Source organism: Lissotriton vulgaris, chromosome 4_1, assembly GCF_964263255.1.
Source record: "Lissotriton vulgaris chromosome 4_1, aLisVul1.2, whole genome shotgun sequence".
NCBI classification, from domain to species: Eukaryota; Metazoa; Chordata; class Amphibia; order Caudata; family Salamandridae; genus Lissotriton; species Lissotriton vulgaris.
In genome coordinates this window covers 29,429,985-29,502,073 of record NC_141691.1, presented here as the reverse complement: position 1 = coordinate 29,502,073, position 72,089 = coordinate 29,429,985, and positions in this window count along the sequence as shown.

Below are 72,089 nucleotides of genomic sequence, written 5' to 3'. Positions count from 1 at the left end.
ATAAAATCTTTGCTCACAATGATTGAACCACATAGTTAAAAAGGGTAAGGTAGATGTTAAACAAGATGGGACTCATGGCCGAACATGGTGGGACCCCAAATGTCATGGCCATATTGCCTGATGCCAAAGGAGTGGTCCAGACCTCTTGTCTTCTTTCCCCTACGAACGAACCTAGCCAGCTGAAAGCCATACATTGCAGCCCGATTTCATGCAGTCTACATCAAAGGATCGTAAGAGCGACCATGCACGACAGATGCAATGCTATCCGGAGTGCCTTTTATATGCCCAGAGATCTCAAGAACAGCTGTTTCAGTGCTTAGATCTGAAACCGGATTGCCTAGGATGAAGGTGGAGATCTTCCTGTAGTTGGCTTGTTTTTTGAGATCTACAGAAGACTTCTACAATGAAGGTAGTAGTTTAGCCTTCTTCCAGACGGAAGGGATTACTGCTGCCTCTTAAGTGTCTTAAGTGTAATTTAGTACTCTATTTGCCACAGGATTAAACACCTCAACACCAATAGCTTACAGCTCTGGGGGGGGCAATGATCTATCAAGACCCAGATTTAAGACTGCACATGGCTGCTTAAGAATCTGTTAATATCAGTTGTACATGAGGACTATGGAAAGGTTCTAGGTCCGCTTCTTTCTTAATCCCTGAAGGCTCTGGTACCCTTTGAAGTTTATCCTAAGCAACACAGCTATCACTGAGAGAGATCAGTAATAGATGGCCAAGGTGTCGGTCCCCTAATGAAAACTGTTATACATCAGCAACAGACTCGCTGTGACTACACACAACAAATAAAGCAGGATTCTAAAGCAATAATGGAGGGGATTAGCAGTAATGTAGCAGATGGGAATTATCATCTACCTACAGAGTTAATGGTCCCTAAAATAAAGCAAACTTGTATAGTCAACAAGGCAACAATTTATTTTTGTATATTTGATATTAAGCCCTGATGACTCATGAGAAAATAGAATATAGTGTTGCCATGCTGACTACCTCAGTTTATCATTATTCATGTAGCTAGTAACCGAATAGGCTTAGAACATTGTTAATTGGAAGTCCTATGTATTGTGGGCGAGCTCTAGGGGACCCCATTAATTCTACTATTTATTGCTGGCCAGGCTTGCATTACAAGGTATTACATGTCCGTGCCTTTTCCTTTCCTAAATGCAACACGTTTTAAGGCTGCCTTAATTTGAGCTAAAATTCATTCTGTTCACTTGCCTATGTGTTTGACGATGATAGATACTAGAAAACATATTGTGAATGTTATTGGGATGTTATCTGGATTTATATTTCTACATGACAATTCCAACTAAAGTGCACTTGTACGAACTGATTGGTTTGATATTTGATATTTCAGTCTGCCCATCAGTTTGTGGGTGCTAAATAGACAAAATGTGATAATAAATCCTGAATAAGGAATATCAACTGAAAACTAACACAAACTGTTATCCTCAATTAGACATAGTGTCTGTAGGGAAACACTAGGGTTTGACAATGAGCTACAGTGTCATTTGAACCAATGGTACATAATCACCAACATGCTGGCAGAGCCCCAACAATGTGGCAATTCATGTATGAAATAAATTGAAAGATTGTTTCAAGGCAGTGAGACAAGGTTCAAAGAAACCAAAATATTTTGTTTGATCATGTTTCTGGTTGAATACCCATGTCAATGTTTGTCAATGTCATAGGTTTATAGATGTTCCTTCATAGGAACTCAAGTGTTGCTTGCAAGAAAATATCAATTGATTCCCACAATTCCACCTTAGTACAATGTTTTCGACTACATCAGCATAAACCATCCTTGATGGTATGAGCTGGTCCTGACACACACCTAAAGACAGGTGTTTGAGAAATAGAGTTTTCTGTTCTGCACTTTTATGTTTATATACAATCTACAAATGTGACAGGACATCTTCAGTAAAAATCCACAATAATAATGCTGAAGGTTAGGAAATGTATTCACATATAAGACTTCAGGTCATGTTATTCCAGACATTCAGTGTGTGCCGCAACACTAAGTATGCCCACATTATGTGCATGCTGCCTTCAGAGCTCATATTCAATCACATTGTCATTTACGTCTACCAGGGAATGTCCAGAAGTAGAAAGGTGCAACTGAATCTTGTTATGCTAAGGTGGAACAACAATCATAGATTGTTCAACCTTGTACCAAGAGAAAAGGTTTGGAGGGCTTCGACCTTACACCCAGAGACAAGCTTTGGACGGTGCAGAGTGACCTTGGGATTCCTCCATACCTCCTAAATGTCAATGAGAGGTTACACCTCAACAATTTCACGCAAGTACGCTGTGGAACGCATGGGTAACTCACTTCACATTTCCCTGTTCAAAAGTGAGTACAGCAGGGATGTGTTTTAGCCCCTACTTTATTTTGCCTTTTTATTAATGGTCTTATCGACCGTCTTAAAACAATTGAGGACAATGAGGCTCCTAAGTTAGCTTCAGGGAAGGTCCCTGCGCTGATGTTCGCAGACGATACTCTGCTACTATCAAAATCGCCTATGGGCATCCAGCGCATTTTAGATGGTTTTGACATTACGAGGGCTGAAGATCAATCTAGCAAAAACAAAATATATGGTCTTCGACCCTCCCCACACGACCCAGCCAAACCCTTCCCTACACTGTATTCCTTTCGAAAGGGTCAAGATATTTGATTACCTGGGAGTTACCTTGGCAGAGAACTTTGAATGGGGTCCACAGCAAGACAAAGCAAGGCTTGGATTAACACAGACAGTGGGTGGTGTAATGAAACTGTATAGCACGTCAGCTTTTTAAACCAGCTGCCCCTGTGGTGGAAATCTATAAAGCCCAAGTGCTTTACGGGGTGGAGATGTTGGGGCATTGTCCTACTAGCAATCTGATGAAGGTGGAGAATAACTTCATGCACCAGCTGTTAGGCTTACCCCTCCAAGATACTCCTTGGTGTGAAAGCCGCGCAGTAGAAATGTCCTTTACATTACATTACATTTGCATGGACCTCGGAGGCTGCTTGAAGAAGAAATTGCCCTGAAACTTTTAACTTTTTGGCGGAGGATGTGGGTGACTTCAGAGTTGTCCGTCCATAGGGCTGAGCTATCTGAGCTCCTATCCATTTGCACCACAAAGAAAATCCCATGGCTGTGCCACATAAGGGAGCTCGCCTTCAAGCTGGGCAAGCCGGATATCTGGAGAATGCCCAATATATCGTGTGCCAAGCTTTCCAGTTTGGACTTAGTTAATTCCTATAGAGTAGCTAACCTAATGTCCATCCGAGAAAGTACCTCAAGTGGTCATTTAACGTCAGAATGTCTATTAGTAAAGTATGTATATAACAGAGAAACCTTTTTAAATTTTGTTCAACGCCCATTGGCTAGGAAGCTGTACCTGCAACTGAGACTGGGGACCCTCCCATGAGCAGCATACACCAGCAAATGGGTGAGAGACCAAACGGGTGAATGTCCTGCATGTAAATACAAGGCGGAGTCTGAATTACATGTTTTGCTCTTCTGCCCTGCCTTTCGGCTGTCGCACAAGCAAGGGTTAATCCAACTATGTAAAAATCTATGTTTTGTGCGCTCCACAGAGGCTTACAGAGTCCTAAAGTACGATACTCACTCACCAATTGTCTTTGCTGTATAGTGTTTCTTAAATTGTATGTGGCACACTTGTCGGGCCTACCGAAAGTAGATCCTATGGGGTTGAAGAATTGTACAAACCTGTGTAGGGCAAGAAAGTCTGTACTCTTGCCTTACCCCTCGAATAGTTTTATTTTAGCACACATTTTCATAACTCTTCTATTTTTTATACAGACGGTTGTTTTTAATTGGTTTATGTCTATTTCCACATCCCTCCTGTACACTCGTATTGTGCGCTTTGTGCCTTTGATTTGCGGATTGACTATTGTACGTGAAGATCTTTGTCAGTATTCACTGTTTTTAAACTAGATGTGTATATTATTTGTTTTATTGTTTTAATGACCCAAGAGGCCGAAATAAAGTATTTATGATGACAATCGAAGATATAAACAATCACTGTGGCATAGGAAACATGCTCTAGGACCAGATGAACTAGAAGTGGAGCACCAGTGAAAAGACTTGGTGAGAAGCCTGTGCAGCAACTGAAGACCACATGAAGGCAAAGTTGTGATGGAAGTTACGATAGATCAAACCCCTACAAAAGAAAGCTCCCGGTTAGCATAGCCCCAAAATATTGCAACTTTCTTAATTGATACTAGGCTAGCAAGGTTGTCGTATTATTTATGAGCTTCTAGACATTCATTAAGCGACAATAACAAAAAAAAATGTCAATGTTTGGTAATAAAAAAAGGAGTTACTTCATGTGAGATTTATGACTGCTTACTTGTGTCTTACTTATTAGTTTTTAGATTGTCAATAAATCAAAATATCATTCATTTACATAATTAGATCTGCACCATTAGCTGGTTTTCGACTTAGTTGGCCTGGTTCCCTGCTAATCAGGGCCCCAAGCTATCTGCTCTCTCTGTAAAATGGGATCCAGCCCCCTAGATTGGTATAAGAATGGGAGCAGTCCCAACGCACTCCGATTATCCTGATGAAACATTTGAAACAAAACTCTGGACCCTTTGACATCCTACTCAACGTAGAAGACTGAAGAATCTCCCTTGTGGTCAAGGAGTGACCACCCTGTGCAAACAGGCACCATCCAGCACCACGATGTCTGCTTTGTTGCAGTTCCCACCGAAACTTGAGTGACAGAGATCGACGAGATCAAGCTTGCCTGCCTTCTTACAGCCCGATCCACAGTCCCTTCAGAGCTGAGACCCGTGGAGGCGACCGGAAATGTGGGGCACGCCATCTTGAAAAGACCACGAGACGCTGACCGTGCAGCCCACGAGTGACCCTCGAAGCTGTACACTGGGGTTTGAGAAGCCCCAACCCTGAGCCACACTTGCACCAAAGCTCACCCCTTTACACTTGACGAGTGCTGCGTGGGGCCCTTCTGCTTGCTTTGGCTCGACGCATTAGCCCGGTCATTTGCCAGCTGGCTTGTGGCCCCTGTGCCAACGAAAACCTAAAACTGACTTGCGATTCTGGTTGCTACAGACTTGCACCAGCTCCTCTGAAAAGGAGCACCCACTCTGACCCTCCTGGTTCGAGTGAGAAGCAATCTTCCGGTCCTGCGTGGATTGCTCTTGCCAAGTGTTGTTTGCTCCAATCTTGAAGCCGACTGCGCCGACGGTGAGAGCCTGCCTGGGACAGATCATGACCTGCTCCTGGACATCGCAGATGCCCCAGAGCCCACGTGACAGCAGATAGAAGCTCCCTAGACAACCACCTGATTGCGCCCGACATTGCCTGGTTCCATCCTGGTTCCACCCTGGTCACTGCTGAGTGACCCAGACTCTGTCCCCTCTGCTTTCAGGTACATTTCTACTCTGATCCACCCTTGGATCACACCAGACACTTCTCCTTCACATCGCCTGCAGCATCTTCAGCTTGAAGCACCAATAACCTGCGTGACAAAACCCGACGCCACTTCGACCCTATGCACTCGCTTCCTGTGGGTGAGGTAACATTGCAACGCCAGTGTTCCCACACAGCGGAAGTATCCTTAAACTCTATTTGTGTAACTTTTAGGGACCATTGACATTGCATTGGTGCAAGCCGCGCTTTAAGCGCTGCACCCGAATCCCGCGGGCTTTTCCCGACTTCAGCATTGCTAGTCCTGACTGCTCCCAGCGATTCCCTAGGCCCTAGGCCTAACCCCTGTTCGATTGGTATCTCTTATACCACTTTTTTAATATATGGTTTGAGTGGCCACCCGCCCTCATCCATAATTGTGCAACTTTGTATGTTATACAGTGCTTTTGATTTAACGCTTGTGCCCCTTTGCTCATAAAGAGTACTGGGGATTAATTTAGAAATACATACATATATTTTTATAATATATACTTGTGTGGTGTCCTTTCATTTGATATTACAGGACTGTTATTGGTAAAACAGCTCGCTTAACACGACCTCTTGAGTTAAGCCTTTAAGGCTGCTTAGTCTATGCTACCCTTAAGATAGCTTGTCTAATAAGGTTGACTTACAACCAGACCCCATAAGGGATTGTTTGGACTGATACAAGGTGGTTCCAGAATTGGAAACATCATATATCAGGCCAACTTCTCACACCTATGTTTTTTTAAGTGAATATATATATATGTTAATAAATGTAATGTTATAATTAAATATAAATCATGCATTAGGATTCAGTGGTGGATAATATTTGATTTGAATGGATTTTTAAGGGCTTACGGGTGTGTCACTTATTAGGGAGTTATACTAGTTTTTTAGGGTTCATGGATAGGTAGTGCTTGGGGTAGTAACAGGTTTTTACTTCAGTGAGAATTAGGCCCAAATTATCAACAGTTTGCCTATTTTTGTGTCATAAGTATTTAGATCTGCATACAGATCCTAATGATGCAGGATAACAGTTCCTGCTTGGCAAGGTGCAATAGAATGTGTTTTGAATGTATTTTCTATCACCTGATGTTTGCCAGCTGTAGGAACATCTCATGATTCTCAGTGCTGAGACAAAATAGTTTTTAGTTCTTGGTCGATTTCTTTCTCATGGGGGAGTACATCATATCTCCCTTCCATGATGTTCAGTACTATTCTTTCAGGTGTTTTTACCAAACAAATAACAATATGATTGATCAATCACCACACCCCCCTAGATTTTGGTTTGGCATTATCCCAACACAATTTTAAAATGGACCTCCTTGGATGAGGTATATCAGGTTGGAATCAGGGTTGCTTTAACCTTGACATCATCTGGGTCCCATTTAGATGTAATTTCTCACAAAGTAGCAAAAACCTCTTTTTTCTCAACCAGGCATTCATGAAATCTGGGTCTATCTCAGACTCTTGGGAGAGGGTGATTGCAATTCCAATTTTTGAAAAAGGAGATACTTGATCTTCTTCACCTATGTAACTGTGAGCGACTCTCTAATGTAACTTACACTCTTGAGTTTCACTTACACTTTTGGAACACATTTATACTCAGATTTCAAGAATAGTCACTTGTTTGAGTAGTCTAGCAAGTCCGTCCAGGGCTTATTTAGAATTTTGATCATTGGGGAATATTGGGGCTGGTCCTTTTGTGTTAGGAGTGTGTCCTTCCCCACCATGATCATGTACCTCCAAAATCTCCACCTAGTACTCCTCATTGATGTAGTGTCTTGAGCTGAAAATCATTTGTGTATGTCAACACCTACCACATAACTGGGCACCAGGTCACTGAGTCTCCTTCCTATTGATATCTGATGATTTGCTGCCCCCAACCCCTTACCTGGAAAGGTCACTCCTTAAAATGTCTTCAGATCCCTAAACTTAGGTGCCTGAAGAGAAACAAAATCCTGTGATGAAATGTACTACACACTGTTGTAGAACTACTCCAGCAGCATTCTCCTCGGTATTTGACTTTACACTCATAAACTCTGATATAGATAAAACCTTGTCTGATTATCACTCAGCTGTCAATGCGACTTTCAACAAGACTGGCACTATACTATCTTGCTCCAAGCCTAACCATGAAACATATGCCCCCTGGTTGTCTTCAGAACAGCACAATGACAAAAAACATTGTGTAAAAAGTTATTGGCACCCCTGCAATACTCTTGATGATAAAGGGGCATATAAACAAGCCTTAACAAAGTATCATTGGAGCATAAAAATGAGTTAGAGTTCTTAATTCCTTTTCGAACCCACAAGTCTGTTCTTATGAAGTTGTGCAATCACAATCCCTCGGAGATTCCTTAACAAATCATTTTGAAGGTAAAATCAATGACATTTATCCGAATTTCTCTAATATAACCCAGCAAGACAATAAGGAGCTCAAGACTTGTTCTTTATTCTTTACCAATAGTCCCAATTTAAACAAATTTAAGCCATTGCTGCAAGAGTCTATTCAGAAAGAATTATCAGTGGCTAAAGCAGGGTCCCCTTTAGATATCTATCCAACTTAAATAACCGCTTCACTCTCCTTTCAGCTTGACCCCGCCATTTGCTCATAGTTATTCCGTTAACCTCTACTGGCAAATTTAACTTTTTGGAAAGCAGCACTAGTTGCCCCAATTCGAAAAAATCCTAATGTACCTCCCATGGATCGTACCAACTACAGGCCCATTTCTCTTCTTCTGTTATTGGGAAACCGGTTAACATCCAACCTATGGAGTACCTTCGAACTAATTTTCTGCTAGAATCCTCCCAATCGTGTTTTAGATACTTGTACAGCACCAAGACCACTTTGATTGCAGTGACCAACCGCATTAAACATTCTCTTGCCAACAACACCCATCAGTGCTTGTGCTCATTCTAGAATGTTGCATAGATTACAAAGGGTAGGAATCCATGTGCAGCATTCCATGGCTCAAGGACTTTTTAACTGATCACATTCAAACTATTTCCTTTAGAGATTATAAATTGTTCACTATGAAAGTGGATAAAGGGGCGCCTTAGTGCACCTGTCTGTGGCTCCTGTTCCAAACTTGACAAAAAGATTACCTTTCTTCCTCTGTCATATGCTGACAGCACGCAGCTGATGTTTATTCTGGATCAAGACCTAAATCATGTGAAAGCTCGTTTCTCATCCAATTTTATTGCAAATTGTCTCCAACTGAATGCCAAAAAAACTGAAATCATGCTGTTTGGCAAGGCCAAGCAGCTTTGGGCACCCAAATGGTGACCTTCTGAACTTGGTCCAGCTCCTACTCCAAATTGGTTATAAGAAATTTGACCATTCACAGCCACTACTAGCACTTGTTTTCACGTTTTTCATCTGCTATGGAGAGTCTTCTCCCTTCCGCCACATTTAGTGAGAAAAACACGTGTCCAAGCACAGTTGCTTGGACTATTGAAATGCACTATTGGCTTCTATAAATTAGACTGCTTAAGCAAACTGCAAACTCAGCAGAATATCTCACTTTTAGTCTTCTCTCTTTTGCGCTCACTTCATTGGCTACTAATTCGCAAGACAATCATCTTCAAAGCATTCTGCCTGACTCACAAGTCCTTGCTGGGCAATGCACCAAGCTACCTTTCTGCAAAGCTCGTTCGCTATTGTCAGGGCAGAATTCTGAGCTCTTCTGGCAGTTCCACATATCACAACATCTCACTCAGGAGGCGGACCCTTCTCTTACCTGGCTCACCATTGATGGAATATTTCAGTTCAGATGCAGATCATTTACATTTTAGAAATGTTGGACATTTTTCAAAACTGCATTGTTTGAGGCCTAATCAATCTACTGCTTCACTCATTGTGCTCTGTTGCACTGAGATACACATCACAGGGTGACTCGTGAGCATTATAAATGGACAACAAAACCATTACTGCAAGACCTATTCTGCTTGACTCTTACGTCTAGCTCTCTGAGACTGAGCTCATGAGTCATCCTCCTTTCCTCTCTGCCCAGTCTCTATTCCTCCAAGCCCCGTTCATCTTCACCTTTCTCCTTCTCTAGCTCCAGTTTGAGTTTCCTCTTCTCTCTCCTTTACATCAACTCCTTTGTGGCCTGGGACTTGGCAGACACAATGCTCCCTACACTAAACTGGGCATTCGGGTCATTCAGGTCATCTGCTGGGGCTGATTTGGGATCTCCTGTCTTCTCAGGGCCCCGAGCTGGGTCCTCCCTTTCCTCCTCCTCCATGCTCCATCCTGCTCTGTGTCATCCATCTCATCCTCCCCTTAGGTTGCATGTCATCTGTGCACCTCTTCAAAGGCCCTGAGGGCTAACTTGAGTTCGAGATTGGTCGCCTTATTGTCGGTGTTCACTCCTTCTATTTGTAGAGTTGAAGCAGCTCAGCCATCCTGAGGGTGTCAAAGTTGCAGTAACTTATCCCAAAAATGCAAAAAGTAAGTTAAGAAACCTGCATTTAGAAAATAGGGAAAATAGCCAATTGAAAACCTAAGGAAAAATTTAAGAAAAGGTGTACTCAAATTACTGACCTGGGACTTTTGTGTGACACAAATCATTTTATTCTCCTGCACAAATACAAGTTCTGATCCACACCAATATTGGTTAACTGTGTTTTGTGCCATGATCAAGCAACAACCACAATCCTTTGCAGGGTGATCCAGAAAATTCACTAAATTAACCTGGGGATAACCCTAGGTAGCTTGGCACAACAAGCAGTCAGGCTAAGCTTAGAGGCACAGTATAAAGCCTTTATACAGCACACAAACAGCAATCAAGTGAAAACACAAGACAAGAAAAATTGTAAGCTCATTTAGAAAAATAAAATACATTTAAATAAATTATTTTTCCCTCAAATGACAAACATATTTTCAGTAAAACCAGAGTAATTAATTTTTTAATTTTTTAGTGAAATTTAGCATCAAAACGATCAAAACGGCAATCCCAGACATCTAGTTGTGACTGTGTCAAAGTTAAAAATGAAGGCTGATGCACTTAGAAGTGTGATTCAGATACAAGAAGTTGATTGGGTCCAGTCAGTGCTTTCCTTTGGACTTGGAGAAAGTCAAAGTTAAATGGGCAATGCTACTGGAGTGCCTAAGAAGGGACCACCATTGTCGGATGGCTGTGAAGAGAAGCCACAGTAAACATCTTTGCCTTTAAGGCTTGGCTTGCGGATTTAAATGATAGTCAACATGATAGTGTGCTACTGCATTCAGGCTGCAATGAAAGGCCTGAGACAAGTTTGAATTTGCATGAAGTTGATTGCTACATGGATGGTTAGGTTACTTAAACTAAGTAGTACATTCTACAACTTACTAACTATGAAGAAACAATGTGACAGTACACAGATGCAGTAATTACACAATTTCACTTACCTATCTGCCCTCAGAGAGAATAAACAACACTTAGTACATGAAATTAGTTTTAAAAATAGCAAATAAAAACGTATACAATGACTGGAGGGATGAATTTGAAGCAGAGAGCAAACAAATGCACAGAGTTACACTCATAGAAGTTCACAACAATAACATTGTTTACAAGATAAGGAGAAGTGTAGAGGATACTGCAACTGTATGTTGTAGTTGTCCTGTTGAATTTAGGAAGTTGCGTGCATCCAGCCATTCCTCTTATTCGCTGTACTCCTCCATTACATCTGACGCTCTGTCGATCAATCTTGGTGACCAGACACACCATGGCGAAACAAATATAAGGTATGCTGTGTAGTGCAAAAATAACACTTTCAGTTTCAGAGTTGACAGTATTACATACAAGCATCATTTTGAAAGTGCGTTCTCAGAGTCTTCTTTTCAAAAATAGTAATTAGTAAGTATGGGCGAATTTGCCGAACTTTCCCCTCAAGCTAGGTGCAAACTGCTATTTTAGAACAAAATTAGACCTTCCCAGCAGTGCTCCCAGATCCCTAAATGCACTTCCAAATATCTAGCACCCCCCCAAACATCCCCCCAAAAACATGCAATACTGCTAGGCCTAACTTAAATCGTGCCAAAACGATCTCTGCAACTAGGCCCAAACCACCCTTTTCCACCATGGATTTTCTTCATACCACTTGCAATCAAAATTAGACCTTCCCAGCAGTGCTCCAAGACCCATAAACCCACCCCCAAACATCTAGAACACCCCCAAACAGCCCCCCAAAAACATGCAATACTGTTATCCCCAAAACATGGCAAATCGCGCCTTGACAAAAAATTGCTGTTTTCAGCACTTCCACTACTTCGATCCTCTTGAAACTTACCAGGACACTTGTTCCAGCGATTTCCAAGAATCTCAGCAAGGCAGAACAAAATTGATCCACTGGAAGGTGTACGACTACTTTTTACCCAAACACACGCGCCCACAAAACACCAAAAAAGGCCAAAATTCGGCCAATTCTGCATCAAAAAAAGCCAAACTCCCCTAAAACATTGCCAACATCATTATGAATGAGCCTGCATCAGGCCATGAGCCCTAAACTCCGTGGAAACCCTACCGAATTAAACCCAAAAACCCATGTAAACCGCACTGAACCCTAAACCCTAGATATGCTTTGTCTGTCTGTGTCAAAGAGCCTAGGTGTGCTACATCAGGTTGCTTCACTAAGTGGTGCCTGCCTTCACCGTCTGCATGGCCCTGCCGCAAGCATGGGCCAAAAATCCGTTACGCTCAAGAATTTGCTAATTTACGGCAATTTCATGCCGAAAAACAGCAAATTTTGCGAGCGGAACGGATTTTTGGCACATGCTTGCGGCAGGGCCATGCAGACGGTCAAGACAGGCACCTCTGAGTGAAGCAACCTGATGTAGCATACCTAGGCTCTTTGTCACAGACAGACAAAGCATATCACATTGTATGCAGCAAGCCACATAGCCCCAATTTTACATGAACTGCTGTCTGGTCTCTGCCTGGCATAACAACACTACACTGCCTAGACCACTCCATACCACGACTAGACAGACATGTAGTTCTGCTGTAGTAGTTGTTGTAGACTGATTTACCTGTTTGCCACTCACGAATTGGCCATAGTTCTTCCGTAAACCGACGCTGATGATCCATCCATCCCAGTGAGTGACTGAAAAGAGAAAAGATATATTATTTAATCAAGACAATCATCATGGTATATTGGCAAACAGTAAGTCCAAGGACATTTTGCATATTGGAAAATGCAACGTAGTGGCCCCTGCAGTTGAAGTACAATTTGAATTAAACAAGGTAAAAAAACAGCAGAGTAGTCTTGAGTTACATTTAGTGTGTAAAAGATTAAATAATAACAGAAGACATGTGATTCATTTCAAGCACAACAAACAAACAGCAATTACTTTCATCAGAGCCAGACAGCCATTGCTGTCCACTGCATGCCATCTTCTTCTCATTATTCATTACCTGTTCCACTTTTTGTCCGCATCTTCTTCTGAAAGTGAGGGCCCACAGGGCAGCCTCTCCTGGCAATTTCAGAAGTAACTGTCAGCAATCAGCAAGCATGTAGTCAGTAATTCCAGTCCCACTTGAGGGGACTCATCTACGAAGACAAAGTTTCTTTATTCTGCGTAATCCATCCATCTGCCTTGAGGGAAATGGACAGGGGGAGTCTGGAGGAGGAGGATAGAGGAGCATGATTGAGTTGTGAACTTGTGAACCTCAGGAATGCAGACTGCGGCACCTTCAAATCAATAAGGAAATAAGATGAAGACAGTGCTGCTGATGGACTTGTTGTGATTAGGTGATTAGAGTTTTTTTGTTCTGGTAAAAGTTGCAAAACAAAGAAAGACACACAGGAATAAAAGTGAATAAGGACGAAAAAAGGAAGTCATTTTCAGGCCTCTGTGTCAGGGAAGTAGAGCTCGTCCTCAAACTCTGTGAATTGAGACAGGAGTAGGTCAGCTAACAGAGAAGAACTTCCGTCACCTAAGTCGGTGTCCTCTTCTTCCTGCGTGCATTCACGTATTTTGTAATCTGGTGGTATGAAGTGCTGATTCATTTTGATCAGTGTTAACCTCTCCACATTTTTGGGTGAGAGGCGGGTCCTTTTTGAAGTTACAATGGCACCAGCAGCACTGAAAACACGTTCAGAAGACACCCTTGTGAGTGGGCAAGACAAATAATTCAGAGCCAGGTTGGTGATCACTCGCCATAGAGGCCTTTTCCTATACTAATACAGCAATCGGTTCTGATTAACAAAGACCTATGTTGGGTCATCCATATAGGCCTGCACCATCGACTCAAGGGCCTCCAGGGTTGCTCCACTTTACGTACCATCTGTAGCCTTTGCATCACTGGAACGAGCAAACCCTTGATGAGTTAGCCAATGCGCTTCTGACAATATCATGGCTGGGCCTGGTGCAGGTGAGGATGATGATACGGTTGCTGGTGTCGTTAACGGCTGTGAGGGAAAGTGACTCCCTTCGGCCACAGATTCAGAAGTGGAACTTGACGCCCGATGGCCTGCTGATTCAGTAGTACTTCTGCTGGCTCCTTCAATTTTCTGCTGCTCTTTTTCGAACCGAGTGGCTGACAGAGCTAGCCAATGTTTGTACTTTGAAACATCTGCTTCATCAAAAGGAATGAATGCTTTGCTGGCCACGGCCATTTTGTACTGTGGAGCCAGAATAGTGGCACAAATGTAATGTTGTTCTGTATGTATGTTTTAAAGCCTTTCAAAAGCCTTTTCAGCATCATCTCGGAACGTTGAAGATACTGCCTTCAGTTGGTGCTCTAGCATGCGCAACAATGGGATAACTTTGCCCAAAGTACAGCCCTCCCTGCTGACTTCACGCGTAAAGACCTCAAAAGGACAAAGCATGTCTGTCAGGATTGCAACTAGCTTCCATTCCTCCAACTCTAGCCTCATGTCTTTCATAGTAGAACCCAGTTCATAGACATACTCATTGATTACCCCTACTGCTCAGACAGACGCTCAAGCATGTAAAAGGTTGAGTTCCAACGTATTGCCACCTCCTGGATGAGTCCTTTGACTGTCAGTCTACGTTCATGTTGCATGCTTCTCAGCTTCTTCCGGGCCTTAAAAGAATGGCTGAAATGAGTGCAGATTCTTCGGCAGGTGGTCAGTAACTTGCTGACTGTGATTTCAATTTCAAGAAATCGTGCACAACAATGTTAATACTGTGCACCAAACATGGCACTCTGAAATAGACACCTTGATGCATGCCCTTAACTATATTACTGCCATTATCCGTGGAAAAATAACCAATCATGTGATTTCTTGGATGCAGCCATTCATAGACCTTCATGTCAAACTCCTCCAAAAGGTTAGGTGCAGTATGAGATTTTTCCATGGCAAACATGGCTACTGTTGTATGTTTCGGAGTAGCTTGAAAAACTGTGTCCATGTCAACACCAGCTTTTAACTTGTCTTTAACCCCTGCAAAAGAGACCCAGTGTGCAGTGATGCACATGTAATCAAGGGCTTGGCAACTGGTCCACATGTCTGTTGTCAGGTGGATAGTGTGAACAGCACTCTTCTGAACAGCTGCGCGAATCACCTCAAGCACATCTTGATGTAGTGCTGAAACAGCAACTCTGGCAAAATTGGACCAGCTATGAAACTTTCATTTAGGGCAGACTGTTGCCACAAATTCATAAAACCCACCCCTTCCACGACAGAAAAAGGGAGAAGGTCCAGTGCTAGCTTTTTAGCCAGCTTTGCATTATAAGATGTGCCATTGGGTGGTTGCGTTCAAATGGCGCACACAACCAAAACATTCTGCTAATGGTGGTCTGCACCGTTTTACGTGATGATGCAGACTTCTTCAAACCAGTTAGGCTCATTGATGTACTTTTTCACATTGGTGTCTCTCACAGACTCTTAGTGTGCCTCATACATGTTGCAGGGTTAGAGGGGGTGGGCGCTACCACTGCAGTGCTGCTGCCAGGGGTACTGGGTGTACCAGAAAAATGTCTGTCGCTTCTTCACGTCCCCCCTGCAAGATAAGCCCCTCGTCATCATCAGATGCAATGTCAATGGATACATTTGGATTTTTTTTCTTTTGGCTTCCTGGATCTTACTTAGGTGCACCTCCCACTCGATAGTGTGGTGTTTTTTGATATGACCTCTCTGGCCTCCGGTACCATATTTGGTACCAAGCTTACCCCGACTAACTTATGTTTTACAAATAGAACAAACAACCATGTTTTCCGTCTTTCGGCTAACAGTAAAAAAGTCCCAAACTGGGGAATGGAGATGTCTGCTGGTGGTGGAGGTGCTGGTTTCAGTTTCAATGCCAGATGAAGTGGAGGATGGGCGTGGCTGAATTTGACTCTGCTGTTCACTTACAGCATCTTTACTTGAGGTAATGGAGGTCGAGCTGGATGGAGGTCCCTGCCGGCCCTTCTGATGAGAAAATATGGAAGCTGTAAGTCGTTTTGGTGTTGTAGTTAACTGCGTTGGTGGTCGTACCAGTGCCACACCGCCCACATCCCACTCAGCAGCCATTCGGGATAGGGTCAAAATGTCTGTCTACTGCATGCCTGCTGGGGCTGGAGTGACGTCTGTGATGACTGGGTCATCGTCAGACTGTTCATCAGCAGCATACACCACTTCTTGCTCGTCGTCATCATCTGCCATAAGTGAAAGCCTTGCGGGAACCTTCCTTTTAGGCTTAGCTACCTTTCTCAGCTCATGGCGTGCCTCACTCTCAGACTGCAGTGGGGGGTTCCAATCAACATCAAGGTCATGAGAAGGAAGCAGGATTGAAGAAGAACTTGTATTAGTAGTAGCCCTCCTTGACCTTTTTCTTGCTGGGGATCTGGAAGACAATGGATCATCATCAGGAGGAGTGGCTTCCTCGGATGATACATCCGCTTCAATCTAGATTTCCTGATGTGCCGCTATTTCTGGAGGAACAAGCATTGTGGGCAGTTGTGCCACTCCATGCACCTCTAGTTGTGAGTCTCCATGCGCCTCTCCTTCCGCCTCTCCTTGCGCCTCTACTTGCACCTCTCCTTGCGCCTCTCCTTGCACATCTACTTGCCCCTCTACTTGCGCCTCTACTTGCGCCTCTCCTTGCGCATGTACTTGCGCTTGTACTAGTTGCAGCTGTGGTTGTCGTTGCGGCTGTGGTTGTTGAACACTCGTCAGCTGAGTTACACCCTGCGTTGATTGGGTGCTACTTTCTGGTCGATGGTGATTGAGCAATTAAAGTGGCTGCCTCTGCAACACTCATGGGTTTGGACCTAACTCGTCGTGGCGGCACTGAGCCCAATGAAGCGGAGGTGCTGCTCCCAGCTTGGTCCCTGGCGGACACCTCTGCTGCTGCAGGCGTAGTTTTTTTTTCCCCAAAAAGTTGTCTGTAGGCACATCAGTCTCCTTGGTAGGTGGTGCCACTTGCTTCTTCTGCTCCTTCTTAATGGCAGTGGCACTGGCAACTTTTTTCGTAGAGGCGCTATGGCCACCTTTCTTTGGGCCCATCTTCTTCAGATGACAGAACAGCAGGCCGCAATTGCACGAGTTGCAGAGTTGTCTGTGGCCACACGTGACGTTGTGTGACATTGTGCTGCACACACCGCTGCTGGACTTCTTCCTGGCACTGGTGGTTCTCTTGTGCACCTAAAAGCAAAGGAAACCAGAGGAACATCAGTTAAACACCCCAAAAAGTCAAAGAAACACACAAAAATCACCACAATCCAATGCCATCCATGCCCTCAATGATGTTTAAATTCAAGACACCCACAGAAAGACTAGGTCCATGCACCACTGAGTACCCCAGGGCATAATGGTTGAAAGCAAGGCAAACTGGGTGCAGGCCTGAGCACACTGACTGGCTTCAAAATGGCCCCTTGACCCCCACCACATGGCCAGGCCCTGCCTGGACCAGGCCTCAAAATGGCCCCCACTCACATGGTCAGGCCCCAACAGCACCCAAAAAGTAAAAAAAACACACCAAAATCACCACAATCCAATGCCATCTATGCCCTCAATGATGGTTAAATTCAAGACACCCCACAGAAAGACTTGGTCCATGCACCACTCACTACCCCTGGGCCTACTGGCTAGTGAGGCTTTACAGGCACCCCAAAATAAAAAAAATAAAATCAACATATAACAGTGAGCTAAAATTCCATGACATAAATGAGATTTAAGTTGAAAAAATCACAGAAACAGTTGTATCATGCACCCATGACTAACCCTTTGGCCTACTGGATACTGTGGCTACCCACAATTTATATTTTTTTTAAGTTGTGAAAAAAGTTTTACAATTGTAGTTGCAGCAACTGCAATGCCCCAAACAAACAACACCAACTTACTTGTAAAATCTCAAATCCAAAAACTCCAAAGTCCAAAAAGTCCTCAAATACAAATATCCAGCAGCAGCCAGAAAAAGTAATCCTTCCAGCTCCAGATCCAAATGAAAAGTGACCAGGAGATGGGCAAAGCACTGAGAGGAGCCTGCTGGACAGGAACAGGAAGTTGGAGACTCTGGGGCACTTCCTTCCTCCCACCCCCCCAAAAAAATGGACTCCTTGCACCAAAAAGTGCAGCCAAATGTCAATCTGAGGAGTTATTCTGATCAAAATCATCATTTTCAGAAGGTTTATGCTGCCTGCGGTGGATTTCATGTGCAGAATTGCATTTTTTGCAAGTTCGGGAAAGCGAGATGTTCAAATCTCTGGCCGGAAGTCAGCTACGTGTTCGGCATTGTTTGTTCCCGCGATGCGTGATCGCGGGCCCTTATGACGTACTCACGTTGTCAAACTCTCTCTGTGCAAGATGGCGGGCCGCGATGATATAATCGCGGTTGAAAAACTATTGCGCAATCACGCAGCAAGATCCAAAATGGCGCAGCACACGCAAATCAGGAGACAACTTGATATAATTGCCCTTGGTTACCCCCCAAACAGCAGACAACTTGATATAATTGGACCCTGGCCCCATGCCGAGAATTTAGGGCAGGGGTGATATCCTTTGTATATCCTTTGTATATTGATACAGGCAGCCCTCGCAATACATGTGCCTTCCCGCCCCCTTGGGTTTAAGCTGCCCATGCACATACAGGCAGTCCAGCAGACGCCTATAGATTGTGCGCATAGCCCACATGTCGAGATCCCTCGCAGACGTAGGCCGTCACCCCTACAATATGCTGAAGCTCTCGCGCCAGTTGATAGCTAGTTTGTACGTATCGCCCTTGACCATTGATCCCCCGTGTTGGGGTGGGTTCCGTTTACCCCACCTCATTTCCCCCCTCCCAAACATACCAACTTCACACTGTGTCCCCACTCATATGCCGCTGAGCAGCTGCGGTGACGACCCACAACTGCGGGCATCGGGGGAATGGGTTACAGCTCAGGACTTCAGGAGGGGTCCACTCGCCTACCCTGTACCATACACCCTACGCATGCACCGATGGCACACACTGGCGGCATCACCATTCTTACACTGATACTCAGTATATGCTTACATCAAACGCCACTATTCACAAATTACGTTCCTACAAGAGACGCTTCTTACGGCAGGGGAGGTTGCAAAACTGTACAGGCGATGGAGGGGTATCATATGTGCCACTACATTCTCGGCCTTCGATCGGGGCACCCTCATATCGGTATGTCCCGGTGTTCCATTTCAGGAACACTCTCAAACATTGATCTGTCCGGCCGATACGTGTTATTGCAGGGACGATTGGATGGCCAAGCACTGTTGCTGGGGAGTATCTATGGGCCCACTGTAGACCAACATACATTCTGGGACACGCTGTCCACCCCCTTAAGCACATACACTCAAGTTCCCTGGATCCTGGGTGGGGAATACAATTGCATGCAAAACAAAACACTGGATAGGTCCAATCCTCCCCATCCTGTGTCCCCCATTGCAGTGCAGGCAAAACGATTTGTGACATGGACACAACACTGCTCCCTCGTAGACGCCTTGCGAACCCGGAATCCCATTACGAGACTCTACTTTTTCCATTCGAGGCCTCACAACCTTAGGGTGTTTCCTCTGCTCTCCCGCTATCCTACCTCTTATTTCTCACACGGACTATCTAGGCAGAACCATTTCAGATCACAACATCCACACACTAACAATCTGTTGGCACCTGCCACACCACCTGTCCCTACTTGATACCTCCCTAGGGACTGTCTTGACAACCCGGTTTTTAAACAGACTCAAGCGGACCACAAACGCCATTATTACCAAGAAAACACAAGCACGGCCACTACACATGAGCAGAGTGGGATGCCTTTAAAGTTTTAATGTGTGGTACCTGCAGTCGTCACATCACGGGAGTCCGACAGGTCTTGGAGCGCAACATCCAAAGGGCAGAACAAGCGCTGGCCGACCGTACCAAAGAGGCCAAACCAGATAACGCCATGTCGGCTTGGATTGCTAGCACCAAAACTGCCTATGAGGAGGCGCTGGCGAGCATGTGCCGATATAATTTTGCCTCACATGATTTCAACGTGTCCATAAAGAGGGAGACAGGGCGGGCACTTCATTGACATGGCTCGTTTAAGCAGGACTCGACCCTTCCGCTTATCACGGTCATCTGTAATGCTCAAGACACTATCTTATACTCACAGGACCTGATCCTGAAAGCCTTTCAAGAGCACCACACACTATTATATGCCAGTCCCACCCAGACACCTGAGGAAACTCTCTCCTATTTTCTAAACCGATTCCATTTAGCTCACATAGACCGCGACACCTGCTGGGACCTCGACGGGCCCATCAAGGTGACGGAGATCAGACACGCAATGAAGGCGTTAGCTACCTGCAATGACCCAAGATTTAACGGCCTTCCGCTAGAGTTTTACCACGCCTTCGTGTCCCAATTGGTCCCCGAGCTATAGTTGCAATTCCAGGCGGCCCTAGATGGGGGTGCTCTTCCCCAATCCATGTGCGAATCAGTCATAGTGTCCCTCTTAAGCCAGATAGGGACCCCATCAGCTGCACTCCTATCAGCCTATAGCCCTACTGCCTGCGGACTATAAAATTTACAGAATGATCCTGGCGGATCGACACGCCACGGTCTTTCCACAGCTGATCAACCCAGATCAGAATGGATTTGTTCAGGGCAGAAATATATCATACAACATCCAGCGCCTGTTCATGTGCAGGACTAGATATGTGACCGATTCCCCTGGGCAGCATGTCTGGTGTTGGACCTCGAGAAAGCTTTCAACACCCTCTCGTGGGCTTTTTTATTTTAGGTCCTGCAGTGCATGGGCATAGGACCCCATCTACTACCCTACACTAAGCTCATTTACTCTGCGCCCAACTCTAGAGCGATACCAGACCCCCTTATATCTGCCTCCTTTTCAGTCCGCCGGGGCACCAGGCAAGGCTGTTCTCTCTCCCCCTACTCTTCGCCATGGCAATGGAGCCTTCCGCAATCCACCTCTGTGCCATGGGCGAGGAGTGGGGCATCCCAATTGCCAACTCCACTCATGCAGTGTCACTATACGCTGATGGTGTGCTCATTTATGTCAAGGATATTACAGCAGACCTAACCCCTATACTACGCATTTTACAAGGCTACGAGGAAGTGGCAGGACTCAAAGTCACTGATCCAAATCCACTGTATATCCCTTGGTGCAGGCCCTGCCCTAATGTCAGTTATGATTGGGTAATGTGGACATCTCATGGAGCCCCCAAGTAGTCAGATACCTAGGAGTCCAGCTCTGTCATATACAACAGGACATATATGAGGGCAACTACCACAAACTGATGACTGGCATTAGGTCCTCCATCCACTTTTGGAAAGATCTCCCGCTGGCGGTCACAGGGAGGATAGCGGTCCCAAAAATGATCCTTGTTCCGTGACTGCTATACATTTTTCCAATCTTCCGGTGGTTCCCCCACAATCCTTTTTTCACGAGCTTGACACCCTACTGGGGATCCTCAACTAGCGACCCCATTCTTTGAGGTGTACTCCTTGGCTGCCCAGCTACAATGGGTGTCCCGTTGTATGGCAGGCTGGGCGCAAAGGGAACTGATCACTTCGACCGGGCACATTCAAACCCCTACTATCCATCGCATGCTGTTACCTTGGGCTGCGCCACCGCCGACTAAGCCGCTCAAGGTGATGATGGCGCACTTGTCTAATGAGCATTCATAAAGTGCATTGGGCTGCTCCTCCATACTCCCCGCTTCTGCCGCTAGTAGGGTTCCCCAAAGGCCTGGCACACAGAGAGTATGCTACGCATATGGACTGACTATGCCTTGACGGATGTAGGAACGCTGTATTTTAATGGACAATTACAGACATTTGAGGCGCTTGTGAATGACTTAGAACTTCCCAGGGGACAGTTTCTAATGCATAGACAGCTCCTAGAAGACTGCTGCAAGCAATGGCACACAATTGACACAGAGCCCCCCACGCATTAGGTAATCCATGCGATCCTGCAGATGGGTCCAGGGTGACACTTAGTCACCTAGATATATAAAGCCATACAAACCCTCAAACAACCCACATTGGCCCCTCTCAGAGAACAATGGGAAACCGACTTTCGCAGGCCACTGCATGACAGGGAATGGATTAGGGCACTTGAACATACCAAAACAGTATCCCGCAACTACCGATTCAAAAACATGCAATTACACATTCTGCATAGGGCTTACCTTACTCCCGAAAAACGTATAAAGTACTTCCCGGACAATTCCTTTGCCTGCCTTAGATGCCTGGAGCCCAATGGCTCCTTTTTACACATGTTATGGGATTGTCCATCGCTTCATAGTTATTGGCACACAATCCACAGAGACCTTTGAGATTTCACGGGGCTACGGGATCCACATGGGAGGCCAGTGCCCTGGGTATCCATAAGCGACACAAACACATGAAAGTAGAGAGGCTATTCGCCTCCCTGGTACTTCTCCTGGCCAAGCGATGCAATCACTGATCCCATCTCCCCCTCTCCCCCGCACCTGCGCATTTCCAGCAGGATACCCCGCAATAGTACACCTCAGGGGAATTACTACACGGAACCATTATATACGACACTGTGCACCCCAGTGTTGTATATCCCCAGTTTGTTCAAGGTTAACACACGGCTGACATCCCATAACCCCTATGACTATGTGCAAGGGGGGAACAGACACACCCCACAACCTCAGCAAGGCGCAGTGACCACCCTGCCAGCTTATTAGCAATAATTAGACACAGACCTCTTGGGTCTGTTGCCAGCTAAAAGACTGAGTGGGTGCCTTTACACTCTAGGTCTATACACCCTAATGTCAACGTTGAGCACGATTACGCGATGTTATGCTATGTTATGTTATATTTATTTTTATATGGCGCACGGCTACTCAAAAAGAGTGTCCCGGCGCTTTTAATAATGAGACCTGCAGCGGGATAACACAACACAGTAATAAAAACAAAGTGGAAAGCAGAGAACAGAAAAAAACAGAAAAAAACCTAGAGGGCAAACAGCCAGGTTTTTAGGCTTTTCCTAAAAGCGAGTAGACTAGTAGCTCCCCGGAGTGCCAACGGCAAGGTGTTCCACAGCTGTGGCGCCAGCAGTCCAAAGGAGCGGCCTCCAATGCGAGCTCTCTTTACACGCGGCACAACCGCCAGAAACAGAGATTCTGATCTGAGGGAGCGAGCCGGTTGGTAGAAGGCGAGTCTCCTTTGGAGATACTGAGCTCCCACAGCATGAAGAGCTTTGTAAGCCAAAGTTAATGCCTTAAAAGCAATCCGTTTACGGATAGGCAGCCAATGTAAGGTCTGCAAAAGGCCAACAGCACTGGCTCGCCTGTTTAGGACAAAAATGGCCCTCGCGGCCGCGTTCTGCACAACTTGAAGCCGCTGCAGCAGATACTCTGGCAGGCCCAGATAGAGGACGTTGGAATAGTCCAATCTGGAGCCTATCATAGCCTGCACAGTCAGCTTCCTGTGTTCCTCAGACAGAAGAAGCAGAAACCTCTGCAGCATCTTAAGGAGGCCAAAACATGTGCCCGTCACACCAAGGATCTGGGATCTCAACGTCAAACCCTTGTCCATCTTGACCCCCAGGTTTTTAGCTACTTGGGATGAACAAGACGGAGGGAAGATGTTACTAGGCCACCAAGCATGCCAGTCTGGCTCCGCAGCACACCCGAAGAAGAGTACCTCGGACTTATCAGAATTGCACTTGAGGCTGTTCAGCTGGAACCATTTAAAAACAGCCCCAAGGCAATCCCGGATACTCTCTCCATCGAAGTCTCCTCCCCTCTTACAAGAGAAGAGGAGCTGGGTGTCGTCGGCGTAGGATACGATCTGGGCCCCGAACGACTCCGCCAGCGCCGCTAAAGGGGTCAAAAAGATGTTAAAAAGGGTCGGGCTCAATATAGAGCTCTGCGGAACCCCGACTCCCAGTGGCGGCATCACGGCGGAGTCTGGGGAGGCCCAGACCGTTTGCCGGCGGCCAGCTAAAAAAGATGAAAACCAGCTGTGCACCGTCCCCCGTAGGCCAATCTCATAGAGTCTTGCGAGAAGGCCATCATGGGGGACGGTGTCGAAGGCCGCCGACAAGTCCAACATAACCAGCATGGCTTTGCCCCCAGCGTCCAGAACCCCTTTAATGGTTTGTGAGACCTCTAGGAGCATGGTCTCTGTACTGAGATTTGGGCGCAAGCCAGATTGAGTGGCGCACAGAATCTTATGTGTTTCCAGAAAATTGGAAAGCACCGTATGTACATGCTTCTCCAAGACTTTCGTGAGAGCAGGCAGTAAGGAAATAGGCCTATAGTTAACCGGAGCCTTGGGATCGAGGCCAGGCTTCTTTAGCAAAGGAATGACCATTGCCTCTTTGCTTGTAAAGACAATATCACCTGCATTGAAAATGTGTTGGATGTATTATTAAATAAATGCCAATAAAAATGTTTAAAAAAAATATAGTACCAAGCATAGTTCTGTTCCTGATCAGAATCCCTGCAGCATTAATAGGTGACTGCTCGTTGGAGGGGGAGTCACTGGATATCAGGAGGGACATTTTATCATTTTCTCTGTAACTAAAGCTGTATAGGAGAGCAAGAGGAAATGGACAACGATTTTATTTGTCAGGGAGAAAAACAATAACATATGTTATTAACCCTTGCTCACAATGGCCGGGGGCCGTCCAAATCCAACCCACTATGTAAATTGCTCGTACAGCACAAATAAATTGGAAGGTCTCCATGGGTCATCTGCATATATTCCAAGTGTTGAAGGCTAGTTGTGCTATGAATATCTTTATGGAGCTCAGAGACAAGTTCTGTTGTGTTTTTTGATGTTATGATTTTTTTTTTCTAGGATTTATCTAATCCGGGGATTCCGGCCGGTGGAGGAGTTTAGCCATGGCTGAAATCTCAACCTCTGGTCCGGAAGCTCTGCCTCCAGGTCAGACGCTCCGCCTCCGGGCCACAAGCTCCGGGCCGAGTGCAGACATAAAGTTAGTAGTCGTAAATCCATTCTGTGAATACCAAAAGTAGTAAGTGCATTCTGTGAATATCAAAAGTAGTTAGTGCATTCTGTGAATACCAAAAGTAGTACGTTTAGGATTAAGTTAGTTCTGTGAATCGGGCCCTCTCTGCCTAACTTCTCTTTATCTCTTTATCATTGAAAAGTGGTATTTTCTTGACTATAGAATTGGCTAATTTCTTCAAAGCAGCGGGTGAGGTGAGGTGAGAAGTTACTTAAAATGGGTTCCTTGCTCCAGTCAAAACAACCATTATGGTGATTTAAGAGGTCAAATATAACCTTAGAAAGCTATCCATGTGGTAGCTGTGAAGAGCAGATTTCAGACTTTGTCTTGAAGGAATGTTAAGCAGCTTGTTATACCAGAATGCAACCTTATAGTATGGGTTAATTGGAAGAAGAATCACACACTAGTTATACAATTATGTATTTATTAATATAACACTATCTAGTACTACACATTATCTCCTACACAGAGATAACGACAAAGCACACAATTCTTAAGCACAGAAATGTCAGAAAATAGCACTAATACACATTGGCCCTAGGGAGGGACCAAACCATATACTAGGAAAGTGACAAAAGAACCACGACTCGAGTCAAGCCAGTGTCGAGAGGAAGTAGAATCGCTGGGACCCAAAGGAACCACCCAAGGTGAGTAAATAGGGACCACGCGGAGGATGGGTGCATTGTGGGAACAAAACCACGTGCTGCATACAATTCTATGGGAAAGTCGCTTTTGAAGTTTCAGAGTTTAAGGACCCTTCCCAGTGAACTTCAAAGAAACCCTGTGGACGATAGGAGGGTAAAGAGCCTCCCCACCTGTGGATACCAATGTACCCAAGTTACCTATCCCAGGGAAGCTGGGTGCACAGGTCTGAAGTGGCATCAGACACCACAGTCTAACCCAATGGAGGACTTTGAAGGAGAGCTGCTGCTGAGAGCAAGAAAAGTGTCAGTTGGAATCCAAAGGTGTATTCTTGTCAAAGAGTACCTGAAAGCAGAGGGGACAGAGTCGGGGTCACTCAGGAGTGACCAGGTGATCGGTAGATGAATGCCATCAATGTTAGGTGATTCAAGTGCATTTATGGAGTTCTTGACTCTGCAGCTATGGGGACCAGGAGCCAGATATGAACTATTCCATGTAGGATGTCAATTACTGAGGGGTTGATGTCCGATGTTAGCACTAACGAGCCTTGGCAAAGGGAATCCCTGCAGAAGGTCAAGGACTTGTACTGTTCAGACCAGCAAGGTCCAAGAGACTCACCACAGCAAGGAGAGACAGGGCAGGCTGGGACCAACCAAGAAAGGCAAGGAAAAGCAAAATAAACTCTCAAGTGGACCCAAAGACTGGAGGTACATGAGTCGCGAGAGGGCTAAAAATTATTTTAGCGAACAGTAGCCCACAGAGCACTCGGTCTGAAGAGGCTGAAGTTCTTGGTCAGAAATGGTGCCAGAGGTTGGGGCTACTCGGAGCCCAATGCACTTATTTGGGAAATGCCAACAAGTATATGGACTTGCAAATGTACGCAGGGCATGGTGGTTCAGATATTGCTACCCCAATGAGGGATTCTGACATTAAACTTCGTGAGAGGGCAGCTAGGACACTGTGGAATGTAGAAACCTACCTCCTGTGTTGCTGAACCCTTCTGAGCCTGTAGGAGCTCAGGGTTAGCAGACCGGACATCAGTGTTGTGATGCCTGAAAATGCAGGGGAATGACTGTTTCACTCCAAGGGAGATATCATCAGTTGTCCCTGATGCTCTACAGGTCCTGCATGCATCCTGTATGGTGCACAGACAATGCTTCAGACTGAAGTTGGGCCTGATCAAAGTCCAGCGAAGCCAAAGTGTCCAGACGGTCTAAATTCAGTGGTTTCATTTTCAGAATCTGGTCCACGCCAAATCTAAGGTCCCACCCATAGGTTAGCCTTATGTCCCCATGGAAGAGGGTTAACAAGATACAGGGTACCCTCCCAGGGGAGGGTCTGGACAGTGGGGAGGTTACTCCCTTGTCATTGGTCCAATTGTGCCCCAGAATGGGAGCCAACAGCTCCCAGGACTTGTTTGAACTGGACTATGAACAAGGACACCAAAGATGATCCTCATGCAGACTTTCACTCACATGCAAATGCACCCATCAAACCCTCATACACTAAATCCTGTCTGGGAGGTGCTCACACCTTCCTGTGATACGATGCCTATTGTTCTCCCTTCCCCAGCTCGAGCTTGGCTCAGCAGCAGGAGGGCAGAAATATGTCTCTGGTAGGTAGCAACCATTTTGTGCTTCCTCAGGACTAGAAGGCTGGTACAAGGAATAGAAGGGACCCTATGAAGTTCACTTTTGAGGGGTGGAATCATTCTTCTAACACCAATTATCAGTGTGGGGGCATGAATCCAACATGATTGACACCAAACACAATAGGATTGGTTTCAGACACTTTAGAGTTGGTCATTATATGGTTGCACAATGCCACTTTATATGTCATAAATGGCTGCCTCACTGACAACCTGGGTTAATGGACTCCTTAGTTGGCAGGGTTTTTCTGCTCATGCAGTGGCACCCTCTCACTTAGAACCAAGCACCCTGCCCATAGGATAGAAAGGCCTGCTAGAGGGCTGACTTATAGGTTTTAAGTGCAGACACGCTTAGATATAGTAAACCTATATCTTAAGGTGGTACATGCACCAACTTTTACAGGCTGCAATGGCAGACCTGTAATTACATTTTTCATGGCTTCTCATGGGTGGCATAATACATGCATCCGCCCATGTGATGCCTCTGGGGTACATATGCCCTGGGTGCAGGGTACCATATACTAGGGACTGACAAGGGTAACCCAGTATCCAATCTGGAATGTGCCTTAGTATATAACATAACAGCTTCGGGATAAAGCAGATAGATTAGGGTCCTGATTATCACAATCCCAGTCAGACCAGTCAAAAACGATATCACATTTAGCAAAAAGAGGTGGTAACCATAAGAAGCAGATTCTACTTTCCTACAAGTGCTGTACAGCTTTTCTGGGGGATGTTATATAGTGCAAACAAGACTCAAAAGTATCAGAGCACTTTACATGAGCACCACTTACTTTATTGAAAGACACATTCATTTTAAGTGATGCCCCCATAATCAGAGACTGTTGAGCATCCTTGCTGAGTCAAACGTGGATTCACAGCTCTGAGGTCAACTGCCCTAGCCGTTAGGCCACATTCTCTCCCTGAATGAATCCCTTTGTCTTTTTGAGCATACTCTTGTGGAGCGGGGGTGAAAGTCTCCAGTCTCAGAGTGGGGTATTCTTAGGTAAACGCTGTCCTAATTTGCATCTGGGAAACAAGACGGTTTTGAATTTCTTTCAGAAGAGCACATATTTGACTATTGGTCGTAGATCATGTGGAAGATCATTCCTCTGGACAGCAGCCAGTTTAGAAAATTGCCTATTCTAAATCTGTTGGTATGTTTGATCTGCTCCAGGGCCTGGAAGTGGGACCTCAGGTTTCATGGGAGAGCGTAGAATTCTATCTTGTCTTGCAAGATGTGTGGGTCTTTCTTATGTAGAGCTTTATGTGCCTGGTAGAGGAATTTGAACTTTGCCCTCTGATGCACTGGCATCCAGTGCAAAACCTTCATGCTGTCTGATGCTGAGCTATACCTGCTGTTGTTGCAGACCAATCTGGTGTCTGCGTTTTGGACCAACTGCAGGCAAGAGAAAAAATACTCAGGCATGCCCACTCATAGAGCATTCCCATAATCCATTCTGCTCGAAAAGAGGGCAGTCTTTCTGCAGTGCAGATGGATCCAGAAAAATAGCATATGAAGTAGTTTCAGTGTGGCAAAAGCTTTTCTGCATAGCGATAACATTTTTGGAGGACAGTGGAGCCTTCTCACTGCCAGCACCTAACCTACTATGGCTCCCAAAGACTTACTTCTTCTATTCTTATGGGGGTCAGTGTGCACACCGAACGGCACCCACTGTCACAATGCCAATTCCCTCAGGAATTTAACAATTTAAAATAAAAAAGCACAGGTGCACCACTTAATCAATAGTTCAAATAGGACTGATTATTGGGTTCAATACCAATAGATAACATAGGCAAAGTTCTTCAATTTGATTTCTTGATTCCATTTTCTCGTTGTGTAGAAAAAACAATACAGCCGACACGTTTCGTCCTACTATAGGACTTATTCAGGGCTGTTTAACAAACACATACATATATATGTACATGAATAAATATATGCAACAAATGTACGACACTGATTACAAACTCACATACAGAATTTTTTTTAAAACATTAAAAGAGCTTTGTACATGACAATACCATCCAGAAAGACAGACAGGCAGCTTTGACTTTTTAAAGGGCCAGTTGTCCAAGATGTCCTAAAGTGGTAAAGTGTGACAATGGTGGTATCCCACTTATCACCATTGTTATACATTAATTCAGTTTTTATTTATATATAAAGTCAACATTGATGTTTCTTATGGTCAGAGGCTCCAAAGCTTTGTGACTACAGAAATAGGAATGAGAGGAGTGAAAGTGAGAAAGGGGGCAGGAAGTGACCATTGGCTAAGAGAGAGACTTCATTTTCAAGGGAGTCGAGTCTTACAGTCAGAATACGGGGTCCCAGAGCGGAAAATAGGGGGGACCAAAGATAGAGGGGAGTACACTACACCATTCACGCCAAATTCTGGCTCATATCTTTAGCCATATTCTAACAGTATTTTTAAACCACTGCTGAACCCTTTTCAACATTGTACCTACCATTCATTCCAATATCTATGGGGTCTCTGTCAGAAAGTATCATCAATAAAAAGTGCTATCTCTCCTCCGACGTGAACTAGGAAACAGATAACATTAGATGTATTCCATTAATCTCCCACTTTTACCAAGAGCAAAGTATGTACAGGATGAAAGATACAAGGCTTCATAGCTCCCACTTACTTATATATGAGTGGTGATTTCAACAGTTTATTCATGTATGGGGCACAACAGTTCAAAAGCGGTTACACGCTAAAAATAGGGGTCTGTCAATACAGTTGTCTACTGTTGATTGAAGTCACAAACTGATCTGCAATCACGTTTCTAAACCATTATCTAAGTCCCAACAGAGTGTATCAGACAGCCCACAGTTTTAGCTACCCGATATAAAGTACCCTGCCATAGCTCAGATCTCAAGCAGTGTGGGCACTCTTATAATTTGGCACGTCAGACTGCATCAGGCTATCTACCATATAGCTAGTCAGTAATTGATGTAATGCCATGGTGATCTACAGTATACTGTGAGCTAGATACAAATGCATGGTATTCAATACATTCAAAACGATAAATGGCAGTCGTCAGTCTTTGACAAGTCATCAGTTTGATAAAGCGATCATCTTTGAGCTCAATATAAGTTCTGTTCCAAAGAGAAAGTCCGATTCAACCCTTTAATCTGTTCTAACATGTTTCCTCAGTATGCATAATCAGCAAATCTAAAAATATGCATGACACCACTGATCTAGCGGTCAGCAGGCACCATATGCTTTTCCATATGTGCTGTGATCTTACTTCTATCTTTATTAGGGGTCGGGTACAGTAGAACAGCAGGAAGATATGCCACAGGTTGCCTAAAAGAGAACAAGGGACACGGTTGCTCAAGATCAGTTTGTGAAAAACTAACTGTGTAGAGTGTTAACCCCATGCGCCACTTATATGGTGCCCCTACCCATGTCCATACTTGGGGAGTGTAAATCATAAAGCCCACTAGCTGTAATATGACAACAAAAGACCTTAGGTTTTGTCTAACATATAGGAAAGTGTGATGAGGATCTTATAATGGTCCTTCCATAATTACTCAAAGTGTGTATAAAGGGGCAAATACGATGAAACCGAGCATAGAGTAAAAAACTACAGACTAAAGTAGGATGGCTACCTATAAAGCACCACATCCTAGTGCCAACATCAAAGAAGTAATCTTTGTGGGCCGCTTACCACAATTTGAGACAGAAGTCCTGGTGGTATCTACTGGAACATTCCCCTGGGGTGATGTGTACTGGCCACAAGAACTTGGTCCTACTCCAATACCAGCAGCAAATGTAAAAAGCCGTGGCATAAAAATTGACTGCGATCTGTCAATGTCTGCCCAGATTTCTACGGTAGTTGGCGTATGTATTGGTCTAATCAGGCAACTACGCAAGCTTGTTCCTTTTCTTTCTCAGTCGATGCTTCGCACGGTAGTATCAGCCACAATTATATCACGATTGGACTACGGCAACGTCCTTTATTTAGGCTTGCCAAATAGTCTGATCAAGAGATTGCAGGTTGTTATGAACGATGCGGCACGCCTGATTTTCAAGCTTCCCAGGTTAATTAGAGCAGCCATCAGGATTTTTCAAGTGACAGAGAAAGAAAGGGAGGGCTTTGAAGAAGTGAAAAAGCTATCTGGGAGGGAGAAGAAAGAAAAGGTAGAAGGAAGGGAGAAATGGTAGAAAGAGAGGGCTTGCACAATAAGACAGAAGGAGTGGGCCTGTGTGAGCATTTTTGCTAGGGTGTATTTAGCTTCCCCAATCTAGTCTTAGATAGTGTCTGTATCCCAAGGGGTAATAAAGCATTATCCCTATTATGCTTTATTGCAGCACAGAGGATCCCCAGTCATAGACTGCACCATCGCTTTACATTTACAGCCAAGACCCCACAACCAGCAAATACTACATCCTCAAAAATTGCTGACCCACTGCTCTCATTGCTGGGAGGGCATCGGAGTGGGTTGCCACCTACTGATTTCTGTTTATGTGAGCACCACACCTAAAGCAACCCTAGGAAAGCCACAGTATAACATTTGCAGTACCACCATAGATCAATGCCCAGAGGTATAAAATGTCCTTCTGACCCTGCAAATTGCTCCATGGTGCTTCTCAGTGTGATGCTTCTCAGTGTGAGCCTGCTCCTTTGAACCTTTCTTCATTCTGATTAGCTTTGAAAAAATAGACTGGATATCAATTGTGTTGTTAGGTGGAGCCTCACACACCCTATTGGTGTCATGCTTCATCGTCTGGTCTCATCATGGTCTCTAAAAAAATGAAATGGGCTTGTCCATATTCCAGAGAGCACTTTGCATGCGGCGGTCTTAAAATAAAATTACATCTGATCACTAATATATCACTTTTATTCAAGGTGTTACTAGAATGATTGAAATTTAAAATAGGGATCGGTTCAACGGAGGTAATGGTCACACAACATAGCAAAGGAGAAAACTAGGGATGGGTAGAATTTGCGAAGTTGTCTTTCGCATAATTCTGCAAAACGGCAAGAAATTTCCGCGAGCACGCAAATGTTTGCGTGCTCGCGGATATTTTGTTCTGCCCATCGAATATCACCTGTAAAGTGGTGCTAGTGTCTTTGCTTGAGAATAAAACCAACCTGGTCACCGTGTCTTGCTTAATTTATTAATTAATTTTCTTTATTCGCTGCTTTGCGGCCATTGTGCCATTCTTTATTTATTCTTGAACTATGTTTTTCTACTTTTTTCTGAGGTTGAAGAGCATATGGGGTAGGGCTTGGTGGGAGTATCTGAGTAGATTGATTTCATGATCTTGGTGCCTCTGTCAGTTTCCTTAGTTCCCCAAGGTTAATTACAGTAGTTATGGGGAGATGTGAAGAGAGTGAGAAAGAAAGGGAGGGCAGGTAAAAAGAGAGACATATTTTTGGGAAGGGAAGAAAGAGAATTGAGAAGAAGAGAGAGAGAATATATGCACAAGAAGTGGGCTTATATGAGAACCTTTGCTAGGGTTGTTTTATCTTCCCCAATCATCTAGTCTTGGTTGCTTAGATAGTGCCTGTATCCCAAGGGTCATAAGGCAGTATCCCTATTATGCTTCTTTGCAGCACAGAGGATCCCCAGTCATAGACTGCACCATCGCCTTCCATTTACAGCCAAGACCCCACACCTAGCAAATAGTGCATCCTCATTAAATGCTGTTCCACTGCTCTCATTGCTGGGAGGGCACCAGAGTGGGTTTCCAACTCCTGATTTCTTTTTATGTGAGCACCACAGCTCTAGCAAACCCTAGGAAAGCCACAGTATAACATCTGTAGTACCACAATAGATCAGTGCCCCCAATAATGGTGTTCCCCATCATGTCGCCACAAATCTTCATTTCAGCTCCCAAGAATCATGATTCCCCACGTTGCTGAATTTGTGTTGACTGTGGCACCAGTAGTAGATGGTAATACACAAACCGAAGATGCCCCGTTTCTGAGAAGGAGTGTTGGAGGGGATTAGAGGCAGAACGTAGAGGATACTCCCTCCCTAATACACAAAACGGTATCCTATACTGTTTAAATGATTCTCCTGTGGATCATGAAGGATTAATAATGTATGTAAATTGAAGCTTTACCTGTAAACTGGACATCAAATTGTGCTGTTAGGTAGACCCCCACACATCGTATTGGTATCATGCTTCATCGTCTAGTCTCATCATGATCACTAAAAAACAGAAATGGGCTTGACCATATTCCAGAGAGCACTTTGGATAGTTTGCATGCTGGAGTCTTAGAATAAAATTACCTCTGAACACTAACGTATCGCTTGTATTCAAGGTGTTACTAGAATGATTAAAATTAACAAAAGGGAGGGGGTCCACAGAGGTAATGGTCACACAGCATATCTGTAAGTATCAACATGTTTCAGCCCTACATCAAGATTGCCAACGGGTGCAGAGCTTTCATCAGGACTTAGAAGCTAAGCCCAAGAATGAAGTAGTTGTGAGTCAAACTTAACTCATTTGGTCAGGGTATTTCATAATATGCAACAAATATGTAGTAGGTACAAAGTACAATAGTGCCTTTAATTCTGATCAGGTGCTACACTCAAGCTTTATGTGTTGTCATTATAATGTACGTAACCTCTTTATTTTCGACCGGCTGGACAACATAGGGGGTCACTCATTACACCTACACTAAAAAGCACAAAACTGGCATCATTACAATATGCCTTCTGAATGATCTTTAAAAGTACAAAGCAGTGCTGTTTTGAGACATTGCTTAAAATAGTCACTACCAAACTCAACCCAATGCTTGCATAAGGGGAAGTGACATTCACAAGGTATTTGGACAGCTTCCTTAACTGCTCACAGAGTGCAGTATGTATATCACTGTTTGAACTGCTGTACAACATGTCTCCATCCCAGATCGGGATGGAATTTGCATTGAGTGATCAATACCTTATTTAGAAGGCTTGCATATTAAAGTTCATGCACTCAACCCCTGCAGCAGAATAGGGTGCACTGAAAAAATCTAATTTTTCTGGAAGTCTCACTCACCCATAGCTTGTGTCAATCAAATACTTGGGCTCAGGCCCTTTTGGGCACTTTTACTAGAAGAGAACATGCTTCCTTAGTTCTCACCACTTAAGCCAGAAGTGGGCTTCAAAAATATGTCATGGAACCTTTTCATCTCATCATAAAGTGAAATGTTGTCAACTTCAGATCAGCTGTTTTTCATCATTGCCTTTTCTACCTCCATATGCATGTCAACCTAGCACTAAAACATGCTACTTGTGTGGCTTACTCCAAGGATCTTCATCACACTTGATTTGCATCTGCATTGTGGAACGTAGAAGATTTCCCTGGCAATTCCTGATTAAGCAGCATGACATCCAATTCCAGTGGAAAACGCTCCGCAGCAGGTGATTTCCAAGCTTATAACATTTCTTGATGCAGCAGATAAAATATTATTGATTTAAATGCTTAAGAGCTTCAGGGAGTTCTGAGTCATAATTATGCAAACATGAAGCCTGTTGCAGATAGTTTGCTTCACTCAGACCTCAGGCTCTTTTCTTCTGTGCAGCTGACATTAAAAAACACAGAGGAAATAAACACAATTATTTGAGTCATACGTTCTTGATGCTGCAGATTATATTCTTGAGTTATTAATGATGAGCTTAAATTACACCCCTACATCATGGAAAGTGAATTGACTATCAAGTTATGCTCACCTTAAGAAGCGCTGTAATCTACTGTTGAGAGTTAAAACGTGCAGATCTTATCGACAAGTATATTTTAAATACAATGTTTTTTATCAAAAATTGCGTCTTTAAACCATCTCTTCCTCACAAATCTCTATGATTGAGAAGCTCATACTTGCCGATCTCTTTTTAAAACATAATACTGATACATTTATGTAATGATTCTTCTTTTAAATCTTTGTTAACAGCATTCGGGACTTTAATTGCCTTGATTGCCTTCATAAAGTATTTGAAACTTGAACTTGAACCATTTATTTTTTGAAACATGCAATGACTGTTCTCAAATGAGCATTTTATCATTGTTATTTGTTAAGACATGAAGCTTATTGTATGTGCATTTCTTTTCTCCCGCTAATTTGTATTTGGGTAACATTTACTTGTTTTAGACCTCTGTGGGCGTGGGAGTAGGGACGACCGAGACACCATGTAGTGGGGTTGAAGAAGGCTTTATTTTTATAACCCTGGCAGGTTTAGACATCAACGTCTTTCTGTTCCTAAGAGTCAGTCTCTCACGGGCGAACACGCTGGGGTCCGTGGCGATGGTCTGCTTTTTCCTTTCCTCGGTTGTGGAAGGGGTTGTGGAGGATAGGTCTTCCCAGTATCTCCGGTAGCAGGTGTGCTCTCCGCTGCCCAGGCTCCGGTGCATGCAAGGAAACCAACAGAAAGGGAGCCGTTAGGGTTCAGTCCTCAATGGGGTTGCACCAGGGGGTATGTGAGGGAAACCCAGTGTATCGTGCCTCTTTTTCTACAGTGCTCGGCGTGCGTGTGAGGTGGGGAAGACTAGGAAGGAATAGGGGTGGGAATGGGAGAGCGGATGGGAAGGGAGCACAACACAGGGTAGGCACGAACAGGGTCTATTTACACAATCTACACGCTTTCGCTTCGCCTCCCCAGCCAAGCCGCCCAACGCCGCCGTACCTGTGACAGCCACACTCCTCCCTCAGGAGCGTGGCACGGCGGGCCACAGGGTCGTTGGCCTCCTGGCTTCTCTCCGCCTTCCGTCTCTCCGTCTCCTCCGTGATGTTCCTCAGGGTTAGTTTTATCCACGCTCTTCTCCTTGTCGCCTCCGTCCTCCGTTCCTCTTGCTTCCGCCTGTCTCTCCTCCTCCTCCGGGGTGCTCGCACACTCGACAAACAGGACTTCCCTGCTTTTCTCCAATCCCGTCGCTCTGACGTCACTCGGGGGAGGGTCCGCCTTATCCGCTGAATATGCCCAGTTAAAGGAGCCGCTGATGTAGTCGTCTTCCGGATCGCTCCGTCCTTCGTCCCACCGACCTGACTGGAAAGAAGGAGTCGATGGGTGGTCAGCAGTGCGAGGGTTCCACCAGTCAGGTGAGGTAGGCGCCCCCACCTCGTTACAAACTCCTACATTATAATTGTATTTTAGTAACCTGTCGTAATTCGCTACTTTCAAGCCACTTTTGCCTGTATAATATTGAAAGTATTTACTTCTGACAATGTTTTAAGATGGCTGATTGTTTTTATGTGAATACACACACATACACTTTATATGTATTTATCCAAAATGACAAATGCCCCTTTCGAAACCCTGGACACGTTAAAAGGTGGTGCACTGTGCCGGCGGAGCCTGCAGGTTGAAATGTAGCACAAGAAGTCCAACATAATCCCACACTCTCCATGCAGTGCAGGTTTATTCAATGCAGTAGTTATACGTTTTAACTGGGAACAGTATTGATCAAGACTGTTTGCAGTCGAAACGCGTAACTCCTGGATTGACTGACTTATATTACCTACTGGCGGTCGCCAGTAGGTAGTTATAGTTATTACCTAGTTTCCATAGGAAATCCACAACATTCTATTTGGAATAACTTTGGCACCGGTCAATGAATCTTTGTGAAATTCTCCAAGAAAATGGCCTGCTCCGCTCTGCTCCTTGGGGGTGATTCGTGAAGTGGGGGATGAGAAAAAAGGGGGGTCCCAAAACCTGTTTTCCCCATGCAATTTTCTTTTGGACCTTTAGCCAGGGCTACAGCCGGAACGGCTGAAAGGATTTACACCAAATTTGGCAAAAAGGTAGAGATTTGGTTCGCCGATCACGCTTTTTATTAAATGGTGTAAATCCGTTCAGTAGTTCCTTAGAAAATCAAAAGTAAAATCATAGATATATCTATAGACCAAGTACCGTATGCGTATGGAAAGCGTACCGAAAACCGTACAATTACGAGCACGAGCTGCATGCTGAATGGATGTCTACTTTCTGTCAACACTCCAAAACAGGAAGTGTTGGCAGCCATCTTGTGCCTCGGTAGAACCGAGGCACAAGAAAACAGTAAATCAAAGTTGAAAAATAAGGAAAGGGGGCAGGGTAGAAACATTGTGACCCCCTAGGCCTGCTCAGGGGGTCCCACATGGATCCTTAGTCCCCCCCCCAATTTTTTTTGGGGAAAAAAAAATCACGGGGTACACGTATGGTACGCGTAGTTGGTGAAAAAGAAAAAACCTCGAAGTCTGCTTAATTCTTAATTAGCCTCTGGGGGGGGGGGCAGATTCCGGGGGCAATTTTTTTTCATAATGGGGGTCCTATAAGGCCCCCGAGCCCCGGGGACCGCCACCCCCTGGGTCTTCATTTTGAAGTATGCAAGGGGGCTTACGCCACCCTCCCATAGCCCCGGGGACTGCCAGCCCCCCTGGGGCTTTTTTTTTATTTATTTTTTTCAAAGTATGTGTGGGGATCTCAAGCCCCCATACGCCCCAGGGACCACCACCTCCCCAGGGCAGTAATATTTAAAATAGAGGGGTTCATTACGGACCCCCCAGTCCTTAGTACCTCCACCCCACGCAGCCCCCCTCCTGGAGCCTTTGATGGTCCTGGGGTCTGCCACCTCCCAGGGCCGGCTCCTGAAGGACGCAGTGTGCTGACTAGGTTGATGGTGTTTGTGTACCCCATTTGCAGCTCCTTAAACATTTGAACATTTAATTTCTGCAAAGTCTTTTCTGTGTTGGGCAAAAAAGTGTTACCCCAGTGATTTTGTCATCCATGTATCTTTTTCACTTTTTCTTTTTTTGAACTCCGCTTTATTTACAGTATCTTTCTACTTCTTATTACCATGAGTTCCACAGCGTAGCATCCGTTGCAGTGTTCTTAGCCTTGTTGTTCTTTTGCTGACTTACCATTTTGTGTACAAGATCCGCGTCCTATTTGTGCAGCTTTCCTTTGTGTATCTTTTAAGCAGACTTCTTTTGTGTATTTTGTTTTGTATCTGACTTTGGTTATTCAGTGTTTGATCCAGTGTTTTGAACTGTAGACATGTAGTTTACTCCTTTCCATTACCTCCCTCCGCCCTAATTGACAACGTAATGGGGGGAGTGAAAGTAAGGTACTCCTGTCGTCACTGTTTTAAGCTTGCAACATAGTAGGTAGGACACGGGTTAAGAAACCCAGTCTCCACCTCTCTTGTCTTAAGTACTACATCTCTGCACTTGACTGTGGTCCTCCTACAGTGTATTCTCTAATAGTCCAAGCATATACCATCCATCATTTTATCTGCCCTTGTCCACTCTGTGTGGTGGTACCTCCACCACATATTGCGCAGTATAGAACACCTTGAGTGTATCTGCCCTCAAAACGTCTCCACTAGCCATTGTACATGCAGACCTTGGACCACTCTTTTCATCCATTCTTGCATCCTGAGAACTATCCTCCTACCTCGGTTGTTCACTTCCTACTTTCCCCTTATAAATATTCAAATTTTCTTGGTAAGATTTTTGAAATAACTTTATATGTGAGCTCTGTATGCCATTCTAATACCCAACATTCCAATGACATGCTTTGTACCATTAAGTAATGCGCTTGAGTTGCGGTGTTCTATCTTGTCTTGGTTTGTTTGTCATGACAATCAAAGGTAACATATTCCTGTATATCCTAAATAAAGCACTTGACACAATGCATAGTGACACTGTATTTATTGTATTTATTTTTAGAATATTTTCAAAATAATATACACTCAAGTACAAAATATTGTTGCTTCATTTCCAAGATAAATATTTAATACATTTCATATGAATCACCACATATGCCGATATTACAGTAACAAAGTTGTAAAAATTATTTCAATGTATCACATTTATTTTCTGTTACCACCTCAAACACTGATATTACAGTAAATATTTTTTTTAAATAGTTGCAATGTATCTAAAAATGTTTTATGAAAGCACCTCAAACACTGATATTACAGTAAACAAGTTTCAAAAATAGTTTTAAGGTATCACAAAATATTTGATGTGAGCACCACAACCCTCGATATTTCAGTAAAGAAATTGTGAAAATAGTTGCAGCGTATCTTAAAATATTGAATGTGAGGAGCACAAACACTAACAACAAGCAACAGTAAACAAGTTTTGAAAATAGTTTCAATGTATCACAATAACTGATTTCAGTTCAATGTGAACATGTTTCTTTACTATTGACAGATCGTATATCTTACAGATGGAAAATGTCACTTACACAGTAAGCATTTCTTTTTGGCATGTAGTGCTGTAGATTTAGATGCTTTCCATAGTCATGTTGTGTTCGGCCGGGGTAGTAGCTACAACAAAAAGGCTCGATAAAGGGTCTTGACTTTGAATCAGAATATGAAATTCCAGAATAATTGGTAACCCCAGCCAAGAATGGCAGCAAGTGTGAAAATTTCCCACTGCCTTCGGCTGGGGTAGTTGTTACAACAAAAAGTCTTGATAAAGGGCCTGCACTTTGAATAGGAATATGAAATAGAAGAATAGTTGATAACCACTGCCAAGAAAGGAAGCAAGTAGGTGTGTGTACGTGTGGATGATGTGTTGATAGAGAATTAGATGAATAAGGTGAAAAATTAAAAAAGGCTGTAAGTGTGTAAATTACTCACTGCCTTCAGCCGGGGAAGTAGTTACAAGAAAAAGGTTTTATAAAGGGCCTTGACTTTGAATCAGAATATGAAATTGAAAAATAATTGATAATCCCACCCAATAAAGGCAGCAAGTTGGTGTGTGCATGTGTGTATATGTGTTGATTGAGTGGAAGATAAAAATGGTGAAAAATAAGAAAGGCTGCAGACACGCAAAGTACCCACTGCCTTGTAAGGGAAGTGGATCATTGGATACACAGCTCATTAAACAGACTGTGCGTCAGATTTCGCAGTGGGATGCTGAGAAACAGCTAGCACATCTAAGCAAGTAATGCAAGTGCACTAAGTACATACACTGTGCGGTAGAAAAGACGCAAGAAAGGACGTAAGTGTGCAAATTCCCGACTGACATTCACGGGTAGTAGTTACCAAGAAGGCTAAATAAAGGGCCTGGACTTTGAATTTGAATTATTTGAAGAATAATGGATAACCCCAGCCAAGAAAGGCAGCAAGTGTACAAATTTCCCACTGCCTTCGACCGGGGTAGTAGCTACACCAAAAAGTCTTGATAAAGGGCCTTGATGATTTTGAATCAGAATATGAAATTCAAGAATAATTGATAACCCCAGCCAAGAAAGGCAGCAAGTGTGCACATTTCTTATTGCCTTCGGCCGTGGTAGTTGTTACAACAATAAGCTAGATAAATGTCTAATGACTAATGTTGAGGACAGCGATGCTCCTGCTTCCTGTGTTTTATCCGGTCGATAGACTGTTCCACGTAACACAAAAGTTCATCACAATAAATGCATAGAATTTTAAGTTTACCAAAATCAGGATCAATATGTGAGTATGGACTGTTGCTGAAGATGCTGCTGCAGCAGTTGATGTGCTTGGGGCAGCAGCAGGTGGGTTGTCATGCAACCTCTGTGTTCCAGCTTGAGCAAAGTTGTTGGGGTGCAAGTTGTTTACGTGTCGCACCATATTTGCTGTGCCAAAGGAGTATTTTTTTGATTTATCAGCCCTTGTAAGAGTTGTTTTTCAAATTTTACAGGTTACTAATGGAGCACCTTTTTTTGCCCTTCAGCGAAAGTGGTGTAACTATATTATAGATTCTACTGTCAGACGTCTACCTTAGTGATAGTGGAATTACCACTACTTCTTTGACTACCATTGAACGATAATGTGTGGATAAGCGGTATTGCTTGTTGACCTTCAAAGAGGAGTAAGATTTAAATTTATATTTCAACACCTTAGCAAAATAGTTGCTCGATTTCAAAAAGAAAATTACGTAGGAATGTTAGAAGAAGTCTTCCCAATTCTAAAAGGATTGTGCAAGTCATGACAGCTGAAGGAAGTGTGTCTCAACTTTACTTCTTATGATAATCCGGACACAACACTAAATGGCAGGAGTAGGCAAAACATCAAATTAGACATTTTGCATGCGATCACATTTTTACAATAAAACATACATTGTGTACATTTGTAACTAGTAAAAGGTAACCAGGATGTTACATTCGCTTTGATACATTCAAGGTGGCACCATCTGCGGCATCCAAAACTTTGGGCCTGTTGAAAGTAACTGGTTATTAACATTGCATTGTTTAAAGGTCAATAGCTTTTTGAAATGAAAACTTTATATGTATTTACATAGTAAACATAGTGACCTCTCAACACTCAGTGGGAAATTTGTAATGAATCCATAACTAAGAAGGGTGCATAGCCAGCTAAGCAACATGGCGGACGTAACTCTGAAAAGACCCTTGCAAATGCCTCAGTTATCTAAGTCATACTAACATACACCCTGCATCAGACGAATGTGAACTGAAGACTTAATGCCACCAAAACACCCCAAGGACTTATATCACTTAATTTTGATCTTTAGCATCTACAGTCATTGAGGGTACTTACCATTAAGTTTTGCATATAAATTGATGAAGTATCTTGGTTGCAGACACCACAATACTTTTCAACAGACTCTAAATGTAAAAAAAGATGTACATTAGCACATCATAACAGCAATGATAACAAAATTCAATTTGGAATAACTTTGGCGCTGGTTGACGAATCTTTGCGAAATTTCCAAAACTGGTGGCCCACCCTGGTCCGCTCCTATCCTGAAAGTCTTGGGGTGATTTATAAAGCAGGGGCTGAGAAAAAAGGGGGTCCCAAAACGTGTTAACCCCATGCAATTTTCCCAAGGAAACGTTAATTGTGGCTACAGCCCGAACTGCTGAACGGAATTACACCAAATTTTACAAAGAGGTAGAGCTTGATTCAGACTTGTGCCTTTTAAATAAATGGTGTAAAGTCGTTCAGTAGTTGCTGAGAAAATCAAAAGTAAAATCATAGATATATCTATGGCCGAGGTGGATCCGCGCATCCTGAGCACACCCTGAGTGCACTCTTACGATCACGAGCTGCATGTTAATTGGTTGTCAACTGTTTGTCATCATTCCAAACCAGGGAGTATTGGCAGCCATGTTGTGCCTCGGTAGAAGCGAGGCTCAAGAAATCAGTGGAACAAGTGTGCAAAACATATTTAGGGGGCAGTGTAGAAAGATCATGACCCTCTAGACCTGCTTATGGGTTCTCACAAAGACCCCTCGGGCCCAAAAAAAAGAAATTTGGGAAAAAACTGAACAATGTGCACAGTCTGCACGGATCCACCATAAAGAAACAAACATGAAAACGAAGCGCGGCCTCCTGGGCTTGTTTAAAAAGTAGCCCCCAGGGAGGCCAAATCCTGGGGACTAAAATATTAAATTTGATGGGGATCCAGAGGGGCCCCGTAGCCCGTGGACTACCATCCCTCGTTGCAACAAAATAAATGGGTGGGGGGCTCAAAGGCTTTTCTCCCAGTAAAATACTTGGGTACTGGGGGCTTAGGCCCCTCCAGCCCAAGGGACTGCTACTCTCCGGGGCTTTAAAAAAAATGGATGGGGGGCTCAAAGGTCCCTCTAATCCCCAGGGATCAACACACTCTGGGGCTTTTTATATTGTGGGAGGGGGGCCGTGTGGCCCCTATTCTGGAGCAGTCGAGGCCCCTGGGGAAGACCACCCCCCCAGGACCAGCTCCTGCTGTGCCTCGGGTGCCTACCCCCGGGACACTGCTGTTTGCTATGGCAGGGCGGGAGTAGAGGTTCCTGCTCTGTCATAGCAAACTTGAGGGCATATTAATTAGGGGAATTTCACCCCATTTTTTTTTAAAAAGCCAAAAATGCTGTGAAAATTATATTGCCCTGTTTACTAGGCAACGCATGTTAGCAGACTGTTTGCTAATGGCTCGCCTGGCATCTCCAATGAGTTGCAATGTAGGCGTTCCCAGAGGCAAGGTAGGTGTTTCTATGACAATAGAACATGGAAGAGGGAGGTACGACAACAGTGTTGTATTTACAAGGTGGCTCTGGATTTGAGAACTGATAGCAAAACTCTCACTAATTGCGGTTTATGCCGGATCCTAACATCTGATCCAAAGTAGACTTAAGCATGTTTAATATGCAAGGTGGATTGATATGTTAAGTCCACAGTCTTATATTAACACGCTTTTCAGTTGCGAACATGAATTATCACTGTATTTCTTGCAATATTGGGGGCATATTTACAAGGACAGCGTTAAAATATCGTCTCTTTAGCGTCAGGAAAGTGCCCCTAAAGTGGCGATAATAGGCTTAGTAATAGGCTCTTGAGAATTCCTGAGAATCCCAATGGAAGACCAGGTTTACACCAGAACATTTTAACAGTATCCTTGTAAATATGTCCGTTACAGACTCCTAATTTTACCTTAAAATAAATTATCACCTACTACTAATTTGTATTCTTCCCCGGGATTCCCTCCAATGTGCGTATATACAACGTTGGGGACCGTGGGTGGAGCTCCAATGTCCCTAAGGGCCCAGCCATCTCCCTGCGTCCTGTGGGAGCCGGCATTGCTTTTCCACATGGGGATCTGCTAATATGCAACTACCCATGGGGAAAAGCAATGAGCTTTGCATTTTGAAAGATAGAGCAGTTTTTCGTGTTCTCTGTTTGAAAATACAAACCAAGTTTGCTATGGCACGGCCGGAGCCTCAGCTTGCATCCTGCCATAGACAACAGAAGTGTGGAAAAAATCTTACGGTTAGACAACAAAGGATTTTTAAGTCCACTATCGCTGTTTTAGCTGCAGTTTGCTGCCGCTAAAGCGGACATAATTTTAACGTCATCCTTGTAAATATGCCCCTAAGTTTCGGAATGTCGACAATCCTGTCTCCCATTTAAATAGCCACAAAGTATTTAGTGAAGTGCACACTGTGAAACGTGAAGCAGCAGTGTCTGATTGGGATCGATAAAGAATTGCCCATTGTTGAGTACAGAGTAGTCAAATTGTACATGGGGTTTTGTAACGCCAGTGGCTATTGCTCGCGCCCTCTCTTGAGGTTAATTCGAAGAGTTGTGTACTTCTTTTGCTCCTAATGTACACAGTGTTCCGTCATCTCTGTTTGCTTTCCCGTTTGTCATGTAGAGGATGCTGGGTAAATATAACAGCTTCTGTACAGCCAGCACCTGTGTACCCTACCCCCAAACTGCTTACTACTTGTTACCATAGTAACAGTTCATGGAACACTCAACTGAGCACACAGGTCACAAGTTCAGCACACAATGTTGCTAATCCAAACAGCAAGTGAGCTTGACTTTTCAAAATTTTCCATAGGAACCGTTAATCGCAGCTACAGCCTCCTATTGAAAATATAGAAGACCTGGTAAAGAGTCAGCCGGATATTACACTTCCAGTTATAAACACCATTCTTTTCTTAGTAAAGCTTTGAGCCACGTCAGTTATTCCTTTAAAAATTAAGGCACGTAACAGTCACCAATAGGCCATGGGGGGAGCATTGCCCCCGCCTTTGGCTAATTGCGTGCAGTCTTTCAGAATAAGTCACACGCAAAGGCCAATGGGGTAGCAGGGAAGGAAACTGACACGCACGAGCGTCTATGATTCGTAGGTTAGATTCATATTCCCTTTTTTTCATGTAGGAAATGTGTTGCACTGCGTGAACAGTGGTGTGCACTACAACGAAGGCAAGAGCCGTACTGCGCACAGCAACGGAGGCGCGACTCCTAAATGAATTGAGAAATGAAAAGCTGTCAAAATAATATGGTAAATTTAAGGTAACATAGTATAAAAAAATAAATGCTCATCTACTTTGCTACACATGTGGGAGCGATGGACATTTGACCGACGATAAAAACATTCCTGCTAATGGAAAAAGAAATCCAAATGCAATAAGACAGGGTATACAGAACTGCGCATGCCTAAAACGCTGCATTGCCTTTTTGTATCCAGTCTGCTGCATCCCATCTACGCCGCTGCACACCCAGGCTCACTGCTCACCTTTTTGAGGACAGTGCACCCTATACATCATGCAGTCCCGCTCTACCACCAAGAAGTCTCTCATATGGTTCTGAGTCTTGTTATCGCTATGGCTAAGGACATACTTGTGTACCCATCATCATCACAGGTTGCTCACCCGCTCAGTCCTTGAGGTACCCCTAACTCAGTGACCAAAGAGGCCATGCACAAAGTGGTGGGACCCTGTGCTCGTTGGTTCAGGCTTACATGAGGCGTCTGAACCACCAGGACGGGCCATCACAGCGCTTGCGATGGGAGCAATTCTAAAATGGCGTAGAGCATGTGTGCTCTGTCTTTTTTATTGGTAGGGTCATGTGTCTTGTGACAACTGCGCTGAATGGGTGTGGTGTGTGTGTATACCAGCCATGAGGGAGTGTGTGTGCTGTTCTGATAACCAGACCTGTAACTAGCAGATCACTACAATGAAAATCTGGGCCAAGTAGCGTTTTTGTGTTTTCCTGTAAGTGTAAGTGGAGTGGGCTGGCCTGACCCTCTTCAACGTCTACATGAGCCCCCTCGCGGCCATCGCACGCCAGCACAACCTCAACATAATCTCCTACGCTGACGACACCCAGCTGATCCTCTCCCTGACCAATGACCCCGCCGCCGCCAGAGCCAACCTGCACGAAGGGATGAAAGAGGTAGCCGAGTGGATGACGACCAGCCGCCTGAAACTGAACTCGGACAAGACGGAGGTCCTCATCCTGGGCTCCTCACCCTCCGCCTGGGACGACTCCTGGTGGCCACCCGCCCTGGGCACCGCACCCAAACCGACAGACCATGCACGCAACCTGGGCTTCATCCTGGACTCCTCCCTCTCCATGACCAGGCAAGTCAACAACGTCTCCTCGGCGTGCTTCAACATCCTACGCATGCTACAGAAGATCTTCTGGTGGATCCCCACAGAGACCAGGAAGACCGTCACCCAGGCCCTCGTCACCAGCCGACTGGACTACGGCAACGCCCTCTACGCCGGTACCACCGCCAAGCTCCAGAAGAGACTCCAGCGAATCCAGAACGCCTCAGCCAGACTCATCCTCGACATCCCACGAACCAGCCACATCTCCGGACATCTGAGAGACCTTCACTGGCTCCCCGTCAACAAAAGAATCACCTTCCGCCTCCTCACCCACGCACACAAAGCCCTACACGACCAAGGCCCGAGCTACCTCAACAGCCGAGTCAACTTCTACGCTCCCAAACGCCACCTCCGATCAGCCAACCACGCCCTCGCCGCCGTCCCCCGCATCCGAAGAGCGACTACAGGAGGAAGGTCCTTCTCCTACCTGGCCGCCAAGACCTGGAACTCCCTCCCGACCGACCTGCGCCTGACCCAAGACCACCTCTCCTTCAGGAAGAAGCTGAAGATCTGGCTGTTCGAGCAGTAGCGGCACCCCCCCCCCACCCCCAGCGCCTTGAGACCCTACGGGTATGTAGCGCGCTCTATAAATGTCATTGATTGATTGATTGATTGTATACCAGTGCTGCGCGAGGCTGTGGATAATGACTCTGGAGCTATGGGCGTAACTCCATTGTGAGCTATTTGAGAAATCAACTGATTCAGGTATCGGTGTTGTATTTATGCTGTCACCAGGATCTTAGACGCAAAGGTGTCCCTATGTCCGTGAAGTCCCACAACATGGAAGGTACGGGGTATCACTGACTCTATATTCACCGATAGTTTCACACATAACAGATGGTGGACATGACAGATTTCTGTGAATATGAATGTTTGTTGTACATTCAGTGCAGTGTTGTAGCTGTAGCAATACAGGGCTATGAAAGCTTTATGTTGCAGTTTTTGGCACATGAAGGGCAGCTAATATATATACTTATGTGTTAATTCAGGTATACTGTCGAACTTGGTGCTGGAAATCAGTGTTCGAGCCTCGGAGTCTCGTCCACATCATGTTATTGTAGACAAATCACATAATCTACGCGTGCCTGAAAATGTACTGTTAATACGGTTGTCATGTAAACCGCTGAAAGAGTTTTGGGTTGACTTTCACTATATAAATATGCTACAAAAAAGAAATCGAGCAATCGCACACACTTATACATTTACTATATACTTTGCTTGCAGTAGTGTAATGATCCAGTTTCCACGTCCATATTTGTAGAATGAGCAAGAGAAAATTACATAACCTAAGTTTATTTATTTATGTATTTATTTATTTGATTTGTGAAGCGCTACAGCTACCCAAAAAGGGTATCCCGGCGCTGGTAGAAAGATTGAGTGCGGGAAAGGAAGGGAGGGAAATGTTAGCCAGGCCAGGTCTACTGGTTGAACAGCCAGGTTTTCAGGGATCTACGGAAAGTGACGAGATTGGTTTCAGTGCGCATTTTTAGGGGGAGGGAATTCCATAACTTAGGACCTAGGTAGGAAAAGGACCTGCCTCCCATTCTGGAAAGCCGGACTTTTGGCACACTAAAAAGGCCCTGGGAAAAGGATCTATGATGCCGAGTGGGAAGATAGGCATGAGCCAGGGATTTTAGGTATCTTGGGGCAGAGCCAAATTTGATCTTATGCATAAAGCAAAGAGTCTTAAATTTTACTCTGCTCTCAATTTTAAGCCAATGCAAAATGTTTAGATGTTTCGACATATGTTCTCTTCTGTGGCACTTGCGCAACAGAAGGGCCGCAGCATAAGGTACACGCTGCAGTCTTTTCATTACAGCTTGGGTTGACCCTAGGTAAAGGACATTCCCGTAGTCAAGCCTTGAGGTGATTAGGGCATTGACTACAGATTTCTTGGTGTCTTCCGGGAGCATCCATATTATCTTACGGAGCCATCTCAGGATTATAAAACACATGGCAGTGAGTTTCCCGACTTGAGGCTGCATCGTAAGTCCTTTGTCGATAGTTATACCTAGGTTACGGACTTGGTCACATGGGATGGGAAGAGGGCCCATGATGGATGGCCAGTGGGAGGCATTCCATAGTTTAGGGCTGGGACCAAAGATTAGAACCTCTGTTTTTTCTCTGTTAAGTTTCAACAGATTGGTCCGCATCCAAGTTGCGATTTTGGCAAGGCCAGATTTCAGGGCTAAGGTGAGTTCTTGTCTGTACTAGACAGTGAGAAGATTATTTGAGAATCGTCAGCGTAACTAAACATGGTTAGGCCTTCTTTTTCCGCGATACGGGCAAGAGGGGCCACGTATAAGTAAAAAGCAGGTGCCTGTGTTGGAATTAATTTGGAAAGAGCGCTGATCCAAGAAAGAGGTTAGCCAGTCAAGAGCAATTCCCCTTATGTCAACATCAGAAAGGGAGTCGAGCAGGATACTGTGAGAGATGGTGTTGAATGCTGCACTGAGATCAAGTAATATCAGTGGAGCAGAGTGTCCCTTGTCAGCTAGGCTCCGCAGATGTTCTACGACCCCCAGAAGGGTAGTCTCGGTTGAGTAACCGGGTCGGAAGCCAGACTGAGTGGAGTGGAAGATGTCATTTATCTCTAAGTAGTGGGCCAGATGATTCTGAACGTGTTTTTCCAAACGTTTGGAAAATGCGGGTAACAGGGAGATCGGGCGAAAGTTAGCCAGAACTTTGGGGTCAGCCGTAGGTTTCTTTAACAATGGTGTGACCTTAGCATGTTTCCATGGTAAAGGAACAGTGGCAGAGACGAGGGACTGGTTTAAGATTTTACAGATCAATGACAAATGCCTGGTGTCAAGTTTCTTGAGTATTGACACAGGGAGAGGATCTACCGGGGAGCCCGATTTTAGTTTTCTAACAATTTCTTGTAGATTTTGGATAGTAATCTCAGGCCAGCAAATTAGAGGGTGATATGTTAGCGCAGATTGTGTTTGCTGATTATTATTGGCAGTATTGTTATTTGTTTCTTTCGGTTGCTGCTTAGAAATATCATCATAGATTCTTTCAATTTTGTTTGTAAAACACTGAGCCAGTTCGTCACATTGAGCATTATTCAAAGAGGGGGGATCAGCAGTAGACTTTGGTCCTGACAATTCTTTAACTAAGTTAAATAATGTCCTCGATTTGTTAGATGCAGCTGAGATAGTCTGGGTGACATAGGCTGCACGAGCTGCAGCACACTCCCTATGGTATTGCTTGAGGTCCTTTTTGTAGGTTTCCCCAGAAATATGAGAATAGTCTTTCCTCCAGAGACGCTCGTAGCGTTTACATTTGGATTTAGCTGCCTTGAGTGCGTTGTTAAACCATGACGCTGGAGTGTTGTGAGGTTTAATTCTCTTATTAGTAAGCGGCAGCAGATGTCAATGGCTCCCAGGAGCCACCTGTCCGTTGAAGCAGCTATAGCCTCCATGTTAATTTCGTCACTCAGAAGATCCTCAGGGACAGAGTCTAACGCTGAATTCAGTTGGGCCAGATTAAGTTTCTTCCAGTTTCTGTTGTTCCTACTTCCAGAGGTAAAATGGTTGCATATGCTGTTTACAGCACAATGTAATATGGTATGGCCCAGGGGCAGCATTTTACAGTCATAATGAATACACAGACACAGATAGTTGAAGTACGTCCAAAATTTGTTGCTGTTGGTAACGATTACAATAGTAATCATCATAGCATACACAGATATTCCATCATAAACAGTGTATGACTTCTGCTGTAAAAAGGTAGGAGCACTACATGTGAAATAATAAACAGAAGATTCTTTCGTAAAGGGTTCATGATTTGTGGTGCACCGAGGTATTGGCGGTTTGTGTGGAGCCTGCGATTATGCATGGTCCAGGCAGGGCGCACTGGTAACAATGTCTTTTGCCTACTGAATTTAGCCTTAATAATGCCATGTGGCAATTATTTATGGTGCACTGAGTTAGTGGTACGTCTGATGCTCTGCGTGTGCTCTCCTTGCGATGATGCGTGGTCCGAACGGGCTGCAGTGGAAGCACTGTCATTTGCCCACTGGACTGCATTATCTGGAATCATGATTCAAATAAAAGACGAAACATATATGGAATACATTGTAAAAATATGTAGGTTTCAGGGATATTATAGTTCAAATTGTGACCTGTGCTGTCCGCAGTGTAGACTGCCATTCAGTGTTCCTTTGGACTTGCAGGGTAAATTTGGTTATTGAACTAAACCTATAACTGATATAAAATAAGTGTTGAATGAAGGATACTAAAGGGATATTGAGTAGGTTTGAAGGACATTATACTTAGTTTGGTGCTGCACTCTGCAAATAATGAATCAGGACTCTATTTACTTCTGTATTAATAAGGCTACATGGTGATGACTTATGCTGCACTGAGTTAGTAGTACCTTTGGCGCTTAGCATGTACATAACCTGCGATGATGCGTGGTCCGAGCAGGCCGCACTGGTAGCATTTTTGTTTGCCTAGTGAATTCTGTCTTAATAAGGTCACCTGGAGATAACTTGTGGTACAGTGAGTTAGTGGTACCTGAAGAACTCAGCGTGTGCGCACCCTGCGATGATTTGTGGTTCGGGCGGGTTGCACTGGTACAATGTCTCTTGCCTACTGGATTGCGCCATGTGCAATCGCCATTCCACCTGAATAGTGAGCCCTCACAACGTAGATCAAAGGCACTAGTCAGCAGATCTTTTGAGGAATGCTTTTTGTTACATCCTTTAACAAAATCTGAGGACAAAGAGTAAAACTGTCTCTGCATTAAGTAAATCGAGCCTGAATTCAATGTTGTCTGTAGTGTAGATCCAAAGCTGAATTCAAGTTGTGAACCCTGCTGTCCACAGTGTACATCGAAGGCTGTAGTCAGCACAGATATCAACACATGCTTTTTGTCACTTCTTTTAACAAAAACTGAAGAAATACAGTACAATTGTCTCTGCATTAAATAAATCAAGGCTAAATTCAATCCTGTTCGTAATGTAGATTCAAAGTTGAATTCAAGTTGTGAACCCCGCTGTACGCAGTGTAGATCAAAGGCAGTAGTCAACACAGACATCGAGGAATGATTTTTGTCACATTTGTTTACAAAATTTGAGGACATACAGTGCAATTGTCTCTGTATTAAAATAATCAAGGCTAAATTCAATGCTGATCGTAGTGTAGATTCAAAGCTGAATTAAAGTGGTGAACCCTGCTGTCCACAGCGTAGACTGCCATTCAGTGTTCCTGTAGTAAACATATAACTGATATAAAAGAAGTTCTTGAAAGAAGGATACTAAAGGGATATTGTGTAGGTTTGAGGGACGTTATACTTAATTTGGTACTACACTCTGCAAATAATGAATTTAATTGTGAGCTCTGATGACAGCAGTGTAGGCACAATGTAGCGGTTAGCAAGGATCCACAATCACGTGGCTTTGAGGAGAGCTGCACAGTATTGGTAATTTACCGTGTGTGCAGCCAGCGATGATAACACTGAGTAAGTGGCACTTAAAGCAAGGTTCTGTGGAGCCTGCGATGATGCGTGGTCCAGACAGGCTGCACTGGTTGCAATGTTTTTGGCCTCATGAATTCTGCCTTAATAAAGCCATGTGGCGATGATTTCAGGTGCACTGAGTTAGTAGTGCCTTTGGCGCTTAACATGTACATACCCTGCAATGATGGGTGACCCAGGGGGGGCGTACTCGGACCAATGTCTTTTGTCTATTGAATTCTGTATCAATTCGATTTTTGAGTGGTAGTATGACTCATTGCTGACATAAAACTGTTCACTGTTCTTTGCGATGATTTATGGTGCACAGAGGTAATGGTACCTCTGGCACTCAGCATGTGCACACCTTTCGATGATGTGTCGTCCAGACGGGACACACTGGGAACAATGTCTTCTGTCTAAATATTTGTGCCTTAATAAGGCCACCTCGCGATGACTTGTGATGCAATGAGTTAGTGGTACCTGAAGAACTCAGCATGTGCGCACCCTGCGATGATGTATGGTCCGTGTGGGCAGCACTGGTACAATGTGTCTTGGCTACTGAACTTCACAGACATCGAGGAATGCTTTTTGTCACTTCCTTTAATGAAATCCGAGGACATAGAGTACAATTGTCTCTGCATTAAATAAAACAAGGCTGAATTTAATGTTGTCCGTAGTGTAGATCCAAAGCTGAATTCAAGTCGTGAACCCTACTGTCTGCAGTGTAGATTAAAGGCAGTAGTTAGCACAGACATCGAGGAATGTTTTTTGTCACATTCTTTAACAAAATCTGAGTACATAGAGTACAATTGTCTCTGCAATAAATAAAACAAGGCTGAATGTAATGCTGTCTGTAGTGTAGCTGAATTCAACTTGTGAACCCTGCTGTCCGCAGTATAGATCAAAGGCAGTAATCAGCATGGACATCGAAAATACTTTTTGTCACATCCTTTAACAAAATCTGAGGACGTAGAGTACAATTGTCTGCGGTGCTGTGGGGCTGAGTTAGTAATGGGCTTATAACGAGGATGCTTGTGCTCATGGCGGCAGCCACAAGGCAGGATGAGGTCCTTCGCTGTGGCAGAGTCTTTTGTCTTCCCACAAGTGAACCACAAACAAGGCGTAGCCTATGTATTTATACTCTTACGCTGAAGTTGCGTACATTAGACCAGCCCACTCTGCTTCTGCTCCTCGGGGGGACAACACAGTTACAGTACCGAGATATCCCCCAGTGTCTGAGATAATTTGGTTGCGTCCACTGTGCAGTACACTACACGTATAAATACTATATCTACACACGGAAACGTTTTTGGTTGTATAGTGAGTTCTGTATGGGATATCACCAGTAGTCTTGGGGTTGTGTAAATTATTCTTAATGTGTGAGTTCCCTCCCTTATACATCTCGGAACATTCAGCCAGTGTGCTGTTGAGGGGATGAATTACTTCGGGAAGGTCTGTTCTCCTGTTTTGCGCTGCCTCTGAAGTAGTAGGGGGAGAGGGGTTAGGAAAGGTGGTTGTAGTGTTGTGATTTTGTTGGGTGTCGGAGGTGCATAATGAGTTCCTCTATCACATATTCATCTTTAAATATGGGTGAGAGTTAGATGTAATTCACGCAGTACATAGTCAAACTCCTTACACCAGTGACATTTTGATGTTAATTTGTTAGTGGTAAGTGGAGCAATCACCAGTTTTTTTAGGTAGCCTTGCAGATTTGGCTGGTTATTGAAAATTTGGGCAAGTGGTGTTTTTGTGTTTTTTTTCTTCGGGAATGCTTAGTTTGTATATCAGTAACGTTAGTTGTGGTTCTGTTTGTGACAATTTTGTTGGTAGAAGGAATCAACTGAAGAGTGGTGATATTTGCAGTTTTTACTAGGTTGAGAATGGGATGATATTTGAAAAAGATAGAAAAAAAACAATATGCCTAATGAACATTATAATAAGAAAATTAGCATTTAAAAAACCTTTGAAATTCACTGAAAAAAACATAGATTTCAGGTATGTTATAGTTAGGAATTAGCATTTAAAAAACCTTAGAAATTCACTGAAAAAAAACATAGGATTCAGGGGTTATAGTTAGCTGGACATTTCACTCATTTCACATTACACCGTAAAATTATCTGACAGTTTCTACATGCATATAGATTCTTTTCTAAACCAGCAGTTATTGATTTATTTTATTGATGGCTTCCATTTTTATTATTTCTTCATTTTCCTGTTTCAAAAGAATATAGAACACTCACGCAGTGTTGGCATTAGGCAGATTACAGATTTGTTTTCTTCAATGTCCATGTATATTTTCTAAGGAACTACTTTTTTATTTGGAAACAAATTGGAAAGTAATCGAGTCTGCAAAGCTTGCTTGCCATGTTCAGTCAGTAGTCCAATTCTTATATCTTGGAGAGTAGTTCCATAATCAACATAATTTGCCTGTGACATATTTGTAACAAGTTCTTTGTATTCATAATATGACAAATATTCACGTTTCCAACACTACACAGAGACCTTTCTGGTGGTTGTCCTTTTACAGGAGTCATTTGCAGTAGATCTCCAAAAACGATGACATGTTTTCCTCCAAATAACACGTCGTACTCAGTTTTAAGACTTTGCTGCATTCTTAAATGCACAAAGGCAAGCATGAAGTTTGATACCATGCTTACCTCATCAATAATGAGAAGTTTAATTTTCTTCAAGACTCTTGAAACTTCACAACAAGCTTCCTCAGATAGCTTGTGGTGTTCCAATTTGTTTTCATGCTCTACAGGTAGCATTAATAAACGATGTAAAGTAATTACTTTAATGTTGTGTGCTGCCAACCCAGTTGAACCAGTGGCAACACAAGACAAATGCAACTCAGTTATTTTCTGTAGATAAATTGTAATTACTTTAATTAAAAAAAGGTTTTCCTGTTCCAGCTTCTCCACTCACATACATTCTGATAGGTTCAAATGACGTGCATGAGCACTCTTTCTTTTCCTGAAGTAATCCGTGGTCAATCTGTTGTCTCATTGCTCATATATTTGTTTTTGCTCAACATTTAGTTGTTCATCCAAATTTCCTAAGTTTGTTGCATCTTCTTGAGCTTGATGCATTGCTGTTTCCCCTCATTCATGGAGATTGCTGATTCATTTCCAACAATTGATTGACCTAGTGGATCTTGACTCAGCGCGGCAGAACTTTCACTGTCTTGAGAACTGTATCTAGCAATCACAGCTGCAATTGTAGCTTCTTGATCAATTTCATAGTTCAACATTTTCACATAATTTGGAAAAGCACTGCATTAACCAGTATAAGTTTATTGTTTGATTAATTAAACTCATTACAAACCCCCCCCGATGTCCATAAAAACGTAGTAAAAATGTCATTACATTTATAAATACACCTGATTTTGACATGGTTCCATAATTATATAAAAGGATATATATTTCTTTTTAAAAATTTGGGGACCTTTTGGAAAAGATAATTGCATAGTGTATACCCCAGTGTTCCAAATTTTAATGTTCATACACCACTATTTGCGACCTGCAGCTAGTCGCTAGTAAGCATGCTGTCCATTCATTAATGTTGTTGGTCGGCTATTGAAGGTGACTTTGATCCTGCTTATTTTGTTTACTCTCCGTCTGCTTGCCGTAGGAGGTTTCTGACCGTTGTCATGAATTTGACGCCCCTACAGACCAAGATAATGGATGCGCCTTCCAGCCAGCTTATCACTGCTTGTCTGCATGAACGGATGTTCAACTCATTGAAAATTAATTTTAAATACTGTCTCCTCTGTTCCAGGACTGCTGGACAAGCACATAATAAGTGAGTTACAGATTCTGATTTAAAACCACATAATTGACAGTTTGCGGATTGATAGGGCTTTTTCCAAGTTGGATACAGGTCTTTTGAGTCGTGCAAGCCCATGCGGAAGTTTGTAAAGCTCTTTTTTAATTGCAAGCTGAAGTGAGCGGATAGATAATTTTGGGGCTTTAGGGTTCTGTATGAGTTGATGACTGTCCACCCATGCCGGCGCTTAGAGATTGATTTTTTGTCAGCCAGCAAGGATTTCTTTTTAGCTCCGGCGTTTACGACTTTGCCGAAGCTTACTCTGTCTTCCCCGTTTTCCCACGCTGTTTGTAGTTCCAGCTCGGTCAAAGCTGTTCTCAAAAAGCTTCCCCATGAGCTCGGTATTTCTAAGTTCATCTGGTGCTTAATGTAATCCCAGCATAATTTGTTCAGGGTGTCCGGGTTAGAACAGCGGAATTTATGACAAAATTTGACAAAGCTACTCATTACCCGGAATTTCTGGTGCTGTAAGCCGAATTCCAGTCGAACCTGAGAAGGAGAGGCAGATTTTGGCAGCTCAAAAACGGCCTTGTAGATCCTGGTCTGGAGCTCGTTCAGTAGATTTGCTTCTTTTCTACACCAGGTGACTAAGCCGTACGATAGGCTGGGCTGGATTTGTGCGGCCATGACTTTCAGCAGATGAGTGTAGTTCGGGCAGTCTAGTTTTTTACATAGAAGTCTGTAAGCATAGATTAGTGATTGGGCTTTAGCTTTTAAAGCCAATTTTTGTTCCTTGTGAGATATGCCCTGCTCAATTATTATGCCAAGATATTTATATGAACGCTGCTCTTCCACGGTTGCCCCTTTTACCGACCATTTAAACTTTGTCTTTTTAGAATCCACTAAGCGAACAATTTTTGTTTTTTTCTTTGTTTAGCTCCAGTTGCACCTGATCCAAGTAGGATGCTAAATGATTTATTGCTCTCTGTAAGCCAATGGGAGTCTGGCTCAGCAAGACAATGTCGTCTGCATATTGTAGGATGGCGACTGACTCATTGGCCAAGTTTGGAGGGTGACAATCGGCTTTTTCAAAGTGCTGTGCGATATCTGAAAGAAACAAATTAAAGAGGCTGGGAGCTAGCACGCATCCTTGTTTCAATCCTCGCTGGGTAAAAATGCTCGGGGTTGTGCTACACCCGTCGTCCAGCTTTACTCTAGCCCAGGTTTCCGTGTAAAGGGCAGTTATGGCGTTAAGCATTTCTGCTGGCAAGCCCCAGCCCTTGAGTTTGTTCCAGAGAAGACTCCTGCTTACTCGGTCGAATGCGGCTTTGATGTCGACAAAACATGCAAAGAGTCGGGATTTCTTTCTTGACGCTTTTTCAGTTAAGAGTGCTAGGGTGGCCAGATTGGTTGAGGTGCCCATCCCTTGCCTGAAGCACTGCATTGTATGTTATCTTTACAAGCATTCAAGGAATCGTCATAGCTCTGGAAATCTCCAAGTAATTCCAGTTCTGAACGCCATGGTTTGAGTAGTGTTAAAATGGCTAAGTAGTAAAATTCCCTTTTATCAGCAGTGTTGCAACTCAGCTTCCTGTGATTAATCAAATTTCCATTCGTTCATCAATACAACGTTGCCTTTTGCACTTTCCTAACATCCACTAACTCCTGCCAGAATTTCTTGTTCTTAGTCGGCACACCATTAACAAGAATAACTAGTGATTTAATTTCTACACTCTCTACACCAATAGTTTTAATATTTTTCTTTAAATCTAACAGTAAATACACAACTCTTCCTTTTAATCCTCTTTGTAAATCTGAAGGAGGCAATTTACCTGTTTTAGGCTCCATACGAACAATAGCCTGAAACTGGTGCACACAATGAATGAGAATAGACTCATAGGTGTTTAATTCTATCAGTTCTGGAGGAATAGCAACCAACTCTAGATTATTATGAACAGATCTAGCAGGCATTTTAGTCTCAACTAATTTGTTATAACAATATTCACAAATACGCTGATCAGAACCTAAATCAAAACAATTATCTACAAATAAGTTGCAAATTCTTTCCATTTATCAATATTTTCTTTTTCACTTTTTAAATACAGATCAATACTCCTAGTCTGATTTTTGTAGGGAGTTTGGCGACAACAAATACAAGAAAACTGTGGCCTTTCACCTGAAATCACTTTAAACTTTGTAATTCCATTTTCAAAATTCTTTGTACAACTATATTCAACATTCTCTACAACATTTTCTTCTATTAATGTCTGAGTTTCTTCACTCTCTTGTTCAGGACCAAAGTAACAAAACTCAATGTCATCTCAAACCTTCTTCACATCTGATACTCACCCACGCAAAAGAGCACTGTTCAACCCGAGTGCTGGACTTTTTGCATAATCCAATCTTCCCACTAACTTCCGCATTTGTGTATGATGTAGTGCCAACATCCTGAAATGGTAAAAAACACTTTGACATACTTTCCTAGATGACAAGCCAGAGAATGACTATGCAAACCAGTATGATTTCTCACTCTGTAAGGGTCTAGTCCTTGCAACACCTTCATCTTTTGTTTAACACTTATTTTGCAATATGCTTGTAAGAAATTGTGTAATTTATCATTAGATTCTTGTCGTACACTAAAAATATTACTACAATCCCAAGTGTACACTGGGGCTTTAGGACGTCTGCCTAGAACTTCATCAGCTATCACTTCTTCTGCATTTATAGGAACCATTTGCTCTTTCTCAATTGGACAACCATTTTTAACCTCATAAGCTCGACAACTGGTGTCAAATGCATGCAACAAATCATTGTCGCAAAAATAACTCTCTTCATTAAAAAATGGCTTGGAACTTGAAGTGTGTTTCCATTCCCTTAAAAAAATATCACAAAAATGACTTCTGTTAATTACTCTTTACTTCAAAATCCTTTTCAACAATGGATTCAATATGCTTCTTCTTTTTATAAAATGGTGTTCTCTTTCTATATTTCTTTGTATGTTTCAATAAATTATGAACTACTTTGTTGTAAAAATACTTTTTTGGGCATTTCTTTATATTGATTTTGTGTTCTTTTACTATAAGCTGTATCCTTTGTTTTTACATTGCCTTTTTTTCCTTTCCTATTTTTTGCACTTTTTTGTGCTTGGAACATTTACAGTGCTTTGCACATTTGCATTTTTTTTCTGGATCTAATAATATTTTTTATGAAGTCCTTTGTGGTCTTACCAGAAATGTTTCTCTTTGTAGCCACATTATGTTGGTCTTCCAATACTTGTGGTTGAGTTTTTTTTTTAAGTAAGTATCCTTTTTCTGACCTTTCCTTCTTCTTTCTTTCTCCGGCATGAAAACTCTATTTTAATGATCATAAAGAGTATCTGTAAAAAATAAACATAAATAAGTATTTATTAATGACTTAAAAAATATATACATTTTTATTACTATACAAACACATTTCCTATAAATAAAAAATGGTAGGCCTGAAGCACAACTGTAAAGGTGGTAAGAGCACTACATACATGGTGCATAGCAGTTTGAAGCACTCCATTACACTAAAACCTGAAGCACTATATGAGTATATGCATATTTACTAAATAATCACAATACTATAAGGAAAGACACTGAGTGAATTCATAATTGGTCTCACTTTTACTTTAGTAAATTGACTAATTCATGGTACATAAACAGTCACTATGGTTTTGCAAAAGTACAGATTTAGAATTTAGAGTAGTGCAGTGTTGTTTGTCTAGTGTAGGGAGTCATGCTGGGGTAGTGTTCTAGGGTAATGCAGTGGTATTTGGGTAGTGTAGGAAGTCATGCTGGGGTAGATGTAAGGTTTAGGGTAGAGTAATGGTTTTTGAGTAGTGTAGGGGGTCGTGCTGTGGTAGTGTTTTAGGGTTTAGGGCAGTGCAGTGGTATTTGGGTAGTGTAGGAAGTCATGCTGGGGTAGATTTAAGGTTTAGGGTAGAGTAATGGTTTTTGAGTAGTGTAGGGGGTCGTGCTGTCATAGTGTGTTATGGTAGTACAGTAGTGTTTGGGTAGTGTAGGGGGTCGTGTTAGAGGTAGTGTCACTGCAAGAGTACATGTACCTATATGTCTGCAAACACATCAACCAACCACTTCATTTGCTCTCAATTTTCCCAAATGGACACTGACTCACAGTGTGATTCTAGACAAATAACATTATTTCTTATAAATGCAGTGTATAGATACGGACTGGGGAAATGTGGGCCTGAAACAGAAGTGTGAAGGTGATTACACTACTACTTGCATAGTGCATAGGAGTTTCAAGCACTGCCTGCCCTAAAGCCTGGCTCACTGCAACAGTACATGTACTTATATGTCTGTAAACACATCAGCCAACTAAACCATTCTCTCTCAATTTTCCCAAATGGACACTGACTCACAGTGTGATTCTATACAAATAATATTTCTTATAAATGGAGTAATAGGGTAGTGTAGTGGTGTTTGGGTAGTATAAGGGGGCATGCTGGGGTAGGTTTAAGGTTTAGTGTATTGCAATGGTGTTTTGGTAGTATAGGAGGTCATGCTGGGATAGTGTTCTAAGGTAGTACAATGGTGTTTGGGTAGTGTAAGAAGTCATGCTGTGGTAGATTTAAGGTTTAGGGTAGTGCAATAGTGTTTGGGTAGAGTGTGGAGTCGTGATGGGGTAATGATCTAGAGTAGTGCAGTGGCGTTTATGTAGTGTACGGGGTCATGCTAGGGATAGTGTTTTAGAGTTTATGGTAGTACAATGGAGTTTGAGAAGTGTATGGTGTCATGCTGGGGTAGTATTTTAGGGTTTAGAGTAGCGCAGTGGTGGATGGGTAGTGTACGTGGTCATGCTGAAGGTAGATTAAGGGTTTAGGGTAGTGCACTGGTGTTTGTGAATAATGGGCGTAAAATCCGTTCTGCTCGATTTCGCGGATTTTCGGTAAATTCGCAATCCACGAACTTGGCTTGGTGATACAATATTGCTGTGCGTGGCGTTCACTTACTGTCATTCAGCGTTTGCCGAGTTGTTTTTCTCTATATTTTGCGAGTGCTGCGCCATTTTGGATCTTGCTGCGGGATCCCGTGGGAGTTTGGCGACCGCGATTACGTCATCGCGGCTTGCCAACGTGCACAGCGAGAGTTTGTCAATGCGAGTACGCCGTGATCACGTATCGCGGGAGGTCGCAATTGCGAACACGTAGATGCGGCAGGCAGCAACAATCTCGCACTCGCGAAATTACAAAATTTGCAATTCTGCACAAGAAATCCACCAGCAAGCGGCATAAACCTTCTGAAAATGCCTTCTTCATGTGCTGGTCACTTTCGTTTGGGTTTTGACCTGGAAGGATTACTTTTTGTGGATGCTGCTGGATATTTGGATTTGAGGCATTTTTGAATTTCTTTGGTGCACTTTTGGATTAGAAATTTCACAAGTAAGTTTGTTTGCGCCATTACAGTTGCTGCAACTACAATTTTGAAATTTTCGATTTTTGGGCTGTTGTTGGGGCCTTTTGCCCAGGGGTAGTGAGTGATGCATGGACTGAGTCTTTCTGTGGGGTCTCTTTAATGTAAACATCATGGAGGGCATGGATGGCATGGGATTGTGCTGATTTTTGTGTGTTTTTTGATTTTTTGGGGTGTTCATGGGGACAGGCCATGTGGGTGAGGGCCATTTTGAGTGCTGGTACAGGCAGGCCCTGGCCATGTGCTGGGAGGCAAGGGGCCATTTTGAATGCAGGCAGTGTTCTCAGGCCTGCACCCATTTTGCCTAGCTTTCATCCATTATGCCCAGGGGTAGTGAGTGGTGCATGGGCGTAGTCTTTCTGTGGGGTGTCTTGAATTTAAACATCATGAAGGGCATGGATGGCATGGGATTGTGCTGATTTTTGTGTGTTTTTCGATTTTTTGGGGTGTTCATGGGGACTGGCCACGTGGGTGGGGGCCATTTTGAGTGCTGGTACAGGCAGGCCCTGGCCATGTGCTGGGAGGCAAGGGGCCATTTTGAATGCAGGCAGTGTTCTCAGGCCTGCACCCATTTTGCCTAGCTTTCATCCATTATGCCCAGGGGTAGTGAGTGGTGCATGGGCCTAGTCTTTCTGTGGGGTGTCTTGAATTTAAACATCATGTAGGGCATGGATGGCATGGGATTGTGCTGATTTTTATGTGTTTTTCGACTTTTTGGGGTGTATAACTGTACTGATGTTCCTCTGTCTTCCATTGCTTTTAGGTGCACAAGACATAAGAGAACCACCAGTGCCAGGAAGAAGTCCTGCAACTCGTGCAACTGCGGCCTGCTGTTCTGACCTCCGAAGAAGATGGCCCCAAAAAAAGTTCCCCGTAGCTCCTCTAGCAAGAAAGTTGCCAGTAAGGAGCAGAAGAAACAAGTTACCAAGGAGACTGGTGTGCCGCCCGCCACATTTTTGGGGAATACAAAAAAAGTTCGCCTGCAGCAGCGGGATCTGCTGGGGACCAAGTTGGGAGCAGCACCCCCGCTCCATTGGGCTCAGTGCCACCACCACCACGCCAACTTAAGTCCAAGCCCTTGAGTGCTGCAGAGGCAGACAGTCTACTTCTTCAATCACCATCGACCAGTGATGTTGGCTCATCGCAAGAAAGTAGCAGCAATGTCCCTCAATCGACACAGGTTGTTGTAACTCATCTGACGAGTGTTGAACAACCACAGCCGCAACAACAACCACATGTGCAAGTACAAGCCCAAGTACATGTGGAAGGAGAGACAGCGCAAGGAGATGCGCAAGCAGAGGTGCATGGAGGGGCACAAGTGCCCACAATAGTTGTTCCTCCCGAAGTAGGAGCAAATCAGGAAATCGACATTCAAGCCGAGGTATCATTTGAGGAAGCCACTCCTGATCATTCATTGTCTTCCACATCCCTAGCAAGGAAAAGATCAAGGATGGTGTCTACATCTTCTTCAAGCCCACCTCCTTCTGATGATATGGATCAAACTTGGGAACCCCCACTGCCGTCTGAGAGTGAGGCACACCATGATCTGACAAAGTTAGTTAAGCGTAAAAGGAAGGTCCCCGAAAGTCTCAAAGTTATGGAGTGTGATGACGCTCAACAAGAAGTGGCATATACTCCTGCTGATGAAAACTCTCACGACGACAACGCAGTCATCATACACGTCACTCCAGCCTCAGCGGGCATGCAGCAAACAGACATTTTTACCCTAGCCCGAAAAGCTGCTGAGCGTGATGATGATGTTGTAGACGAGGAGGCAATGGGAACACCACCATCATTGGAGTTAACTAGTACACCACCTACCGCTTCCATATTTCTTTCTCACCAGAAGGGACCTCCATCCACCTCGACCTCAATTAGTGGTGGTGCAAGTGCACAACGTAGTAAAGTTCGGCAATACACATCCTCCACTTCATCTGGCATTAGCAGCATGACCACCACCAGTATCGCCTCCTCCGGCCCCCACAGACATTTCAAGTCGGCAATTTGGGACTTCTTTAGTGTTTTCCCAAAAAAGGAAAACATAGCCATTTGTAGCATTTGTAAGCTTGCAGTTAGTCGTGGTAAGTTAGGTACCAACTATGGTACCGGAGGCCAGAGAGGTCATCTTGAGAGACAGCACACTGTCCAATGGTTTGCGCACCTAAAGGAGATTAAGGAAGCCCGGATTGGAAGTCAACAAACTATAAACGTTGATGTTTCATCTGATGATGACGAGGAGGAGGAAGCGTCAAACACTTCACTTACACCCAGTACCCCTGTCAGGAGCACACCCCCTGTGAGCCACACTAAGAGTGTGGGAGAGAGTGAGACACCAATGCGCAAAAGTTCATCATCGAGCGTAACTGGGTCGAAGAAGTCATCATTATCATCCCGTAAAATGGTCCAGGCCAACATTAGAACAATGCTGTTTTCAGATTTGAACGCAACCACCCACTGACGCGTCTGTATAAAACTAAGCTGGCTAAAATGCTAGCTCTGGACCTTCTCCCTTTTTCTTTTGTGGAAGGGGTTGGTTTTCCAGAATTAGTGGCACCGCTCAGCCCTAAATGGAAGGTTCCTAGCCGGTTCTATTTTGCCCGAGTTGCGGTTCCAGCACTACATGAAGATGTGCAGGAGGTGATTGGGGCAGCTTTGCAGAAGAGTGCTGTTCACACTATACATCTGACAACAGACATGTGGACCAGTGGCGCAGGCACTGATTACATGTGCATCACTGCACACTGGGTCTCTTTTTCAGTGGTTAAAACAGAGCTAAACGCAGGTGTTGACCCAGACAACGTTTTTAAAGCTGCTCGGAAACATGCAACACTAGCCATGTTTGGCATGGAGACAAGTCATACAGGAGAAAATATTTTGAAGGAGTTTAACACAAAGGTATTTCAATGGCTGTCCCCAAAAAAACGCACAATTGGTTATGTTTCCACGGATAATGGCGCCAATGTAGTTAAGGCCATGGAGCTGGGTAAATATTTCAGAGTGCCGTGTTTGGCGCACTGTATAAACCTGGTTGTTAAAAAATTCTTGAGTGAAGAAAGTCCAGTGTGCGAGTTAGTGACCACCTGCCGAAGAATGTGCAACCATTTCAGCCATTCTTTTAAGGCCCGGAAGCATCTAAGGGGCCTGCTACATGAACGTTGAATGCCAGTGAAAGCACTCATCCAGGAGGTGCGAACACGTTGGAACTCAATCTTCTACATGCTTGAGCGTCTGTATGAGCAGTTTATGGTACTCGATCAGTATTTCTTAACACTGGGTACAGCTCAGAAGGACCTGAGGTTAGATGCGGCACAATGGGAGCTACTTAAAAGCCTGACAGACATGCTTCGTCCTTTTGAGGTCTTCACGCATGCAGTCAGCAGGGAGGACTGTAATGTGGGAAAAGCTATCCCATTGTTGCGCATGCTGGAGCACCAACTGAAGGTGGTGTCTTCTATGTTTCAAAAAGATGAAGAAAAGCAAGAAGCTTTTGTTTTTGCGGAGAAATTATTACAGCGCCTACTTGGCGTTGAACGTCTTCAAATGATCCACTCAGAACAGCATTACATTTGTGCTACTATTCTGGATCCACGCTACAAAAAGGCACTGGCAGGCAAAGCATTCTTTGCTTTTGGTGACACAGATGTTAAAAAGTACAAACATTGGCTAGCTGTGTCAGCCATGAAGTTTGAAAGAGAACGGCAGAAAATTGAAGGAAAAGGCAGTACATCAGCATCAGCAGGCCATCCCCAGTCAAAAGAATCCACTTCTGCACCTGTGGCTGTGGCAGAAGTGACCTCTCAGCCGTTAAAGACACCGGCAACTGGAGCATCTGCACCAGACACAACAGTAACATTGGGTGAAGAAGAGGATTGGCTAACTCAGCTTGGGTTTGCTACTCAAAAGGTCCCAGCAAAAATTAAGCAAAGTGGAGGAACCGTGAAGAACCTTGAGTCGATGGTGCAGGACTATCTGAATGACTCAACAGAGGTCTATGTTAATGCTGACCCATTGGCGTATTGGCATGGGAAAAAAGAATTGTGGCCAGAGATCTCCAACCTGGCTATAAACTACTTGTCTTGCCCACTCGCAAGCGTGTCTTCTGAACGTGTTTTCAGTGCTGCTGGTGGCATTGCAACTTGCAAAAGGACCCGCCTCTCGCCCAAAAATGTGGAGAGGTTAATAATGATCAAGATGAATCAGCACCTCATACCAACAGATTACAAAGTACGAGAATACACGCAGGAAGAAGACGAGGAGGACAGCAACTTAGATGAGAGAATTTCTTCTCTGTTAGGTGACCTACTCCCGCCTGAATTTGCAGACTATGAGGACAAACTCTTATTCCCTGACACCGAGCCCTGAAAATGAGCCAATGAATCAATAACTTTCTTTTTCGTCCTTATTCACTTTTATTCCTGTGTGTCTGTCTTTCATTGTTTTGCACAGTTAATATAATTAAAACTTTAATTAACCTAATCACAAAAACAAGCCCATCAGCAGAACTGTCTTCACTTATTTGCTTATTGATTTGAAGGTGCCGCAGTCTGCATTCCTCAGGTTCACAAGTTCACAAGAACATGCTCCTCTATCCTCCTCCTCCAGACTCCTATTTCCCTCAAAGCAGAGGGCTGCATTACGCCCATTGAAGAAAGACTCTGCACTTGTGGGGGTGTTCTACTTCTTTGAGGGTGAGTTGGCGGGTCTTGGTGCATTGCTGGGAAGGTCTAATACCGGATAAAACTGGTTTGGACAAAATCAGGCTTGAAAACGTTTTTGCCTTTTTGCTCACTATCATGTTTTCTGGGGCCTGTTTGGGGGGCTTCCTGGTTTTTGTGGGTGGGTTTCGGGGTCTGGGAGCACTGCTGGCACAGTCTAATGTTGATTGCATTTGTTTTCTAGGACATCTATGGTGGAAAAGTGGAGTCATGACCTAGCTGCACAGCGCGTTTGGACAGAAGGCCGAAAAATATTGTAAGTATGACATTTCCCATTTTTTGCTTTTTGGCTTTTTGGGGGTGTTGTGCTTTTTTGCGGGTAGGTTGGCGGGTCTTGGGGCATTGCTAGGAAGGTCTAATACCGGATAAAACCACTTTGCACCAAATCGGACGCAAAATGTTTTTTGCGTTTTTGCTGACTTGCTTGTCTTTGAGGTGCTCTTTGGGGGGGTTCCGGGTGTTTGTGGGTGGGTTTTGGGGTCTGGGAGCACTGCTGGCACAGTCTAATTTTGATTGCATTTGTTTTCTAGGACATCCATGGTGGAATAGTGTAGTCATGACCTAGCTGCACAGCGCGTTTGGACAGAAGGCCATGGTGGGAAAGAGGGCATTTGGCATAGTTAAAGAAAGCGTGTGCCACTATTCTTAACTTAGGGCTCGTTAGGGTTAGCAGTATTTGTATTGCATGTGTTTGGGCGGGTGGCTGTTTGTGGGGGGGTTTGTGAGTCTTGGAGCGATGCTGGGTATGGAAACTTTTGCTTGCTTGGAAGTGGTTTGAATACAATCCACGGTGGGTTAGGGGTTTTGGGCCTACTTTTACTTTCAAAGTACGTTTTGTCACCAGTTTTCTACTAGGCCTCGTTTTTTGAGATCTGATTGGGGGTCTTCTACATTTTTGCGACTGGTTTTAGTAAGGGTCTTGGTGGGAGCACTGCTTGGAAGGTCTAATTTTGTTCTAAAACACAGTTTACAGTACACCTGGCTTGAGGGGAAAAATTACGCACTTTCAAAAATATTGTACTGTCTATTAGGAAACTCAAAGTGTGACTTTTTGCACTACACAGGGTACATACCTTATATTTATTTGTCAGTGATGTTCTAATATCACTTCCTGTTTTTCCATCAATAATTAGAGGCCGGGTTTCAGTCTGGGCAATGGGAAAAAAAGGATGAAGTCAGGCTTCTCATTGGCGAGCCGCAATTCAGCATCCGCCAGGCAGGCAGTGGACAGGGTGTCTTCTGGTCACCAACATTGATGGACGGAGCGTTAGCTGGAATGGAGGAGTCCCGCTAATAAGAGGAATGGTTTGATGCATGCAACTTACCAAATTCAACAGGACAACTACAGCAACATACAGATACATTATCCGTTCTTTTCTAATTATCTTTAAAGTAATGTGTTATTGCTGTGAACTTGTATGAGTGTGAGTCTGCATTTCTTGGATCTTTGCTTTTAAATTAATCCCTACACCATTCTATAGGTTTTACTTCTTTTAAACCTAATTTAATTAAGAAGTGTTTCTCTGAGTGCAGAGATAGGCAAGTGAAAACGCCGCAGCCCTGTACTGTCACATTCTGTCATTCACGGTTGTCGAAAGTACTACTTACTTTTCAGTAACCATGCATTCAGTAGTGCATGCACTTCCTTTATGTCACTTAAAAGATTTATGGTTAGCTAGGTACCCAAAGATTTCTTTATCTTCAATTATTGTTTGTCCATGCTGTGCTTTTTTTTTCTTCTCTCAACAAAACTTTCCCAAAAAAAAACCCATTCCCATCCATTTTCAAAACCCTAACTATCTTCCCCCGGGCTGTGTGGTTTTGATTGATGTGTGACTAAATGACAGCAATAAATCCACACACTTGCTTGGGAGGATAAGGTAATAGCAACAGGCTGGTGAAGGAATCCGAGGATATATTCTATTCTTACTCAGCTTGACACTCAGTCACTATTGGCAAAGGAAAGCAGATTTTCATGTGCGCCATTAACTTGATAGGTCATCAAGATTAGAACATCCTCCTCCTAGACGTGGCAAATTATTACGCTGCTGTGTCCTTCACCTTCGGTACTATTTCTTGTAGTAGTAGCCAATGTCAAAGAAATTCAACGCAAGTACTAGTTATACTTTCAATACTTTACCATTTGTTAGGCTACATTGTGGCACTGTTCTAGTGTACTGTCACCTGCTATATTCTCTATCGTACCGTTCTAATGCTACGGTAAGGACAAACAAGGTTTCATTTTCTTTTTTTTAGATGCTGCAACAGACACTGTGTAACACCACTAGTACCAACGCAATGATGACATTTCATCCGCCCAGGATAGCCAACCTTAATCGCCATTTGCCGTGCAGCCAATGTATTTGCTTACATATGGGATGACTTTAGGTGTTTTGCTTTTTATTGAGTAAACAGTCCTACATCCAAACAAGAATGACCAGGTTCTACTAAACTTATTAACAGAGGTAGTGAGTGGCCATTGTAATAGCCGGATATATGCTGTGCTTGCAATACAAACTACTGCTACTATTCATGGTAGTATTCGGACAAAATTAGAACTTCTTTTCCTTGCCTTTCCTACACTGGGACGGACATGCGGGTGCGGTGTTACATGCTCTTCAAAGTAACACTTAGTTCATCCAGTGACCGTCAACTCTCTCTAGATACACATATGCTATCTAAGAGCAGGTAGTACCATGATCCAGGCATCCATCCATTCAAACTATGGGGCAGATTAGGATTGCGGATTTCCCGCATCCTCCGGGCTGGCAGAATCCACCGCCGGCCCGGAGGGTGCGGGAAATCCGCAGCAGAATGAAAAAGACCCTCTGCCAGATTAGGATGGCTGGGGGATCGTTTTTCAGTCCGCAGCTTTTCTGCCGCGGTCGCCTCCCGTCCGCGGCGGAAAAGCACTAACATGGCTGGCGGTGTCTATCAGACACTGCCAGCCATATTAGGATGTCTGGCAGAACATGCCTTTACACGGCGGCATTTCCGTCGTGCAAAGGCATACGGATTTTTGTTTGGGGGCCTGTTGCGGGCCCCCAGAGGTGAAGGTGGGTGGGGGTGCACATGGGGGGTACCTATGGTACCCCCCTGCATTTGCCTGCACAAAGCGGCAGGCACCGCACTGTGCCTGCCGCTTTGTGCATGCAAATGCACAACTTACATTTTGTATCATTGCGGCGGGTGCTGCTTCAAGCAGCACCCGCCGCAATGATAAAAATACAGGATGTGACCGCCAGGGTGGCGGTCACATCCTAATAACCATGGAGGGACCGCCGCTACCCCTGCTGACGGTCCCTCCTACTCTATGGTGGTAGACGGACTCAGGTCCGTCCGCCATCATAATAGGCCCCTAAATGTCAATCATTCTTCTTCATGTCTCTCATCTGGACAAACCTTACGTTTTCTCACGGGGAGCAGCACACTATGCAGTCTGAAATCTCAATAAGTAAGGAATATAAGAGCTTACCACTGCCCGCCACTACCCTGGCAACCTGCACAGCAGTTTGGTCCGGCACTTGCACCGCCTCCTCCCCAGAGCTTTCCTCCTCCACCTCCGCGCTGGGCCCAGCACCTACAAAGTACATTTAAGAATGTTAGATGTCATAGACATACACCACTCACTAGTATTTTGTCTAGGAATGAAGAAATGTGAATACAGAAACCAATCTAATAATTTGTGACTGTCTACTCTAAAGTAAAAATGTCCCTTTTTCCAGGGAAGGGTGTTGTCTTGCTGCCCTTTTTGGCACAACTGATGAATGCTTGCTTTTTAACACGCACCATTTTCCTCATAACAGACAGAAGCTTCACTTCTAAGAACAAATCATTAGGACGAAGGGACCAATGATTCAACACCAAAAAGAAAAATGAAAGTTTAAACCAGGTGAGGGCTCGGCTCGCCCACAATAAATGTGTGAAATAAAAAATGACTAAGCACTTTTCCATACATATTTTTACTTTTAATAAAGCTTTAAAACTTAAATAGACTCTGTGGTTTTTGGTCAAGAGTGAATGAGTCCGTGTCTCGGACACTTCTGGACTCTGACTCTGTACTCTTGTCCTGCGTTGGATAATCATCATTGGGGATCAATCATCGATGAATTCGGGAGCTAAATGACTCTGCCACACTATCTAGTCAGTAAGGAGATGGGGGTTCTTCAAAGTCTGATATCACTGAGGTATGTGGAAAGAAAGTCTACCTGCGCCTATTATAATTGATAAACAATGCACTATTTAGTGTCCATAGTTCTGTTTGTGCAGATTTGTCCCTGCAGCAGTAGTAGAATTGATTGTCCTCCTATCCAAACCAAAAGTAAAGCAGTATCTTATTCTTTCTTGGTGGTCATTCACCTTTTTATTGTTGGTAATTGTCAAAGCATAAACATTTAGAAGACTTGAAAAGACATTATGGACAATCCCAGAGGACTGCACTCAGTGCATAGAGCTATTGCTGACTAGAATGGGAGTTTTGTTTTACACCTTTTGCCAAATGTGCAATCTTAGTTAGCTACACAGACAGACTAATAAGAATAATCTAGTAATACCACAGGGAGTCATAGTCGAGGCAGGATAAGAATTTAGATACAGACCTCTCTCGCTGCTCCGTGAGAAGCGGTCACTCCCTGCTCACCCCACATTGCTGCTCACACTGCCTGCCTGCTTTCAGACTGCCTTCTGGTATCATAGCGCTCTCCCCATTGTCTGCTTTGTGCCAAGAAATCATAGCGCTTTGTATTTTGTTCCGCGCTCGCATTGTGCAACGTGCGTGTTTTGTGTGTGTTTGCTTTTGGGAACGTGGGAACGTTACTTCATTAATTTGGCCTGATTGCACCGAGACCATAGCATATTCCATCTCTGTGCCCCAATCTCGGCCAGTTTCACTCGGGGTATCATTGCCATTTTGTTTGTTGTGCCTGCAGCCAGCCTCCCCACCCCGCCCCGCCCCTGCCTCCCAGATTGATCCTCCCTCCCACGGACTTTAAAGCCCTGCCTCGCCGGAAATAGCACTGTGACCTCTCTCGCTGCTCCGTGAGAAGTGGTCGCTCCCTGCTCGCCCCGCATTGCTGCTCACACTGCCTGCCTGCTTTCAGACTGCCTTCTGGTATCGTAGCGCTCTCCCCATTGTCTGCTTTGTGCCAAGAAATCATAGCGCTTTGTATTTTGTTCCACGCTCGCATTGTGCAACTTGTGTTTTTTGTGTGTGTTTGCTTTTGGGAACGTTGGAACATAACTTCATTAATTTGGCCTGATTGCACCGAGACCATAGCATATTCCACCTCTGTGCCCCAATCTCGGCCAGTTTCACTCGGGGTATCGTTGCCATTTTGTTTTTTGTGCCTGCAGCCAGCCTCCCCACCCCGCCCCCGCCTCCCAGATTGATCCTCCCTCCCACGGACTTTAAAGCCCTGCCTCGCCAGAAATAGCGCTGTGACCTCTCTCGCTGCTCCGTGAGAAGCGGTCGCTCCCTGCTCGCCCCGCATTGCTGCTCACACTGCCTACCTGCTTTCAGACTGCCTTCTGGTATCGTAGCGCTCTCCCCATTGTCTGCTTTTTGCCAAGAAATCATAGCGCTTTGTATTTTGTTCCGCGCTCGCATTGTGCAACTTGCGTGTTTTGTGTGTGTTTGCTTTTGGGAACGTTGGAACATAACTTCATTAATTTGGCCTGATTGCACCAAGACCATAGCATATTCCACCTCTGTGCCCCAATCTCGGCCAATTTCACTCGGGGTATCATTACCATTTTGTTTGTTGTGCCTGCAGCCAGCCTCCATACCCCGCCCCCGCCTCCCAGATTGATCCTCCCTCCCACGGACTTTAAAGCCCTGCCTCGCCGTAAATAGCGCTTTGACCTCTCTCGCTGCTCCGTGAGAAGCGGTCGCTCCCTGCTCGCCCCGCATTGCTGCTCACACTGCCTGCCTGCTTTCAGACTGCCTTCTGGTATCGTAGCGCTCTCCCCATTGTCTGCTTTGTGCCAAGAAATCATAGCGCTTTGTATTTTGTTCCGCGCTTGCATTGGGCAACTTGCGTGTTTTGTGTGTGTTTGCTTTTGGGAATGTGGGAACGTAACTTCATTAATTTGGCCTGATTGCACCGAGACCATAGCATATTCCACCTCTGTGCCCCAATCTCGGCCAGTTTCACTCAGGATATCATTGCCATTTTGTTTGTTGTGCCTGCAGCCAGCCTCCCCACCCCGCCCCCGCCTCCCAGATTGATCCTCCCTCGCCCCCGCCCCCTCCACCATCCATATGTGACAGAAGCTTTCCCGCGCAACGTTCACGCGCAGCGGTCGCGCCCCATGCACGCTGAAGGTGCGCCAAAGGTAAGCCCGTCCGCGCCTGGACCGCGCCCAGCGCCTGTCCCCCTGGTCCCCGCCGCCCCCAACCCTCTAAAATCACATATGATGCCGCAACTCTCCTCGCCCTCAACCCCGGATGCACACCACAATGCTGCGATGCAACCCCAGGACGTACCCACGGCCCATTCGCCTGCCTTTCCTGCAAGTTCAACTGCTTCAGGACCTTCACCAAATCCACTTCCTCCATACACAGCTCTGACTCTAACCACCTGAAGTGCATCCTGCTTAACACCCGCTCGGTCCACAGACACGCAACTGAAATCTGGGACCTACTCGACACTGCGTCACCGGACATCGCCTTTCTTACAGAAACGTGGATGAACACATCATCAGCACCCGACATCGCGATAGCCATACCTGACGCTTACAAGATCATCCGAAAAGACCGCACCAATCAAACAGG